General features: G+C 47.4%; 1 protein-coding gene and 1 long non-coding RNA gene across 4 annotated transcripts in view; one reads left to right on the plus strand and one right to left on the minus strand.

The window, feature by feature from the left end:
• The window catches only part of LOC142301569 (uncharacterized), a 43,774-nt gene extending 41,370 nt beyond the window's left edge, over positions 1-2,404 (plus strand). The window contains exon 4 of one of the 3 annotated variants that reach the window (XR_012752833.1): positions 1,878-2,404. This is a non-coding gene — a long non-coding RNA (uncharacterized LOC142301569). The remainder of the gene's footprint in view (positions 1-1,877) is intronic. The other 2 variants (XR_012752834.1, XR_012752835.1) reach the window with 2 other exon arrangements.
• Positions 2,405-8,400: 5,996 nt separating this feature from the next.
• Positions 8,401-57,060, minus strand: ECHDC3 (enoyl-CoA hydratase domain containing 3). Its single transcript, XM_075342594.1, has 5 exons — positions 56,891-57,060; positions 36,764-36,885; positions 30,158-30,255; positions 23,434-23,634; positions 8,401-9,829 (listed from the first exon to the last, which is right to left on the minus strand). The coding sequence occupies exons 1-5, from the start codon at positions 57,016-57,018 to the stop codon at positions 9,509-9,511; spliced, it is 870 nt and encodes a 289-aa protein (XP_075198709.1). The 5' UTR covers positions 57,019-57,060; the 3' UTR covers positions 8,401-9,508.
• Positions 57,061-72,089: the final 15,029 nt, after the last annotated feature.

A 72,089-nucleotide genomic window follows, 5' to 3' on the forward strand; every position in this document is an offset into this window, starting at 1 on the left:
TGATGTGGAAGCTGAAGAATTCCACTCACCCTTGGACCTGTCAGAGTCCCCATAAGCAGGGAAGGCAGGCCTGAATTTCTGAAGGCCATGATGCCACAAAACTGTCAAGCCAACATGGGGCTTGTCAGCACTAATCCAAGACCTCACCTGAGAGGTTTTGCCTAATACCCTTCTGGCACCGCTTCTGAGACCAGGTAACAGTCAGCTCCCGATTAAAGGGAGCGCGGTCCAGGTATTGAAGTGTATCCATTGAGTCTGTCCCAGAAACAGGCAAGAGTGGCTCTGAACAAAGCGAACTTACCACTCTGATGCAGAGGCGGAACCGGGCTAGAAGGAGGAATGATGGCATCTGATCAATCACCTCTGCAGGCTCTGGGCATCGGTCCTGCTGGAGTTTAGACTCCACTAATTGGACCAGGTGCCGATCCTCCCAGAGTATCACATGAGCTAGTATACCCGTCCGCGTCGAGGCTTGCAATCTTGCTGCCTAATCTGCGTGCCAGGCTGCGCTGTGTGCTAGGAGCAGAACTGGAGGTTGCCGCAGTGAGCCCCTTTGTTTTGTTTTGTTAATGTCATGAATGCTCACATCTAAAAGGTTAGCCATTTTAGCGTGACCGACAAGAGCCATATGAGTGCAGCAACTGCCAGCAACCAGCCCCCTCCGTCCCCCAGCTGTCAACACAGAGCTGATACCGTGTACATAGCAGTCTGCAAGTTCGGACTCAAACTCATAACGTTATAGGAGCCATGTTGCTAACCGTGGAGGACGACCCACACTAAGGGTCTCCAACACCAGGCCCGCAGGCCACATGCAACCCTGGAAGCTGCGTAGCTGCGTCCAGCAGCACTGGGACGTCTGTATTCCACTGGAGGGGGTGAAGTCTCACTTCAGCTGAGTCTCAGCACACAGCCGGTGTCTCTTCCGGGAGGTGACGTCAGCTGAGCGTGATGAGAGAACCCAGAGAAGATACCGCGCCTGTGCGCGCGCACACACACACACACTATGTGGCGGCGGCCATCCTTAAGATGGCGTCCCCCTTTGTCGCTCCTGCCCAATCGCACGGAGTGGCCGGGCAGATACTTGTGAGGCCCCGAAGCACACTGTAGAAACACCACCACTTACCTCTGGGCAGGTAAGAAAGCGTTACTGCCCCTGTATCATTGGAGCGTGGGAGACCCTGTCATTCACAGGCATAGCCCCCGTGGGCTGCTGTGGTGCGTCCTCAGACCTGCTGCTGGTAGGCGCCGCTACTCCCAGGTGAGGGCAAAGAAACAGGTCGACGCCAACACACACAGGCACAGCCTCCGTGGGCCTGCAGCCGTGAGGACGCCACCGCAGGGAAGTGCAGCAGCAGCCACCTCCATCCCAGCCCCTGGCGGTAAGGAGATGTGGGGGGGGGAGGGAGGGAGCCCACGCGCAGACTGAACCCCCGTGGGTTTGCTGCGGGGGGAGAGCACTTGTGGCCGACTGGCCCTCGCAGGCTCCACACCACGTCCTCGCGCCTGGAATCCGTTCTGGCGTCACCGGAGGATGGTGTGCCGCACACAGGCTTGACCCCCGTGGGTCCGCTACGGCAGCTCCACGGCATCTCGGCCGACCGCAGCAGGACCCGTGCCGCTGCCAGAGCCGGCCGGCCGGATTTGAATCTTCGGCCCATCAGGACCATCCTGAATCTAATGATCCCTGGAGGCTCCCTGTTCAAGGACAGGAAACCAACTGACGCGGGGAGAGGTACCGCCCCTTTTTATCCTGGAGGTTTCCTGTCCTTGAAGGGCGGATCCCCTCTCTCGTAGTGCTGTCATGGGTGCTGGAAAAACAGTTACTTCCTTCTGCTCAGGTAATGTTCTCCCAAATCTGAGGACTGTTTTTTTTCCAGCAGGACAATGCGCCATGCCACCTAGGTCAACCCTGTCATGGCCAGCCCAATCTCCAGACCTGAACCCCATTGAAAACCTCTGGAATGTAATCAAAAAGAAGATGGATAATTACAAGCCATCAAGCAAAGAAGAACTGATTACATTTTTGCGCCAGGAGGGGCATAAGGTCACCCAAAAGCAGTGTGAGAGACTGGTAGAAAGCATGCCAAGACGCATGAAAGGTGTGATTAAAAATCATGATTATTCCACAAAATATTGATTTCTGAACTCTTCCTGAATTAAAACATTAGTATTGTTGTTTCTAAATGATTATGATCTTGTTTTGTTTTCATTATTTGAGGTCTAAAAGCAATGCATTTTTTGTTATTTTGACCATTTCTCATTTTCAGAAAATAAATACAAAATTTTTTGCTTGGAAATTCGGAGACATGTTGTCAGTAGTTTATAGAATGAAAGCACAATTTATTCAAAAATATACCTATAAAGAGAAAAATCAGAAAAACTGAAAATTTGGAAGTCTCTTCATTTTTGCCGGAGCTGTATATATTTATCGTGTTTGCTGTTAAATGTTGTTTCCTAGCAAAGGGTTAATGAGTGCAGCAATTTTTCAGTGTTGTTTTATGACCTATAAGAATGATGTTTTTGAGAATTTAATCTATACCTGAAGAAGAGAGCAATCCTCTGTAGAAACGAGATGCATTATTTTTTAACAGTTTTAAATAAATGTGATTTTACTTTAAAGGGTGCTTTACACGCTGCGACATCGCTAACGATATATCGTCGGGGTCACGTCGTTAGTGACGCACATCCGGCATCGTTAGCGACATCACAGCGTGTGACACCTACGAGCGACGATCAACGATCGCAAAAACGTGAAAAATCGTTGATCATTGACACGTTGCTCCCTTTCATAATATCGTTGGTGGTGCATGACGCCAGTTTTTAGTCATTCCTGCGGCAGCAGATATCGCTATGTGTGACACCGCAGGAACAACGAACATCTCCTTACCTGCATCCACCGGCAATGAGGAAGGAAGGAGGTGGGCGGGATATTCCACCTGCCCATCTCCACCCCTCCGCTTCTATTGGACGGCTGCCGTGTGACATCGCTGTGACGCCGCACGAACCGCCCCCTTAGAAAGGAGGTGGTTCGCCGGCCAGAGCGACGTCGCAGGGAAGGTAAGTCCGTGTGACGGGTGTAAGCAATGTTGTGCGGCCACAGGCAGCGATTTGCCAGTGATGCACAACCGACGGTGGCGAGTACGCTCGCTAGCGATATCGATAGTGATATCGCAGCGTGTAAAGTGCCCTTTACTGTGGTTGGACAGCGCCTCCCATCGTCATCTTTAACTTCTTCATCCATTCACCGGTAAATGTACTTTTAACATTGTCCTACCATGTCTGGGCATGTTGTGTGTGTGTGTGTGACATGATCAGACATCTTGTGTAAGTTATGAAGGAGGGACTCAAACTCGCAAAGCCTATGCGGACAATGCAAGAACTTGCAAAAATTACAAGGAAGAGGCACTCCAATACACACTGTATTAGACATAAAGGAGGGCCTCGTACACATTCTGTTAAAATTTTAGGTAGTGGGACTCCTACACTCCTAAAGCCTATGAAATAAGTGCAAGGGCAGACAAAAATTAGAAGAAGGGACTGCAATACACCCTGACAGATGTAGAGGATGGTCTAAAGGGTGCTTTACACACTGCGACATCGCTAGCGTTCTCGTTAGCGATGTGACACGCTAGATCGCCGATGCGATCTGCAGAGATCGCACATGTGACCGGCACTACAAAAACGACCTATGGGCGATCTCGGCAGATCGCATCTGCGATCTAGCATGTCACATCGCTAACGAGATCGCTAGCGATGTTGCAGCATGTAAAGCACCCTTTAGAATACATTTTCTGACAATTTTGAAAAGATTGTCACTCCTACACTGCTAAAGCCTATGCACACAGTGCAAGGCCTAGTTTAAATTCCAAGGAAGGATTGCAATACACACAGAAAGAGACATAGAGAAGGGGAGGAGGGACTCTGATTACATTTAGGGACAATTTAAAAAAGATTCTGACTATGTGCAAGGGCTGCCAAAAATGAAAAGTCTGGAGGCTGGTTTTTTATTTTTGTTTTTTTTTTTTTTACAAGAGTCCGCCTGTCAGCATTTTAAGTTGACAGGCAGATTCACCTATCAAATATTATGCCTCCAGTAGCACTAAAACCCCACTCAGACAAAACACTAGCAGCAGGGAAGGCCAGCAGCTCTAAGCCATAGAGGTACAGTTCATACCATGAGTCAAGCTTGGCATCCAATATTTATATGGCATAGAGAAATCACGGAGGACGCTGGTAAGGTCGGCTAGGTACTCCATCACCATCTTCATAAACTTTTCCTGCCTTGTCAGAGTACCCCGCACATCAGGGCTTGGGGGCTAGGAGTGTCTAATGAAACTGTCCTAGACCTTTGATAGTGTTCCCCTGCCTCTGTTGGTCCTGCTCTGTGTCTCCCTCCACTCTACTCCTTGGCAGGTGAAAGAACTCTGACCTCTGCCGCTAGCATTCTCAGATGGGAATTTTTTGTCCAATTCTTCAACTATGGCTTTCTGGTGTTGCACAAATTTTGTAGTCTTCTCGACCGCAAGAAGGAGAGATGGGAAGTTTTTCTTGTAATGTGGGTCGAGAAGGGTGCACAACCAGAAATTGGTGTTTGCCAAAATGCATATAACGTGAGGGTCACGGGAAAGGCAGTGGGACATAAAGTCTGCTGTGTTCCAGACTCCCAAAGAGCAAGACTTCCCAGTCCCAACCAAAAGGACAACTCTCTATAACTTCCTCCTCCTATGCCCTATTCTCCTCTTCAGGCCCAACCACACAATTTTGGATTCACGATCAGAAAACTTCCCAGATCTCAATCCCATTTTTCAATGGGTAGGGGGTTATGTTACACATCAAACACAGAGAATTGCACAAGAAAAACAAAAGGCGTGCTCATTTTTATTGTAGCTTTATTCATTATCGAGTTATCGACACGTTTGTGACATGGAACAACGACAGTAACCCACTAAAGGATGTACACACAGAGCAATACCGCATATCCAGGATGTGGGGCACCTGAAACAACGGATACGGGAGGCCTGTGCTAGCATTTCTTCTGCGGTATTGCTCTCAGTGTATCAGGAGTCGGAGAAGAGAATCGCGTTGACAATTCAACACAATGGGCGGCACTTTGAGCCCATCCTTTCGTGAGTTACTGTCATTGTTCCATGTCACAAACGTATCAATAACTCGATAATGAATAAACCTATGTTGAAAATGAACACACCATTGTTTTTCTTGTCCAATTCTGTGTTTGATGTCTCACATGACCCCCTTCCCATTGAAAAAATTAAAGTTGAATTCAAAATGGCAGCTTTGCAGATGGCCACCATGGGCATCACCCGGCCTGAAATGTTTGGCCCCTCCCATGTACTAATATGCCACAAACAGTAAGGTGATATTAGCAACAATTTTATCAGAGTGTATCCATACTTATGGCCCACCCTGTATTTTACATCACTGTTATAGACAAATGATGTATGTTATGGCGATAAGTCACCTCCTCTCCCTCCCTGCAAAGTTGTCTCTGCAAAAGAACACAGAGCACTTAAAACACCGATCCAAAGAAAATAGTGAATCATCTCCAGACTTCAATTTCCAGTGTCCATGTGGAACCCATAAAACCCTATACAGAAAATATCAAATATAAATCAGCAAATAAGGAGTTTAGAAAAAAAAAGTCTCAATTTCTGATTTTAATTAGTAAAAAAATCTAAGTAATTAATTCGCTTTAAGGGAAAAATCAGTTACGTAATTGAGAGGCTAATATGCCCTAAAGCAGGGGTCTCAAACTCAGCTGGGTATATGGGATCACTGTTTTTGAATAGATTTTGCTTGTTTATTATAACAAATGCACCTTTTTTTTGTTTATATATAAAAAGCATTTTTAATGGTGAAAAAAAATCATGCTTTATCTTTATTTAATTTTTTTTGTTTACATTTTGTTCCCTTTTTGTAAGTAATATTACAATTAGCACCATGTAGTAATTTTGGCAAACATCTTGTAGTAATTTCTCCATCCAGGTCCTCATCTTTTAGTAATGTACCCATCATCCTGTTCCCTTTCTTGTAGAAAAGTGCCCCATCCTTGTCGCCATCCTGTAGTAATGTGCCCATCCTTGTCCCCTGGTAATAATGTGCCCCATCCTTGTCCCCATCCTGTAGTAATGTGCCCATCATTGTCCCATGGTAGTAATGTGCCCATCCTGGTCTACTTATAGTAATGTGCCCCATCCTGTAGTAATGTGCCCATCATTGCCCCCTTTTACAAATGTGCAAACGCTGTTGCTCCTCTTGTATTAAAGTCCCCTTTCCTGGTCCTCTTTTTGTAGCAATGCCCTGTAGTAGTCTTGCCTATTGTGCCATTCTACACACACACCATTCATACAGCTCTGGGGGTATACAGCACTGGGGTGGGGGGACAACAGACAGTTCTGGAGGGGTATACAGCATTGACGGCAGGCAACAGAGTTCTGGGAAGGTATACAGCACTGGCGTTGGGGGGAGAGACAGTTCTGGGGCGTATACAACACTGCGGTCAGAGAACACACAGTTCTGAGGGTATATAGGCAGGGCTTGGGTTGGGGGTGCAGACAGTTCTGAGGAGGTATACAGAAAGCACTGGGGTTGGGGGGGACAGAGTTCTGGGGGTATACAGGCAGCACTGGGTTGGGGGGGGGACAGACAGTTCTAGGGGGTATACAGACAGCACTAGGGTTGGGGGGTACAGATAGTTCTGGGGGTATACAGGCAGCACTGGGGTTTGGGAGGACAGACAGTCCTGGGGGGTATGCAGGCAGCACTGGGATTGGGGATGACCGACTGTTCTGGGGGGGTATACAGACAGCACCGGGATTAAGGGGTAAAGACAATTCTGTGGGGTATACAGGCAGCGCTGGGGTTGGGGGGTGCAGACAATTCTGTGAGGTATACAGACAGCACTGGGGTTGGGGGAACATACAGCTCAGCAAGATGTTGGTGCTTCAGCTCTTCTCTTCATCTCTGGGACGGGAGCTCTGCACACAAATGAACTTGCCCTGGACGCAGCGCTAAGCAGAGAACGCTGTGGGCAGGTGTGGATTTAACTGCTGGCAGCCAGGAAGTGCTGCTGCGGTCCCGGGGCAGAGATCCGGGGACCACAGGATACATCACCGCCCTTCTCCCCTGGCTGTCCTCCATTCCCTTGTGTCCTCTTCTTGCGGCATGCAGCCCCCTTTGTGATCGTGTCCCTGGTGCAGCAGTCACTCAGCACTTTACTTCAGACGCGCTGCGCAGAGTCAAGCTCTGTGCACAAGTACGAGCAGCCGCCGGACGATCAGAGGCAGCAGGTGACGTCATACACTTCAGCTACTGGCCTCTTGATTGACTGGCTGGCTGCGATAGCTGTGCACAGAGAATGGCAAATCATCTGCAATAAAGCGCTGACAGCTGCAGCCTCTCCACCGGCTGCGATCAAAGGGACCGTAGGCCGCAAGAGACAGCCTCAGGGGCCGTATGCGGCCCCCGTGTTTGAGACCTCTGCCCTAAAGGAACCTAAACTAGATCTAATTATATGAACAAGTTATATGAAATCAATGTCTGCAACATAGGGCATCATTAAGACACCTCATATTTTCAAGTATTATAAAAAAAACATACCATTTTTAGCAGTATGCTGGATCAGATCTTTGAATTTAAGGTTTGTATCTGGTTTTACCATCAACTTGACATCAATTTTTCAGAATACAAAAAAATAAAGATTCTAAGCTCCTACAATTTACTGAAGAGGACATCAAATTTAAAAAAAGAAAAATCACAGAAAACAAGCAGTCATACTTACCGACAGCAGGTCACAATACTAGTACACTACAGGATGCACCAAATCCTCATGATAAAATGCAAAGCATTAGCATACGTGCGAAATACTGATTAACAGTGCACACTTACCCTTAATGTGGATGAGAGGGTGTTGTATAGTAATTAAAATTACACACTGACAAGATTTTATAAGTTGACAGTCATACACTTACGTGTAGTGAACCAAGCTGACTTACAGCCCATTTATCAAGCCCAAACATCAGGCGTGCTGACCATTCCTTCGGAAGAACACCCCGCAGGGACAGAGCCACTAGTTTTCTGGCATGTAAGCCAACATGGTGCACTACACGTATTTGTGTGACCAGCTTCTTATACAATTCTTTACCATGGCATTTGTTGTACTGAGCAACCATGAATGGTAGGTGTGTGAATGGTTATGAGTATTTTGCACTATTGCTGCCTTCACTTTTTATAATGGGGCCTGCTGCACCCTGCAGTGCATTATTATTATAACCTAGTAATGGTAAGTGTGGATGCTCCTTTCTTTGGTGTTTTTAATCTTCTCCTAACCATTACAATAAAAATGGACAGCACTCACATGACATGCAGATGGCACCCAAGCGTATCCCCTATTTTTTTACGGATCTATTAGTTTTAATGGGTGATTTTGATCAGCAAATAGAGTCAAAAACGTACATATGAACATCCTCAAACTGAAATGCGCACGTGTTCTATCCATGGAAAACAGATAGAACATTTAAATAAAAATAGATACATGAATTGGGCTGAAAAGAGGCCTTCTCTCTCCCCCATTATTTTGACTTGAGCAGTTGTCACTTTAATTTTTGTTTTCAACTTTTATGTGAGACAATTTGTATGATAATGAAGCGAAAGCAGCGGACATCTGAAAGGTTCACTCAAATCTGCTCATAGGAAAGAAGGATATTTCAGTATAATTTAGTTTGCCATTCACATTTTCGTTTCAGCATCTTCCATTAAACTTCAAAATACCCTGTGGACAGATATTCATCTGTTTTTGCTACTTATGTTTTCTACGAGAGGATGAGAAGTAGTATGTGATAGGAAGAATTCTTTATTGAAGTTGTGAAAATTTACTCTGGGGCATTTCATGGAAAAAAAATGTAATTCTTAGATGGCTTTTAGAAGCGAAGCCTTCATCCATATCACAGTATGTAGACATCATCCCGACATCGCAACAGTATCTGATGTCATTTGCTTGGAAATGTTTATTCAGTATCCAAAAATATAGAAGTGTTTCTGTCATTCTTACCCCTTTGAAATCTGATCTGCTGTTTTGTGACAAAGACGTATCAAAAGACCATGTATATAGCAATTTTACATTTATTCCCCGTAGGATTGTGATGGTTCTGTAGTGTATCAATCACATGGTATCCAAGTGCAGTAATTCCTGGGCTTGTGAATATTAGCAATACTCAAACATTAATATATGATCTTCATCTCAAAAATTAAATGTCCAGGAGTAAAGCAGACATGAAATCTGTACATCTAAATAAAATCTGAATTGGAATTATTTTCCTATGTAAAATCCAACAGGCAACATGAGATCCATAATACATATAGACCATATATTGCATGAAAGCTTAAAGAAAAGAAAATTGAATACTGCAGAGCATGAAATCAGTTATTTAGATTTGTTGAATTTGGCAAAGATGCTTCACATTATTTTCTTTAGTAATAATTCTGTGGCTGATCACTCCGGTAAGTTAGTCCACACTGGTTTCCTCTTCTGTGTGAAGGCGTCTATGCCTTCCTGGCCATCCTTTAACGTTAGGTTTTGTAACATAACTTGAGAGGTCAGTCTATATGCCTCTTCTAGACTTTGCGAAATCTGTTTGTAAAATGTGGCTTTTCCAAGAGCAACTACTGTACGGCTTGCCTGGCAAATTTTGTGTGCAATTTTCATGGTTTCTGCTTCCAAGTTGTCTTCAGGCACCACCCTGCTGACTAGTCCATGCATTAAAGCATCATGTGCAGATATAGGCTCACCTGTAAACAGCATTTCTAAGGCAACCTGGAAAAAAACAAAAAGGAATAGACATGCATGTAACAGCAGAAAACAATACACAATTAAGGACTGCTTTATGGAAAAAGAAAAAATAAACGTACAGTAGTTCCCTACTTTTGATTTGCACTAGTTTGAATGTTCCCTCAATATAATGTAAACTTTTATAAGACATTTAACTTCACTTAAAAGGGATCTGTGGGCAGGTCAAAAGTAACCAGTTTGTGATTTCATGTTATTCCTGCTGCTTCCCTAAGTATTCTGTTTATTTTCTTTTGTAAATCCATGATATGGTTCCAGAGATGTGGGCCTTTTTCTTTACCGCTATTGTTTATGTTCTCTACTAAAGGTCCAGTCACACTAAGCAACTTACCAGCGATCCCAACAACGATAGGGATCGCTGGTAAGTTGCTAGGAGGTTGCTGGTGAGATGTCACACTAAGCGACGCTCCAGCGATCCCACCAGCAACCTGACCTGGCAGGGATCGCTGGAGGGTGGCTACACGAGTTGCTGGTGAGCTCACCAGCAACCAGTGACCAGCCCCCGGTCTCCTAGTTACAGCACACATCGGGTTAATTAACCCGATGTGTGCTGCAGCTAAATGTGCACAGAGCAGGGAGCAGCGCACAATGCTTAGCGCTGGCTCCTTGCTCTCCTAGTTACAGCACACATCGGGTTAATTAACCCGATGTGTGCTGCAGCTAAATGTGCACAGAGCAGGGAGCAGCGCACAATGCTTAGCGCTGGCTCCTTGCTCTCCTAGTTACAGCACACATCGGGTTAATTAACCTGATGTGTGCTGCAGCTACATGTGCACAGAGCAGGAGCCGGCACTGACAGAGAGGCGGAGGCTGGTAACAAAGGTAAATATCGGGTAACCAAGGACAGGGCTTCTTGGTTACCCGACGTTTACATTGGTTACCAGCCTCCGCAGAAGCCGGCTCCTGCTTACTGCACATTAGTTGTTGCTGTCTCGCTGTCACACACAGCGATCTGTGCTTCACAGCGGGAGAGCAACAACTAAAAAATGGCCCAGGACATTCAGCAACAACCAACGACCTCACAGCAGGGGCCAGGTTGTTGCTAGATGTCACACACAGCAACATCGCTAGCAACGTCACAAAAGTTGTTCGTTACCAGCGATGTTGCTAGCGATGTTGCTTAGTGTGACGGGGCCTTAAGGATGCGTTGCGCAGAGGATTCTCTGGAGGCGTTATCTTTAGGCTGCTCTGTATTTTTACCCTGTGAACAATGCATCCCTTTGTAAAAATCACAAAATTAGGACTAAAAAAGGCCAATATCTCTGTAACCATGTCAGATTAAAAAAAAAAAAAAACTACTACTCAGGGGAGCAGCAGGAATAAATTAAGTAACAAAACTGGAAGCTTTTGATTGGGTGATAGGGTCTATTTAAGGACTATGCTACAGATAGAAGCAAAACACATTTGTTGTACAGTTTTTGAACATTCTGAAATATATATGGACCTATTAAAATATTGTGTTCCATTGATGTGTCCAAAAGTAGGGTAGGAAATAAAACTACACACACAACTTTATATAGAAGTGAGAGAGGCAATACACACACCCACACAGGGTACAAATCACCTGGCACATAGTGGATAATTGTACCTCCGATGTTGTTAGTGCATACATATCATGCCTCCATGTTCACAATATGCCTTCTTTATTGTGTTAACTCTTGTCCATACTATTTGCAACTGCCGCAAATAATGTGATCCAATTGTGGTTTACTCCATGCCACTTTATTACCATCATTTCATGCAATAAACATGCACATTATATTGTACTATAGTAAAGGATTTATCGATGCAATGTTAGCACAACCATTGTGGTGACATCTGTCTATGTACTTATTCATATTGTATTATGTTTCTTGGAGGCATGATATGTATGCTCTAGCAGCCCTGGAGATACAATTACGTGTGTGTGTGTGTGTGTGTGTCTATATATATAAAAAAGCCAAGAGAGCAAAAAATCTGCCGGGGTATGTAAACTTTTGAGCATATATATCTTTTATATACATACACATATATATATATATATATATATATATATATATATATATATATATATATATATATATATATATATATATATATATATATATATATATATATATACACATATATCAAAATCTTTTTTTTACACTCATGGTAAGTGGTTGGGTGAAGCCATTTATTGTCAAACCACTGTCAAACCTAATCAAAAGTTCACATAACCCAGTTCTTAAAACCGTGTATTGCCCCCTCTAAAATCAATGACAGCTTGAAGTCTTTTGTGGTAGTTGTGGATGAGTCTCTTTATTTTCTCAGATAGTAAAGCTTTCCATTCTTCTTGGCAAAAAGCCTCCTGTTACTGTAAATTTCTGGGTTTTCTTGAAGGAACTGTGCACTTGAGTTGTCCCCAGAGTGGCTCAATGATATTGAGGTCAGGAGACTGAGATGGCCACTCCAGACCCTTCACTTTGTTCTGCTGTAGCCAATGACAGGTCGACTTGGCTTTGTGTTTTGGATTGTTGTCATGTTGGAACGTCCAAGTACGTCCCATGCGCACCTTCCGGGCTAATGAGGTGCAAATTTGCGCCCAGTATTTGCTGATAATATGCTGCATTCATCCCTCCTTCAACTTTGACCAAGTTTCCTGTGCCTTTGTAGCCCACACATCCCCACATCATCAGCAATCCACCTCTGTGCTTTACAGTACGAATGGTGTTCCTTTCATCATAGGCCTTGTTGACCAAATGTAACGTTTATGGTTGTGGCCAAAAACTTGGATTTTGGTCTCATCGGTCCAAATTACCCTGTTTCAGAAGTTTGCAGGCTTGTCTCTGTGCTGTTTTGCGTGTTGTAGACAAGATACTTTGTGACATTTGCACAGTAATCTTCTGGCGACTCGACCATTCAGCCCATTTTTCTTCAAGTGCCTCTTTATTGTGCATCTTGAAACAACCACACCGCTAGTTTTCAGTGAGTCCTGTATTTCAGCTGATGCTATTTGTGGGTTTTTCTTTACATCTCAAACAAATTTCCTAGCAGTTGTGGCCAAAAGTTTTGTTGGTCTACTTGATCGTAGTTTGGTTTCTACAGAGCCCTGATTTTCCATTTGTTACTCACAGTTTGAACACTGTGACTAGTATTATTAATTCCTTAGATATCTTTTGTATCCCTTTCCTATTATATACAGTTCAACTATCTTTTCCCGTAGATCCGTTGACAATTCTTTTGCTTTCCCCATGACTCACAATCCAGAAACGTCAGTAGCTGGATGGAATATGCAAGAGCCTGTCTGGATCCCAGAAACTCACTCAGCGTTTATGCATACACACTGATTACAAGCAAACAGGTCACAGGTGAGGATGTTACCTTTATTAGCCATTCAAACCCATCTGTGTCAATTTCTGTGCATGTTAACAGGCCAAAATCACCATGGTATGTGAATTTTTGATCAGGGTCACTTGGATGTTTTTGGTAGTCCTTATGATTTACAAAGAGAAAACACAGTAGTTTGACAATAAATGGCTTCACCCAACCACTAACCATGAGTGGAAAAAAAGGTTTTGTGTTATCATTTATATTCTCTGAAAAAAGCCTAAGAAAGCAAAAAATCTGCCGGGGGCATGTAAACTTTTGAGCACAACTGTACATATACTTGTTAACAGAGTCCAAGAGAATTCCAGCAATCCAGTCTACATAACCATTGTTAACATAGTCATCAGGGTCACTGACCACAGGCTACCCTATACAAGTCTAATTGCATTGATTTTAACAATATTTAATATTTTTTTAATTTATCTGTGGACGCCTCTCTCTTTTGTCCTACAATATAATTACTTGTATGTCTAATAAAACAAATTTTATTTTAAAACTTTTTATTTTTTGTTCGATGGTTTTCTTAATAGTTACAATTTATTTCTGAATGGTTGAGTATTATATAATCAGCAGAGTTGTGCATCATAATTTACATTGACATTCATATTAATGAATATATTGTGTTGTTTGTTTTGGTTCACACAACTTTATCTACAGTAGATAAGCTGAAAAAAGAGCGACTTATAGAATGGTATTTAACAGGGAGAAAAGAAAGTTCTACATCTGGGCAAGAAAAACAAAAATCATCTACAAAATGGGAGGAATACAACTAAGCAACAGCATCTGTGAAAAAGACTTGGGTATACTAATAGATCACAGACTGCACATGAGTCAACAATGTGATTCAGCAGCAAAAAAAAGGAAAACATAGTTCTGGGATGTATTAAAGGGAATCTGTCACCAGGTTTTTGCTCCCCCATCTAAGCTGCAGAATGTGGAGACAGAGACCCCGATTCCAGCGATGTGTCACTTACTGAGCTGTTTGCTGTTATTTTGATAAAATCAATGTTTTCTCTGCTGCAGATCTACCAGTTATACAAAGCTCAAGAATATGCTGGACTACCTGGCAACACGCCAAGTAGTCCTTCAATGACAATCTACGGATGATTAAATAGTGATTTTATCAAAGCTACTCTAAGCAGCCCAGTAAGTGACACACCATTGTAATCAGGATCTCTGCCTACATTATGTTGCTCTCAGATTAGATGTTAAAAACCTGGTGACAGATTCCTTTTAAGAGAAACATAGATTCTAGATCACGTGAAGTAATTATTTCGCTCTACTCCTCTTTGTCAGACCTCATCTAGAATACTATGTCCAGTTCTGGGCACACATTTAAAAAAAAAAAAAAAAAAAAAGAAAGAAATAAAGACAACTGGAGCAAAGTCAGAGAAGAGCTACCACGATGATTAGTGGACAGCAAAATATGTCCTATAAGGAACGGTTAAGGATCTGGGAATGTTTAGCTTGCAACAGAGAAGGCTAAAAGGCAACTTAATAGCTGTCTACAAATATCTGAAACAATGAAGGATAAGTATAAAGGAATCATCCTTATTCTTATTTGCACATGGAAACATAAAAAGCAATGGAATGAAACTGAAAGAAAGAAGATACAGATTAGAAAAAAACTTTTTGCAGTAAAAGTGATCAATGTGTGGATCAGATGGCTTCGTGCGGCCCAAATGCCCGTACCCTTGTTCACTATCGCGGCAGGGGCCGCAGCCACTGTCTGCGCTTTATGTCAGATGAATGTATTGCCGGCGCTGCGCTCTCGCCCTGGCAATACAATCATCTGACATAAATCGCTGAGGGGCTGCGGCCCCTGGCGCGATAGTTACCAAGGGCATGGGCCTGGGGGCCGCACGAAGCAGAGGTGAGGCAGCGGAGGGAACGCGGGACAGGTGAGAAGAATGGTGGTTTTATTTTGTGTATGTGAAGGACGGCTTAAACCCTTAGTGACCTATGACATACTGGGTACGTCATGGCTCCCTGGTACTTAAGGACCCATGACGTACCCAGTACGTCATGGCGAAATCGGGGCCCCGATGGCTGCGATCGCTTTGCAAGTACCATAGATTAGGGGAGGAGGGGACCTCTGCCTGACTTCAGGAGGTGTGGTGTCTCCTCCCCGGACCTACGGAGGCTGTGATTGGCTGACGAACGCCGCTCAGCCAATCACAGCCACTGTAATGTTTCAACCATTGAAAATGGCTGAAACATTGAAATCCAGACAAGATCAGTGCAGCTATAGCACCGATCATTGGCTAGAGCTGGGTGACGTGTTTCACCCGCCCCCAGCTCTGATTGGAGAGGCTGGCCTTGTGACCAATCTCTCCAATCACTGTGGATCTGGGGCCAGAGGCCGCTGCCCTCACCTTCACGCCAGCGTCTGTGGAAGCGGAGGAGAGTGATCGGTAAGTTACAGCCAGTGCCCCCTTTCAGCCGCCGCCGCCCATTACTACAGGATGGCGACAAAGTGCGCACATTACTATCGGATGGGGATAAGGCTGGGGACATTACTATAAAATTGGGACATTACTATAGGATGGGGACATTACTATAGGATGGGCACAATACTATTGATGGGGACATTATTACTATAGAATGGGGACAAGGCTGTGGACATTACTATAGGATGGGGACAAGGTGGGCACATTACTATAAGATGGGGACATTACTACAGGATAGGGACATTACTACAAGGGGACAAGGATGGGAAACATTACTATAGAATAGGGATAAGGCTGGGGACATTACTATAGAATGGGGATATTACTATAGGATGGGACATTACTATAGGATTGAGACATTGCTACAAGGGGACAAGGATGGGGAACATTACTATAAGATGGGGGACAAGGATGGACACATTACTATAGATTGGGGACATTACTATAGGATGAGGACCAGGATGAACACATTAGTACAGGATGGACACATTACGATAAGATGGGGACAAGGCTGGGGACATTACTATAACATGGGGACATTACTATAACATGGGGACAAGGATGAGGCACATTACTACAAGATAGGGACAAGGCTGGGGAACATTACTTTAGGATGGGTACAAGGATGAGCAGATTACTGTAGGATGGGGACTAGGATGGGGCACATTACTACAAGGGGACAAGGATGGGCACGTTACAACAAGATGGGGAACATTACTAAAATATGTTATTCAAAATTTCTATATAGTGCTAATTGTTAGACTTAAGGGTACTTTACATGCTGCGACATCGCTAGCGATTGCTAGCGATGTCGCGTGTGATAGCACCCGCCCCAGCCGTTATACGACATAACGATATGTGGTGATCACTGCCGTAGCGAACATTATCGCTACGGCACTGTCACACGCACAAACCTGTTCAGCGACGTTGCTGTGACCGCTAAACAATCCCTCCCTCAAGGGGGAGGTTTGTTCACCGTCATAGCGACGTCACTGCCGCGTCACTAAGCGGCCGCCCAATAGAAGCGGGGGGCGGAGATGAGCGGGACGTAACATCCAGCCCACCTCCTTTCTTCCGCATTGCCGGTGAACGCAGGTAAGGAGATGTTCGTCGCTCCTGCGGTGTCACACACAGCGATGTGTGGTGCCGCAGGAACGACGAACAACATCGTACCTGTGGCAGCAGCGATATTAAGGAAAGGAGCGACGTGTCAACGATCACCGTTTCTGTACTATTTTTCGATCATTGATCGTCGCTCCTTGCTGTCACATGCTGTGATGTCACTACCGGCGCCGGATGTGCGTCACTAACCACGTGACCCCGATATCGGTAGCGATGTTGCAGCGTGTAAAGCACCCTTTAGTTACAAGAAAAGAATAAAATGTAAAAAACATATATATATAACAAAGAATGTGCACATTTATTATAATAAACAAGTGAAAAAATGTTCAAAATCAGTGATCCAAAGGTGTGTAAAAAAAAAAATTATATGGTACCAATAAAAATGTCACTTTGTCTTGCAAAGAATGCGGCCCCCCCAAATTATTTTTTTCCTCTGTGCGGCCCATACTCCCAGCTGAGTTTGAGACCCCTGGTTCAGTGAATCCTGTATTGAGTATAGTGTTGGACACAATGACACTAGAGGTCCCTTCCAACTCTAACATTCTATGATTCTATATGGAAAATAAACTAAAGAAAATCATTTTAAAAAAAATGATATATATGACGAACTCTGTTTTAGTTATTTATAGTTAAGAGTTTATATTAGTAGTAATAAACTACTAAAGTAATAACCTCAACATAAAATACTTATAGCATACAGTCCTATAGAGAACTTGGCCTAAAGCAAAAAAATAATATCCCTGTAGTAAAGTTTCTTGCATTCTATTGTGTATGCAAATGAGAAAGTTTCAGTGCACTTTTGGCATGGCCAAAGTCTTAAGGTGGTGTCACACATAGCGATGACGACAACGACGTTGCTGCTAAGTCACCATTTTCTGTGACGTAGCAGCGACGTCCCGTCGCTGTGTGTGACATCCAGCAACGACCTGGCCCCTGCTGTGAGGTCGCCGGTCGTTGCTGAATGTCCTGCTTCATTTTTTGGACGTTGCTCTCCCGCTGTGAAGCACACATCGCTGTGTGACAGCGAGAGAGCGATGAACTGAAGCGAGCAGGGAGCCGGCGTCTGGCAGCCTGCGGTAAGCTGTAACCACGGTAAACATTGAGTAACCAAGAAGCCCTTTCCTTGGTTACCCGATCTTTACCTTAGTTTCTAGCGTCCGCCGCTCTCACGCTGCCAGTGCCGGCTCCCTGCTCCCTGCACACGTAGCTGGAGTACACATCGGGTAATTAACCTGATGTGTACTCTGGCTAGGAGTGCAGGGAACAGGGAGCCGGCACTGGCAGCGTGAGAGCGCTAGTAACTAAGGTAAATATCGGGTAACCAAGAGAAGTGCTTTCCTTGGTTACCCGATATTTACCTTAGTTACGCTTCCACGCGTAGCTGCTGGCTGGTTACTGGTCGCTGGTGAGATCTGCCTGTTTGACAGCTCACCAGCGACCATGTAATGACGCAGCAGTGATCCTGATAAGGTCAGATCGCTGGTCGTGATCGCTGCTGCGTCGCTATGTGTGACACCACCTTTAGTGTACTATTGCGATCCCTCAATCACTATGCTTCACACTTCCTGATTAACAGCGCTCAATTGTCCAGAGCAAATGCTACCTAAAGAAAATCGCCATGTGTGCGCATACTGACAGTGCAGGAGCCCAGCAGGCACGCAGACAGTGTCAGTAGAGGCGCACTCATCAATATCTCCTGCCTTCAGCAATACTGATACATTGAAGTCTAGTGAGCAGATGCTGCAGACCAGAGAGATGGATGAGAACCCGCCCACTCTGACAATGCGCATGCATTCACTGGTCTCCTGCACTGTCAGTGAGCATGTGCAGTACTGGGAATTCAGTTTAGGCAGTGCACACTTTGGGTAAGTAAACAGTGTCAATCAACAAAAGGGGAGGTGTGCAGCATGGTGATTGACAAGGTGCAATAGTGCACTGATCCCCTGGCCACACCAAGGTTGCACCGAAGCTTCCTTATTTGCATAAGAAAAAATAGTTTAAATCAAGCAAGTAAAACTATACTAAAAAGAATGATATTTTTAGGGGCTAAATCCCCTAAATTGCTGTATAAGTAGTTTAAAAGGGAACCTGTCACCATATTTGGTCCCTCTAAGCTGCGGCCACCACCACTGAGCTCTTATATACAGCATTCCAGAATACTGTATATAAGAGCCCAGGCCGCACGGTGTAACGTAAAAAACACTTTTATAATACTCACTTTGGGAGGGCAGACCGGTCCGATGGGTGTCCCTGCCCTCCGGTCCGGCACCTCCTCTCTGCTGCGATCTCTGTCCTCCTTCTACCCAGCCCAATGTGGATGACGAATCTACATCATCTACAGAAGCTGACATTGCGGTCCTGCACAGGCGTACTTTGATCTGCCATGCTGAGGGCAGATCAAAGTACTGTAATGCGCAGGCATGAGGAAAGCTTAAAGACCACCTGCGCATGAGCAATACAATACTTGGATCTGCCCTGAGCAGATCAAAGTCCGCCTGCGCTGGGCCTCAATGCTGCCTAGTGTGCATGACGTAGGATGAGTCATGCACATGAGCCTCAGAAGGACAGCGATCATCGCAGAGAGGAGGCACTGGATCGGAGAGCAGCGACACCCATCAAACTAGACTGCCCCTTAGGTGACTTTTATAAAAGATTTTATTTTACACTTTAACCCAGCGGCCTGGGCTCTTATATACAGTACTAGAAGGTGGCCCGATTCTACGCATCGGGTATTCTAGAATTTACGTATTGTGTAGTTCATGTATGATTTTTGTTATATATATATAGATGTTGTTGTGTGTAGTTACCAAGTGTTTGTGTAGGGCGCTGTACATGTTCTGGATGTTGTCTGGGTGTGATGGGGGGTGAGAGCGGTGTTGTTTGTGTGTTGCGTTGTTTGTGGAGCGCTGTGTGTCTGTAGCGTTGTGTGTGTGTTGCGCAGTTTGTGTGTGTGTGGTGTGTTTTGGGGGGGAGGTATGTTTTGTGCAATGTGCGTGTTGTGCGGTATGTGCGTATATTTGTGTGTTCAGCGTTGTCTGTGGGTGTCTGTGTAGGGCAGTTGTTTGTGGTTCCCAGTGTGTGTGTGTGGTGTGGTGTGGTGTGGTGTGTTGTGCAGTGCGCGCGCGCGCGCGTATGTGTGTGTGTTGGGGGGAGGTGTGCACTTCCCATCGTGCTCCATCCCCCATGCAGCGCACTCCCCATCGTGCTCCATCCCGTATGCTGCGCACCCCCCATCGTGCTCCATCTCCCATCCTGCGCACTCCCAAACGTGCTCCATCCGCCATGCTGCGCACTCCCAAACGTGCTCCATCCGCCATGCTGCGCACTCCCAAACGTGCTCCATCCGCCATGCTGCGCACTCCCTATCGTGCTCCATCCCCCATGCTGCGCACTCCCAAACGTGCTCCATCCGCCATGCTGTGCACTCCCCATCGTGCTCCATCTCCCATGCTGCGCACTCCCAAACGTGCTCCATCCGCCATGCTGCGCACTCCCAAACGTGCTCCATCCGTCATGCTGAGCACTCCCAAACGTGCTCCATCCGCCATACTCCGCACTCCCCATCGTGCTCCATCCCCCATGCAGCGCACTCCCCATCGTGCTCCATCCCCTATGCTGCGTACCCCCCATCGTGCTCCATCTCCCATGCTGCGCACTCCCAAACGTGCTCCATCAGCCATGCTGCGCACTCCCAAACGTGGTCCATCCGCCATGCTGCGCACTCCCAAACGTGCTCCATCCGCCATACTCCGCACTCCCCATCGTGCTGCATCCCCCATGCTGCGCATTCCCAAACGTGCTCCATCCGCCATGCTGCGCACTCCCAAACGTGCTCCATCCCCTATGCTGCGTACCCCCCATCGTGCTCCATCTCCCATCCTGCGCACTCCCAAACGTGCTCCATTCGCCATGCTGCGCACTCCCAAACGTGCTCCATTCGCCATGCTGCGCACTCCCAAACGTGCTCCATCCGCCATGCTGTGCACTCCCAAACGTGCTCCATCCGCCATGCTGCGCACTCCCCATCGTGCTCCATCCCCCATGCTGCGCACTCCCAAACGTGCTCCATCCGCCATGCTGCGCACTCCCCATCGTGCTCCATCTCCCATGCTGCGCACTCCCAAACGTGCTCCATCCGCCATGCTGCGCACTCCCAAACGTGGTCCATCCGCCATGCTGCGCACTCCCAAACGTGCTCCATCCGCCATACTCCGCACTCCCCATCGTGCTGCATCCCCCATGCTGCGCACTCCCAAACGTGCTCCATCCGCCATGCTCCGCACTCCCCATCGTGCTGCATCCCCCATGCTGCGCACTCCCAAACGTGCTCCATCCGCCATGCTGCGCATTTCCAAACGTGCTCCATCCGCCATGCTGCGCACTCCCAAACGTGCTCCATCCGCCATGCTGCGCACTCCCAAACGTGCTCCATCCGCCATGCTGCGCACTCCCAAAGGTGCTCCATCCGCCATGCTGCGCCAGCATCAGCCTCTCTCCTCCCAGCATCAGCCTCTCTGTCCCCAGCATCAGCCTCTCTGTCCCCAGCATCAGCCTCTCTGTCCCCAGCATCAGCCTCTCTGTCCCCAGCATCAGCCTCTCTGTCCCCAGCATCAGCCTCTCTGTCCCCAGCATCAGCCTCTCTGTCCCCAGCATCAGCCTCTCTGTCCCCAGCATCAGCCTCTGTCTCCAGCATCAGCCTCTCTGTCCCCAGCATCAGCCTCTCTGTCTCCAGCATCAGCCTCTCTGTCTCCAGCATCAGCCTCTCTGTCTCCAGCATCAGCCTCTCTGTCCCCAGCATCAGCCTCTCTGACCCCAGCATCAGCCTCTCTGTCCCCAGCATCAGCCTCTCTGTCCCCAGCATCAGCCTCTCTGTCCCCAGCATCAGCCTCTCTGTCCCCAGCATCAGCCTCTCTGTCCCCAGCATCAGCCTCTCTGTCCCCAGCATCAGCTTCTCTGTCCCCAGCATCAGCCTCTCTGTCTCCAGCATCAGCCTCTCTGTCCCCAGCATCAGCCTCTCTGTCCCCAGCATCAGCCTCTCTGTCCCCAGCATCAGCTTCTCTGTCCCCAGCATCAGCCTCTCTGTCCCCAGCATCAGCCTCTCTCATCCCAGCATCAGCCTCTCTGTCCCCAGCATCAGCCTCTCTGTCTCCAGCATCAGCCTCCCGCAGCATCAGCCTCTCTGTCCCCAGCATCAGCTTCTCTGTCCCCAGCATCAGCCTCTCTGTCCCCAGCATCAGCTTCTCTGTCCCCAGCATCAGCCTCTCTGTCCCCAGCATCAGCTTCTCTGTCCCCAGCATCAGCCTCTCCGTCTCCAGCATCAGCCTCCCCATCCCAGCCTTCCCCAGGATCAGCCTCTCTCCTCTCAGCCTCCTCCAGCACGCCGTGCTCCTCTGCCGACACTCACAGATCCGATCGCATACACTCACACACACCCACACACACCCACCCGATCGCATACACTCACACACACCCGATCGCATACACTCACACACACCCGATCGCATACACTCACACACAAACACACACACACTGACGATATTGCACATACGCGCTGATACTCACAACATCCGGAGATATCACATGCTTCTGGCCATGTGATCCTCCGGCAGGTCCTGGAAGGTCACAACAGCACAGTATCGCCGCCGAGAAGCAAGCGATATCCCAGGATGTTGTGAGTATGTGGATGCGATGTGATGTGTGTGTGAGGTGTGTGTGAGAGTGAGTGTGATCTGATTTGTGTGTGTGTGTGCTGTTATGTGTGTGTATTTTCCGCCGCTGCAGGACCTTGATGTGTGGATGCGATGTGATGTGTGTGTGAGGTGTGTATGAGAGTGAGTGTGAGCCGGTGTACACTGGTAACTATGATACACATCGGGTAACCAAGGGACCTTAGTTACCCGATGTGTATAATGGTTACCAGCTTTCACGACCTCCGTCAAGATCCCAGCATCGCAAGGTTATGTCTGGCGCTGCTGGGATCGTGAAGGAGCCGGTGTACACTGGTAACTATGATACACATCGGGTAACCAAGGGACCTTAGTTACCCGATGTGTATAATGTTTACCAGCGTTCACGGCCTCCGTCAAGATCCCAGCATCGCAAGGTTATGTATGGCGCTGCTGGGATCCTGACGGAGCCGGTGTAGAAGCAAGCGATATCCCAGGATGTTGTGAGTGTGTGGATGTGATGTGTGAGGTGTGTGTGAGAGTGAGTGTGATCTGATGTGTGTGTGTACTCACCTGGGAATCGGAGCTCCGTGTCAGTTGGGCCAGAGCGAGCGTGCATTGCGTGAGGGGGGCGGGGCCTGCAGAGAGCCGGGGCGAGAGGCCAATCCGTGTGGGGGGGCGGGGCCATGGCGAGCCCAGCGGCCAATCAGCTTTGTGTCACCGTAAGGACACAATTTCGGAGCATGACAGACAGACAGACAGACAGACAGACAGACAGACAGAATAAGGCAATTATATATATAGATTCTGGAATGCTATATATTAGGGCTCAGTGGAGGTCAAATTTGGTGACAGGTTCCCTTTAAATTGTGTTGTGGACACTTCCTTTTAATGTGGTTTTCAAAGATTAGGAAAACATGGCAGCTTTCTTTCAAAACAATGAAACACATGTACACCGGTTTTGTGAAGTAAATTCAGTACTAACCTTTCTTGGCACTGCTCTTCCTAAAGCAACAGCGGGTGTAGAGCAGAACAATCCCACGTTGACACCTGGTGTTGCAAAACTGGACTTCTCGGATGCAACAGCAATATCACAGCTGGCAACAAGCTGGCATCCAGCTGCAGTGGCAAGGCCATTTACCTGGGCTATAACAGGAACGGGTATGGTTTGGATTGCGGTCATAAGCTGCACACAACATACAGTATAATTTATTAAAGCAAAGAAATTCATGTACATTTTAACAACAGTACAATTTTTGCAGTCTCCTCCCCAGCTCACTCATACTTCCACCAATTGTCTTGACAACATTAGATAACATTACCTCCGTTGCTGTTAGTCTACGCTCACACTCAGCATTTTTGCTGCAGCTAAAACTTGCTCTCTTGGCAGTAAATCCACTGCCTTCAAAATGCCCATTTTGCAGTGTTCCTGTAGCATTTTTCAGGTGTGGATTACATCTGTACTTCATCTACAATGCATGTTTAATAAATTTAGTTTTATTGTATAAAAAACGCTGTTGCCTTTTATTTGCTGTAGATTTTCTTTTCAATGAGTGTAAAAATGCTGCAAAAAAACTGAAAGAATTGATGCGCTGTAGATTAAGGATTAAAAAATGCTGCAGTTCTCAAATTTTGTAATCCATAAATTTATAATGGGGGTGGAAAAAAAAAAACTTTTTCCAGTTTTGCTTTACAAAGAATGGGCTCCTTGTCTTCATATTTTTTTATGAACACACTTTTTGATAGATTTCTACTGTCTTTAGACGCGCAAGGATCGCATCACGCTGCTTGGATTGGCCGCGGCTCTCCTGACGGGAGTGTGTCAATTTTATGTATTTATATGCAGCTGACCTACTGTTGTTAGCAGAACCGCAGGACAGTCAGGGCGATGCGATCCTCACAAAAGTCACATGCAAGTGTGACTCCAGCTTAACAGTGACTCTGGAAGTAGCTCCCATGGAATGCAAAGGAGCTGCCAGCAGCAGATCTTGATGATTTGCGTGCACAAGTGCATTCAGTGGCAGAAAATTCCACAAACATCCATTAATAACCTCATTGATAGCTGCCAAGAAGTGAAAGGGAGTATTTCTGAATATGGCGCTCATACTTTTCCACATATTTGTTCATGTTACACCAAGAATCTTAAAATGTATTTTATTGTCATTGATGTGATATATATCAACACAAAGTAGCAAGTATTTGTGAAGTGTAAAGAAAATGGTACATGGTTTTCTAAATATTTTAAAAATGTATCGGAAAATTGTGATGTGCATTTGTATTCAGCCCCCTCAAATCTGATATATCTAAACAAAATACTGAGTGACAAATTGCCCCCAGAAGTCAGCTAATTAAAAAATTGAGTCAATCTGTGATATGATATTTTTGGATGTGAAGAAGATGGAAAAACATTGTGAAAGTGTGATCTAGTTTTTCACCACACCCATTGAATTGCATTGGCCACGTGTGATCCGATTTATAGATGCAAATTATGCATACTGCAATTTTTACCTCTGACAAAGTTGATCCAAAAGAAAAAAACGTGCATGGCCCAACATAACAACAAAAATACAGTCCTTAATCGTATATGCCACAAATCTGGACTTTATGGAACTAGCCGTAAGTAATCCTAATTGCAGTTTGCAAAAAGCCATATAGGGGACACATCTAGCATGTGGAAGAAGGTGCTCTGTTATTATTATTATTTATTTTTATAGCACCATTTATCCCATGGCGCTTTACAAGTGAAAGAGGGTATACATACAACAATCATTAACAATACAAAACAGACTGGTAAAGGAGCGAGGACCCTGCCCGCGAGGGCTCACAGTCTACAGGGATGGGTGATGGTACAATAAGTGAGGACAGAGCTGGTTGCGCAATGGTGTACTGGACTGAGGGTTATTGTAGGTTGTAGGCTTGTTGGAAGAGGTGGGTCTTCAGGTTCCACTTGAAGCTTTCCATGGTAGGGGAGAGTCTGATATGCTGAGGTAGAGCGTTCCAGAGTATAAGGGAGGCACAGGAGAAATCTTGTATGCAATTGTGGGAAGAGGAGATAAGAGAGGAGTAAAGAAGGAGATCTTGTGAGGATCTGAGGTTGCGTACAGGTAGGTACAAGGAGACTAGGTCACAGATGGAAAGAGGAGACAGGTTGTGGATGGATTTGTATGTCAAGGTTAATGTTTTGAACTGGAGTCGTTGGGCGATGGGAAGCCAGTCAAGGGATTGGCAGAGTGGCGGGGCTGGGGAATAGCAAGGGGAAAGGTGGATTAAGCGGGCCGCAGAGTTTAGAATAGATTGGAGGGGTGCAAGAGTGTTGGAAGGGAGGCCAGAGAGCAGGAGGTTGCAGTAGTCGAGGCGGGAGATGATGAGGGCATGCACTAATGTTTTTGCTGATTCTTGGTTAAGGAAAGCATGGATCCGGGAGATATTTTTGAGTTTTAGCCTGCATGAGGTAAAGAGGGCTTGGATGTGTGACTTGAAGGATAGAGCAGAGTCGAGGGTTACTACAAAGCAACGAGCTTGTGAGACTGGGGAGAGTGAGCAACCATCAAGTTTGATGGAAAGGCTTGTTGGAGGAGTTGAGTGAGGAGGAGGAGGAAAGACAATGAATTCTGTTTTGTCCATGTTAAACTTTAGGAATTGCGCAGAGAAGAAGGATGAAATAGCAGACAGACGTTGTGGAATTTTGGTCATTAGAGGTAATGTCTGGTCAAGAGACGTAGATCTGTGTGTCATCAGCATAGAGATGATACTGAGATCAGTGGGACTCTATGATCTGTCCCAGGCCGAAGGTGTAGATGGAGAACAGCAGGGATCCAGGAACTGAACCTTGGGGGACACCGACAGATAGGGGGCGAGATGAGGAAGTGGTGTGAGAATGGGAGACGCTGAAAGTTCGGTCGGTTAGGTATGAGGAGATCCAAGATAGGGCCAAGTCTGTGATGCCCAGAGATGAGAGAATCTGTAGTAGGAGGGAGTGGTCTACTGTGTTGAAGGCAGAGGACAGGTCCAGGAGGAGGACAGAGTAGTGTTGCTTGGCTTTGGCAGTCAGTAGGTCATTGGTGACTTTGGTTAGGGCAGTTTCAGTAGAGTGATGTGGTCGGAAGCCAGATTGTAGCTGGTCAAAGAGGGAGCAGGAGGAGAGGTATGAGGATAATTCAAGATGGACATGCTGTTCCAGTAGTTTTGAGACATAGGGGAGAAGGGATATGGGGCGATAGTTTGACATAGAGGATGGGTCAAGGGAGGGCTTTTTGAGGATGGGTGTAATGCAGGCATGTTTAAAGCATGAAGGGAATACACCACTTGTTATTGATAGGTTGAAGAGATGGGTTAGGGCTGGAATGAAGGTTGTGGTGATGTTGGGGATGAGGTGCGACGGGAGCGGGTCAAGTGCACAAGTGGTTAGATGTGATCTTGAGAGTAGAGTGAAAAGATTGTCTTCTGTCATGGTGGAGAAGCTGGATTTGGAGGAAGAGCGCTGAGTAGCTATGATGAGGGCCTGTGGTGATTGTGGGCCAAAGCTTGCTCTAATGTTGTCAATCTTTTGCTTGAAGAAAGAGGCAAAGTCTTCAGCTGAGATGAGAGGAGAGGTAGGTGGTGCTGGAGGACGGAGGAGAGAATTGAAAGTGTTGAATAGCTGTTTAGGGTTGTGAGAGAGAGAGAGGATATGAGGGATGATAAGTAGGTTTGTTTGCAGCAGTGAGTGTGGACTTGAAGGTGGTGAGGGACTCTTTATATGCAATGCTCAGTGGAATGAGACCTCTTCCACGGCGCTCAGCAATTCTGAAAGCCAGTCTCAGTTCTTTAGTCTGACTCGTGTGCCAGGGTTGCCTGTTGATTGTGCGGGTTTTGGTGTGTGTGAGGGGGGCAGCTGATTCGAGAGCTGCAGAGATTGTAGTGTTGTATAAAGTCGCAGCAGCATCTGCTTCGTGTAAAAAAGCAATGTCTGTGAGAGGCAGAAGGGACTGAGAAAGTACGTGTAAATCTAGCGGTGTGATATTTCTGCGAGGGTGTAAAAGTTTGTGGAGGGGGGGTTGCATTCTTGGAGAAGAGAGGGAAGAGAATGTGAGTAGGTTGTGGTCAAACAGGGGGAGAGGTGAGTTAGAGAGGTTAGATAGGAAACAGAGACGAGTGAAGATGAGGTCCAGAGTATGGCCATCTTTATGAGTAGCTGCAGAAGACCATTGGGTGAGGCCGAAGGAGGAAGTGAGTGTTAGAAAATTAGAGACAGATGAGTGGGAAGTGTCAATGGGGATGTTGAAATCACCCATGATGATGGTGGGGATGTCGGTGGAAAGGTAGTGTAGTAGCCAGGTGGTGAAATGATCAAAAAAGGCAGTGGCTGGCCTTGGAGGTCGGTAAATGACAGCCAGTTGAAGGGGGAGTAGATGCGGACAGAGTGCACCTCAAAAGAGGGGAGAGAAACAGAGGGTGGTAGTGGAATTTGTGTAAAGGAGCAGTGGTCTAACAGCAGCAAACAAACTCCTCCACCATGCTTGTTACTGGGGCGGGGGTGTGAGAGAGTTGGAGACCGCCATAAGAAAGTGCAGCAGGAGAGGCTGTGTCAGAGGGGGTGAGCCAGGTTTCTTGTGATGGTGAGGAAGGAAAGTTTATTAGTGATGAAAAGATCATGAATATAGGAAAGTTTGTTGCAGGCAGAGCATTCAGATGTTCAGATGTGACCAAAGTAAAACGTTTTGGGCTAAATGCAAAATGCTGTGTGTGGTGGAAAACGAATACTGCACACTAGCCTTAAAACACCATCCCCACTGTCAATCATAGTGACAGCATCTTGCTGTCGATATGCTTTTATTGAATAGGGACAGGCAAGCTGGTCAGAGTTCATGGGAAGATGGAGCTAAATAAATACAGGGCAATCGTGGAGGAAAACCTGTTAGAGACTGCAAACCACTTGAAACTGGGACGTAGGTTCAGACAGCTCATGACGTTACTGCCATGCGCTGCCCGTCAAGGGCAAGCTGAAATATTATGCCAGTCTCTGATTGGCTGGCAGCGTGTGCTGCAGGGCAGGAAACTCAATGGTGTCTGCACCGCAATACATCAGGTGAAATAAGAGTGGTAGGCCCTCTCTCCACATGGGCCTGATGTTTGTTACATCCCCGCACTGAAAAGTGGTCCAACAAAGTATTGACTCGGGGGGGCTCAATACAACGGCACGTCACAATTTTCAGAATTATATTGTTAAAATATTTAGAAAACCATGTATAATTTACTTTATCCTTCACAAATACTCACGACATTGTGTTGGTATATCACATAACACCCAAATAAAATATATTTAAGTTTGTGGGTTTAACGTGGCAAAATGTGGAAAAGTTCAAGGGGTGCAAATATAATTTAAAGAAACTGTATATCAAGTTGCCTATGCATTTTAATGAGGTACATATCTAAATAGCTACTCAACTATCTTTTTATCCGACTATTTTATTATTAACGATCTTATTATATTTCAATAGACTGAAGTATATTCCTTCTTTCTTTCTTTCTTTTTTTGGAGATTAAAGTGAATGTGGCATCATGTTTTTGCTAACACATTAAAAAGCAGCATGATGTAAGGACATGTGTCACTTTGCAGTTGTTGCAGTTTTTATTAAAAAACGGACATCATGGGAACACCTTGGATTATGTAGGACATGTGGGGAGGGGTTGAGCTAATGAAAGTGGTGAATGAGGGACTGTCGTCTTTATTTTTTTAATTCTCTCTTTTTACGACTTTCAGGTTTCTACTTTTGGACTACATTGGATTTGGTGGATTACTTCGGAATCTTCATGGCTTTTTTTTTTAATTTCTATAATTGGTGAATGAGGGAGTCGGGGAACGTTTTTATACCATTACCAACACCAGGGCTTGATGGCAGCTGTCAATTCACTGCCACAGCAAGAGGGCAAATTGGGAAGAGCCAGCCAAAGCACCAGAACTGGAGCATCTAATGAGATGCACCACTTCTGCGGTAGCTGTGGGCTGGTATTTTTAGGCTGAGAAGGGCCAAATAGTCATGGCCCTTCCCAGCCTGATATCAGCCCCCAGCTGTCTACATTACTTGCGCTGGTTATCAAAAAAGGACATGACCCCACGTAATTTTTTTCAAAGTTTGTTTCCAGCAGCATACATGCATCTCCCCCATGCTGAAAAGCTTACTGAATAGCTCTTCTGCAGCATTTCAACAAACTTTGTTCAGCATCCAAACAGCAACCAAACACCTAACTCGACAACGGGTTCAGATTTCAGCACCGGACACTACATGTCCTTTACGAACTCTAAATTTTACAGTTCGGCCCTGCACATCCCTACTGCTGCCAGATTCCTTTTAATTTGTTGTTCCTGTTAAGCATGCTACAGGCCTTTTATACAGCGAAGAATCCACTGGTTAAACTAATAAAAAAGTGCAATTGTAATGCTGCAAGAATCATGACACTTTCTCTAGTCTAGCTAAATATATTTATATATTTTTTATGCATTTTAGTTCATGTGCCTGTTTATGTAATATATATTTTCAATCGGACGACATTTTAGGCTTAGACTATATACATAAAGCATTGATCTTTTCAGAACGATGGACATCTCAGAAGAATCAGACAGGCCCTATGGTAGGTTACAAATAGAGACACTGTTGCTTACTGTCAGTCATTAATTATGTGATTTAATGAATATATTTATGCTGTATTTTGTTTAGTAGGACACTCACCTTAACACAGGCATTAAATACATCAGCATGATACGCTTTGCCATGAGTGGCTGTGAATTCTTTCAGATTGTGGCCAGATGAAAACACCGGACCATTTGCTGGAATGGAAACAATGGAAGGAAAAATAAATGGATGAATTAAAAAGAAAGAAGCAAAAATAATAGTATATCAATGAAACAAAAACTAAAAAGAAATATTCCCCTCTCGGACATTTATATAGCTTACTAGAAGGTGGCCCGATTCTAACGCATCGGGTATTCTAGAATTTATTGTGTAGTTAATGTATGATTTTTGTTATATATATATATATATATATATATATATAGATGTTGTTGTGTGTAGTTGCCAGTGTTTGTGTAGGGCACTGTAAATGTTCTGGGTGTTGTCTGGGTGTGGGGGTGTGAGAGAGCGGTGTTTTATGTGTGTTGCGTTGTGTGTGTTGCGTTGTTTGTGGAGCGCTGTGTGTCTGCAGCATTCTGTGTGTGTGGTGCTGTGTGTTGCGCGGTTTGTGTGGGTGTGGAGTGCGTGTGTGTTTTGGGGGGAGGTATGTTTTGTGCAGTGTGTGTTGCACGGTATGTGCGTATATTTGTGTATGCCGCGGTGTTCGTGTGTTGGGTGTTGTGTGTGTGCGGCGTTGTCTGTGTGTGGGTGTCTGTGTAGGGCGGTGTTTGTGGTTCCCAGTGTGTGTGTGGTGTGTTGTGCGGTGCGCGAGTGGCGCTGTGTGTGTGTTTTGGGGGGAGGTGTGCACCCCAATCGTGCTCCATCCCCCATGCTGCGCACCCCCCATCGTGCTCCATCCCCCATGCTGCGCACCCTCCATCGTGCTCCATCCCCCATGCTGCGCACCCATCGTGCTCCATCTCCATTGTGCTCCATCCCCCATGCTGCGCACCCCCCATCGTGCTCCATCCCCCATGCTGTGCACCGCCCATCGTGCTCCATCCCCCATGCTGCGCACCCCCCATGCTGCGCACCACCCATCGTGCTCCATCCCCCATGCTGCGCACCGCCCATCGTGCTCCATCCCCCATGCTGCGCACCCCCCATGCTGCGCACCACCCATCGTGCTCCATCCCCCATGCTGCGCACCCCCCATCGTGCTCCATCCCCCATGCTGCGCACTCCCCATCGTGCTCCATCCCCCATGCTGCGCACCCCCCATCGTGCTCCATCCCCCATGCTGCGCACCCCCCATCGTGCTCCATCCCCCATGCTGCGCACCCCCATCGTGCTCCATCCCCCATGCTGCGCACCCCCCATCGTGCTCCATCCCCCATGCTGCGCACCCCCCATCGTGCTCCATCCCCCATGCTGCGCACCCCCCATCGTGCTCCATCCCCCATGCTGCGCACCCCCATCGTGCTCCATCCCCCATGCTGCGCACCCCCCATCGTGCTCCATGCCCCATGATGCGCAGCCCCATCGTGCTCCATCCCCCATGCTGCGCACTCCCCATTGTGCTCCACAGTCACACATCAGACAGTATACACGCCCACATCTGATCGCATACACTCACACCCCACTTCTCCCTGTGCCCTCCGGTGGGCGGTCCCAGCAGCTGTGCTGCACGCCGTGCTCCTCTGCCTTCTGCCGACACTCACAGATCCAATCGCATACACTCACACATCAGAACACACGCATACATCCGATCGCATACACGCACACATCCGATCGCATACACGCACACATCCGATCGCATACACGCACACATCCGATCGCATACACGCACACACACTGACACACTCACAACATCCGGAGATACCACATGCTTCCGGCCATGTGATCCTCCGGCAGGTCCTGGAAGGTCACTGCACGCACAGTATCGCCGCCGAGAAGTAAGCGATATCTCCTATATATATGATCTCATTTATTCATGTATTATTTCTGTGGAACTGTATACTCCCCATGCTATCTCCATGATGTACCTCCTTGTCCCCTTGGTGTATTGCGTCACTGTGGTCCGCCCTAATGTATAACCTTAAATATTTATTGGGGGGTTTGATTTGGATCACTCATTATGTTCTGACCAGCGTGCTTAGGTCCGCCCCGTTATCTCATACTGATGCCCTGGTGCGGCCCACTAGTGACGTTGCTTGCGCCATGTTTGTTATGGTCCTGTGAAGTTTGGGGACGCCCACTTCCTTGCCCATACCTGGGAGGTCCGCGGCGAGCGCCTCCCCTCTCTCTCCATTCCGCCCGCACTGAGGATCTCTCCAGCGGTGAGGGGTGACGTCACGTGAGAGTCACTTCCGCTGGTGAGACCCGGAAGTGGTGGGCGGGTGGATGTTACGAGCCGGGACGCGCGCGGCGCAGGTGGTGACAATCCCTGCTACTCATCATGGGGGTATTTATAGCCCATGTAGTGATACCCTGGCCACACACTGCCCCCCGAAGAAGCTAACGCAGCGAAACGCGTTGGGGCTTCCCTCTCCTGCACCGGACCCCTGCCTGGGCATTTGCCCAGTACTATTGTACTTTTTTCTGATGGGTAAGTGGCAATATATTTATGTAATTACAATGTATTGAATCTCTAATTGCCCTCCCATTGTTCTGTATTCATAATGGCAGGGGCCCTTAGTTGGGAATACTCTCTGGAATCATCTTTCCTGCACTTTTGCACCTTTTTCATTAAATTATAATGTTGTCTCCTTGTTGTTACAATTTTGGAATAAATTTATTATTACTCTTATTACAAGGAGTCTCCATATTTATTTTTGATATGATGTATGGCCCTTTAATGCTCCTATATTTTCTCTCGTTTAATATGTTGTGAGTATGTGGATGGGATGTGATGTGTGTGTGAGGTGTGTGTGAGAGTGAGTGAGTGTGATCTGATGTGTGTGTGTGTGTCTGTTCTTGTGTGTGTGTGTGTGTGTGTGTGTGTGTGTGTGTGTGTATGTGTATGTGTGTGTGTGTGTGTGTGTGCTCCGCTGCAGGACCTTGATGCGCTCACCTGCTCCCGGTCGGCGTCTGGTGAGTATGACTGCGGGGGTCTTCTTTCTTCTGTCTTCTCTCTTCTGGGGGTGCCCGCTGCCTATAATGAAGTGTCTTGCAGTGTCTTTAACTCTTTCACCGCTGCATGACACTTCATTAATGACCGCAGCGCACATGTGTACCGAGAGCCGGTTTTCGCTCCTAACCATGATACACATCGGGTAACTAAGGGAAGCGTTTCCTATAGTTAAGCGATGTGTATCATGGTTACCAGCGTACACCGGCTCCATCACAATCCCAGCATCGCAAGGTTATGTCCGCCAGCGGCGGGGCCGAGTGTGGCGGGGCGAGCGGGCGAGGCGTCAGCGTGAGCCGGTGTACGCTGGAGCGGGCGATGCGTGCGGAGGGCCAGGGCGAGCGGCTAATCCATGCGGGGGGTGGGGCCCGGTCGAGGCGAATGGCCAATCCGTGGGGGGGGGGGGGCGGGGCCAGGCCGAGCCCAGCGGCCAATCCGTCAGTTGTCACGCTAACGACACTGTCACGTTGCACAATTTTGGAGCAAGACAGACAGACAGACAGACAGACAGAATAAGGCAATTATATATATAGATAAGAGAAAAGCCGGCAGACTGTCCTTCTTGAGAAACCTCCGTGCTTATTGTAACTTTATTCCATAGATGCTAAAACCACTAAAGACAGATTCTCAAATAAACTCCAGATGATTGAGGATCTATGTTCAGTGGTTTTAGTACGTATGGAAAAAGTTACAAAAAACACAATTTTCTCAAAATGGATGGAGTGCCGGCTATTCTCTTGCATGAATATACTGACAAGCTCTGGTCAAGCTGCCGAGCACCTTGGATGAAGCCATTACAAGAGTGGTGAGATGTTGGTTTTGTTGTGTTGGATTTATTTTGAGAAAGGGACCCCATCCCGAGAGGTGTCTGTCTGACATTGGAATACCCTTATGAGGACTGTATGGCTTTGGGCTTTAGGGATCAAGCCAAGGGCCATCATTCTTTCATTGTTTTCATATAGCTGTATGTCTGTTTGATTTTGGTGTGGCAAGTTGAATTTTGCAAAGGCAATGTTTTCGTATACATATGATTTATTGACTAGCTTGTATTATTTTTTTTTCAAGTAGAACTAAAACATTTGTAATAGAATGTAACTTTAAAAGGAATCCATCAGAAGGATTTCAACCCCCTCATCATTTATATACACATGTAGCTCTTTCAAAGACAAGTCCAGAAATACCTTTACATGGTCAGTCTGTTCCTCCATTACTGAGAACCCAGCATTTGAATTTATATGTATATGAGGCTGTAAATCTGAAGCCCCTGTCACTCCAGCTCTATTCCTACTCCTGCCTGACTACTCCTTTGCCTAAACTCACATAGCATAGAGGCTGTCATTCAAGCAGAAGGTGGTGGCAATGAGCGGGGACTAGAGCTGGAGTGACAGAGGCTTCAGATCTACAGCCTTATTTGCATATCAATTTAACTTGATTTCTCAGTAATGGACAAACAGACTGGCCATGTAAAGGTATTGCTGGACTTGTCTTTGAAAGAGCTACATGCGCATATAAATAGTTTGGGGGTGAAATCCTACTGTATTCATTTTTTTTTTTGTTTACAGGCTCTCCAACATGTTCATATTAGGTGTAATGGTCAGCCACAGTGACTACAGTTTCCCATGTTATGATCAGGCAGGGTGATGTGTGCGACACACTCTGCCTGATCACAAAGGACACAGTTATGATGGCTCTTTACCTGGCTCTATTCACATTTTAGCTACAACCAGATGGAAGGATCTATATACACAGATTAATTAGCCAATATGAATAAAGGTGAAGGCAACTAATAAATAATAAAGACATTAATAATAAAGGAATAATGAAAAGATAACCTCCATGTTTATTCCCTCTTACTAATGGTTAGTGTTTTTCAAATTGTACAGTGGGTACGGAAAGTATTCAGACCCCTTTACATTTTTCACTCTTTGTTTCATTGCAGCCATTTGGTAAATTCAAAAAAGTTATTTTTTTCTCATTAATGTACACTCTGCACCCCATCTTGACAGAAAAAAACAGAAATGTAGAAATTTTTGCAAATTTATTAAACAAGAAAAACTGAAATATCACATGGTCATAAGTATTCAGACCCTTTTCTCAGTATTGAGTATAAGCACCTTTTCAGCTAGTAAAGCCATGAGTCTTCTTGGGAATGATACAAGAAGTTTTTCACACCTGGATTTGGGGATCCTCTGCCATTCTTCCTTGCAGATCCTCTCCAGTTCTGTCAGATTGGATGGAGAATGTTGGTGGACAGCTATTTTCAGGTCTCTCCAGAGATGCTCATTTGGGTTTAGGTCAGGGCTCTGGCTGGACCAGTCAAGAATGGTCACAGAGTTGTTCTGAAGCCACTCCTTTGTTATTTTAGCTGTGTGCTTAGGGTCATTGTCTTGTTGGAAGGTGAACCTTCGGCCAAGTCTGAGGTCCAGAGCACTCTGGAAGAGGTTTTCTTCCAGGATATCTCTGTACTTGGCTGCATTCATCTTTCCTTCAATTGCAACCAGTCATCCTACCCCTGCAGCTGAAAAACACCCCCCTAGCCATAGCATGATGCTGCCACCACCATGTTTCTCTGTTGGGATTGTATTGGGCAGGTGATGAGCAGTAGTTGGTTTTCTCCACACATACCGCTTAGAATTATCACCAAAAAAGTTCTATCTTCATCTCATCAGACCAGAGAATCTTATTTCTCATAGTCTGGGAGTCCTTCATATGTTTATTTGCAAACTCTATGCAGGCTTTCCTCTTGCACTGAGGAGGGGCGTCCGTTAGGCCACTCTGCCATTAAGGCCTGACTGGTGGAGGGCTGCAGTGATAGTTGACTTTGTGGAACATTCTCCCACCTCCCTACGGCATCTCTGGAGCTCAGCCACAGTGATCTTGGTGTTCTTCTTTACCTCTCTCACCAAGGCTCTTCTCCCACGATTGCTCAATTTGTCTGGACGGCCAGGTCTAGGAAGAGTTCTGGTAGTCCCAAACTTCTTCCATTCAAGGATTATGGAGGGCACTGCGCTCTTAGGAACCTTGAGTACTGCAGAAATTCTTTTGTAACCTTGGCCAGATCTGTGCCTTGCCACAATTCTGTCTAAGCTCTTTGGGCAGTTCCTTTGACCTCATGATTCTCATTTGGTTGGACATACACTGTGAGCTGTGAGGTCTTATATAGACAGGTGTGTGCCTTTCCAAATCAAGTCCTATCAGTTTAATTAAACACAGCTGAACTCCAATGAAGGATTAGAACCATCTCAAGGAGGATCACAAGAAAATGGACAGCATGTGACTTAAATATGAGTGTCTGAGCAAAGAGTCTGACTACTTATGACCATGTGATATTTCAGTTTTTTCTTGTTTAATAAATTTGCAAAAATGTCTACTATTCTGTTTTTTTCTGTCAAGATGGGGTGCAGAGTGTACATTAATGAGAAAAAAAGAACTTTTTTGAATTTACCAAATGGCTGCAATGAAACAAAGAGTGAAAAATTTAAAGGGGTCTGAATACTTTCCGTACCCACTGTAAACATACTTTGAGTATTAGATCATGACGTGCAATACTTATTTATATAAGTGAGTATGATTACAGATTGTAATTTTGGGAATACCTGCAATTACAATGACCCTCAAATCTTTGGCATCAACCTCATGTAAGATGTCTTTCTCCAGAGACTGAAGCATAGCAAGTGACAAGGCATTTCTCTTCTGAGGATTATTCATGGTTATTTTCCTGTACAGAAATAGGTGATAGTTACAGCCAACAAGTTTTACAATTATCGTAGGCATAATTACCATTAGTGAACACAGAAGAAAAAAGGACTCGCCGTGCAAAGGAAAAGTATAGTCATATTCAGTCAAAATCACAACCTCCAAAAGTGCATATAAAAAAATCACTTTTATTATAAGACCAAGTAAAAGGCCGGTTGGATTAACATCATATATAAATATATAGTTCAGTACAAAAGGTGGAGATCATGGAGTAACGAGGACAAGGGAAAAAGCAGCACATAAACCCAAACATGGAAGAGAGTAATAGGCTGATTAACACTTCACCCTATGGTTGATCAAAGTAGCTCACAACAGAGTAGGAGTGATGTCCCATAGGGGGGAACCAGGGTAAGTAAGGTTAGTCAGATTAATACAAAGAAAATGCATCACATGCATGTATCAGAAAGCTCCATGTGCTGTATCAATATTCAGGGCTGAAACAGCCCCACAAAGAAACAGAAGAGTGTTACATGGAGCATATCAGGTAGCATGTCAGAGATCTAATCACACTTACCCATGTGTCAAATTATATCAGCCAGATCGCAGAGTCGTGTGCCCCTACGCGTCTCGCCTATAGCTTCATAAGGGGGAGCTATAGGAGGAAGAGTGCCATTCATAAATATGAATAAAGCCTGAATATTGATAGAGCACATGGAGCTTTCTGATACATGCATGTGATGCATTTTCTTTATATTAATCTGACTAACCTTACTTACCCTGGTTCCCCCCTATGGGACATCACTCCTACTCTGTTGTGAGCTACTTTGAACAACCATAGGGTGAAGTGTTAATCAGCCTATTACTCTCTTCCATGTTTGGGTTTATGTGCTGCTTTTTCCCTTGTCCTCGTTACTCCATGATCTCCACCTTTTGTACTGAACTATATATTTATATATGATGTTAATCCAACCGGCCTTTTACTTGGTCTTATAATAAAAAAGAGAATTTTGTTACTTACCGTAAATTCTTTTTCTTATAGTTCCGTCATGGGAGACCCAGACCATGGGTGTATTGCTACTGCCCCCGGAGGACACACAAAGTTACTACACTCAAAACGTGTAGCTCCTCCCTCCTAGCATATACACCCCCTGCTAGCCAGTCCTAGCCAGTTTAGTGCAAAAGCTGAAGGAGGACATCCACCCACAAGAAGAGACAGAGTAAAATCCGGAAGAACCGGAACCTCTGTCTACAACAATAACAGCCGGTGAAGACACACGGAACAAGAAACCTGCCAACAGGCAATAGGGAGGGTGCTGGGTCTCCCATGACGGAACTATAAGAAAAAGAATTTACGGTAAGTAACAAAATTCTCTTTTTCTTTATCGTTCCTATGGGAGACCCAGACCATGGGACGTTCAAAAGCAGTCCATGGGTGGGAATAAACAGACAACTGAGAAGCAGGCAAACCTAACTTCACAAATGGGCGACAGACGCCGGACAAATGCGTCTGCCCAAGCCCGCATCTGCCAAAGCATGAGCATGCCTTGGGTAGTGCTTCGAAAAAGTACGCAGACTAATTCGAGCTGCAGTCTGACAGACCTACTGAGCCGTAACCTGGTGCCTGAAAGCCCAAAAAGGCGCCGACAGGTCTGATTAAATGTGCTCTGATCCCCGGCGGGGAAGGCACTTGAGTACACTTGTAGGTCTCGGAAATGGCCGACCTAAGCCAACGAACCAGGGTCGGCTTAGATGCCGAGAGACCGCTACGCTGACTAGCAGTCAGCACTAGAGAGAGGTGCACCGCCTAATAACGGCGGTGCGAGACACATAGATCCGGAGCGCCCGCACCAGATCCAGGATATGCAACGCTTCCTCAAGCGATGAACAGGAGCCGGACAAAAGGAAGGCAGGAAAATTGCCCCGGATAAGGTGGAAGCAGTAACCGCCTTAGGGAAAAAAGTCCGGAGTCGGATGAAGACCACCTTGTCTTGATGCAAAAGACCAAAAAAGGGGGTGACTCCGAGAGAGTGCAGCCAGAACTCTCTGGCGGGAAATTATAGCCACTAGAAAGACTACTTTCTGTGAAAGATGAAACAAAGAAACCTCCCCAAGAGGCGCAAAGGGGGGTTTCCGGGAACCGGGAGGACCGGATTAAGGTCCCAGGGCTCCATAGGCCGCCGGAAAGACGGAATGATGTGAGATGCGCCCTTAAAGGAGCGCACCGGAGCCAGCCGGACGATACGCCGCTGGCACATACTGACAGAGCCGAGACCTGTCCCTTAATGAGGGATAGTCCTAGCTGTAGACCGGACTGTGGAAGGGACAGGAGGGTCGGCAAGGCCAAAAAGGTCAAAGGACACTTTGGAGCTCGAGTCATAGCGGAGATGACTTCAGGAAGGATATCAGAAGTCGCCAAGATCCAGGACTCAAGAGCTACGCCGTCAATCTGAGAATCCAGAATTCTGACGGAAAAAACGGACCCTTTGAGAAAAGGTCTGAACGGTCCGGAAGATGCCATGGCAACCCAACGGACAGAAGGAGCAGGTCAGAGTACCAAGCCTGCCTGGGTCAGTCTGGAGTATGAGAATGACCCGACGGCCCCCTTTACTGATCTTGCGCAGGACTCTGGACAAGAGGTAGAGGGTGAAATACGTAAAGAGACGAAGCTGGGATCAAACATGAACCAGTGTGTCTACCGCAAAACCTGAGGATTGTGGACCACGGTTGGACAGCTGAAATAGTCTGCCTCGCAGTCTTCACCTCTAGGATGTGGCTGCGGATACGGTTGACTAGGAGTCCCTTGTCCACTGAAGAATGTTGAGCCGCCAAGATTGCCAGGCGGCTGAGTGTCCCGCCCCGGAAGCTGATGTAGGAAAACGCTGTCACGTTGTCCGACTGGACTCGAATGTGCCTAGCCGCCAACAGATGGTGAAGGCTTAGAGAGCTAGAAATACAGCTCTGATTTCCAGCACATTGATCCAGAGGGCTGATTCGGACAGAGTCCAAGCGCCCTGCGCTCCACGGTGGAGATATACTGCTCCCAAGGCGGATAGGCTTCCATTGACGCCACCGTCTGACCAGCGCCTGTATAAGGTGTCTGATAGAACGACGTCGACCGCCAGCGGAGGGACTACTGATCGACTAAGAGCAGCTTCACAAGAGCCGACAGAGTTTCGAATTGCGTCCCTGAGAACCTCTGGTTCGAAGTCAGAGTGGACTTGGACAGAAAGACAAGCCACCCGAATAGGTTAGAGTGGCGAGAGTGAGCGAAGCACTCTACTAAGAGTCAGCACTGGATGAAGCCCCAACAAGAAGGCCGTCCAGGGCAAAAGATCACTGCCAATCCCTAGGGGTGCAGGACCCTAATCACAGCTGCCCCAATGAGAATACTCGAGGGGCCATGGCTAACCCCAAGGGAAGAGCCACGAATTGGACCACTCCGATTGTCAAAACGTAGTCAACGCTGGTGTGAAACTGCGATTGACTCCTGCAGATAGGCATCTCTGATGCCGATGGCTGCTAGGGAATCTCCTTGGGTTCTTGATTGATCCGGTGAAAAACACACGGAACAAAACCGAGACTCCATGTGAAAACGCCACACCTGACTATGCTTGAAAAGCTAAAGATCCAGGTCGGAAGGCACCGCCCTCTTCGGGGACTAGGAATAGATTTAAGCAAAAATCTCAGAACCGTTCCCAGTCGGGAACTGGTACAATTACTCCATTGGCCTGCAAGAAATGCCACGGCCTGTGAGAAGGCGGCGGCCTTGGAGCCGGGAGGAGTTGACAGAAAAAATCTGTTTGGCGGGTGGACAGAATTCCATCCTGTAGCCATGGGGGATATAATCCCGCCCCCACTGAACGGAGACGTGTCAGAACCCTACGTCGCCAAGTGGAGAGAGCCTGCCACCGACCAAGGAGGTTGTTGGCGTGGCTAGATAGCTCGGAGGAAGCTGACTCAGTGGCAGCATCTCCTGCGGACTTCTGAAGACGCAGCTTCGAGCCATTTGGTTCTATGAACCTAGGCCGAGCTAGAGGACGATCAGATGGAGGAACGGAAACCACCGAAACCTCAACTGATTCCTGCCCTGGACAGGTTCCCTGGTTTAGGTTTGTGGCAAGGAAGAACACTCCCCGCCAAGAGCTTCCTTAATTTCATCCAGTTGGTTCCGAGGAAACTGGTCCCTCCGAAGCCACAGGAGCCTGCGGATAGCGAGGAAAGTAGCCAAGACCACCGCCGTGCGGTGTCCAGCATGGCAGACCTGGCAGAGGATGAAAAGACTGAAGTCTGGAAGTTCAGGCAACCGTTTTGGGCATAGAGTCCCTGTGAGGGAATGCATCTCCTCCAGAGAAGCAGAGAAGGTACAAAAAAACCGCACTGCTGTAAAGCTGAGGAGAACGAAGCTCCTGCCGCCCCCATACCGACTTGGCCAAAAGGACAACCGGGCGGACCGCAAAACCTTAAGTGAGGAGCCATCAGCCACTGACATAACGGTCCGGGCTGAGCCACCTGAGGTGAATGAGCCCACTTCTTGACCACCATTGGTGGACAGGGGAAACACAGTCCTCAGAATCACGCTTCATGGGAAGCGACTGTCAGAGCGGAACCTGGGCTGGTCACAGGGGCCTGAAAACTGGAGTGGTTAAGGACCACACGTTGTGTTCACCTAGATAAGGTAACTCCGGCGGATTGAGGTCCAGTACAAAATTAATGTACCGTGGGATCCTTATAGAGGTGCCGTCAGCCACTGATACAACTATCCGGGCTGAAAGTCTAGACACCGGAGTGGCCACCCTTGACGAATGAGTACACTCCTTGACCCCTCTGATGGGAGGGGGAGACAGGCAGCAGAACCCCGCTGTGGGGTCTGCAGGACAGGCTGTGGGCTTGGACGCAGCGGGCTGAAAACTGGAGTGGTTAAGGAACACACTCCTAGTCCTGTTAAAGGTATACTGATGCCTTTCTGCCAGCGGGGAATACTCCCCTGATACAGGCGGATGGAGGTCCAGTACAAGTATAATGGACGCAATCCAATCATTCGCATCTGCGTCACCTACGGACGGATCAATGTACATAAAGTAGCGTCCGAGCCCCTGGTAGAGACATCCTCCTCGTCCAGTGAGTCAGCTCGTAATCGGAGCTGCGGGACGGGGAGGACAGGGGACCCTGCGTCTCCCTGTCAGGAGGACGGGGTCTGAGCCCAGAAGGAGAGTCCCTTGTGAGCTTTGCTGAGCGAGCTGAAGCAGAAAACGCCCTGAGAAGGGGGCTGCATGCTCAGCAGATGCCGGGACAGCCGACCCCTGGAAATAGGATTCCCCCAGGGGTCAGCCACCGAAACCGGAGCAGCTGGAGGGACCATTAATGAGCCTCCAAGCTGAGGGGCCACAGATGGTTATGAGCTCGGTACAGCCGTACGAGACTACCTGCAGTGGGTAATAAAAACAGCCTGCAGCCTCGCTCTGTGAGACATGCTGCAGAGGTGGGGGCTCTGTCTAGAATGTCTAGAATACCCAAGACAGGGGTTCAGCCTGGGGAGACTCCAGGCTGAGGCACCACCACATAAGAACCATTACAGTGTGTGGTCTGTGCCGGTTCAGGCAATATGAGCTTACATGCAGAACATGTAGTGTACAGCCTTGGAGCTTTGCTCCTAGTGTGAGACATGCTGCTGAGGAGGAGGTTCTATAATAAAGAATTAAGAATGCCCTGAGAGTGTATAAAAGTGCACAACCAGAGGTTGTGACTTATCAGACCGCTATTATGAGTGCCCTCCGGATTCCAAGCCTGGACCCCCAGCCAGATATTCACTCCCTCTGCACTGCAGAGCAGCCAGCGCCGACCAGTGTACTAAGAACGCTGAGAAAATGGCGCCAGAGTAAGGGGGGGGGGCGGGGGTTAACCCAGGAGCGGGAATCGGAGGGCTAAGGAGATGTACAGGGGAGGGAATCATCTCCTCAAAAAGGAGTGTCCTCCCCTGTGCAGAGCGGCCGGCGGGCGGCGCTGCAGTGTCCCCCTGCATGACTGACATGCAGGGGAACGAAACGAAACTAGGCCGCGGCTGAAGCCGGGGCCTAGAGTTATGCATGCGGCCGACAATCAGGCATCATCGGCGCGGTTCTCAGTAAAAACCGTGGAACCGGCCGGAAACACAGTAAAAAGCAGCATTATCAAAGTAAATCACTGTCCCCCCCAATAAAAGTGCCCCACATTGCAGAAGGACCCTCTGAATAACGTCTCTATACTTAGCTTTGAGACGCAGGGCCCAGTCCCTGGTGGGGTGGGGGTTCAGTGCTCCGTCCAGCAGGGTCCTGCAAAAGGGCTGCGGATGGAAGCCGGTCTCCTGCAAGGCAGTGAGAACCGTGTTGGCTCTAACTTCAAGCCAGAGCCCCTAAGGGATGGTGAAGGAGCGCGGCATGAAGGGCTCCTGCCCTGAAGTCAACCTTAACAGCACCGCCGCCAGGGGGGTGAGAAGGGACATGCCGGGAGTCCAGTGGACCCGCTTTTCTTCCAAATCTTTAGAAAAAATGAAAAATCAAAAAAGGATGCATGTGTGTGTGTGATCCTCCTGACACAAAGAATGAAACTGGCTAGGACTGGCTAGCAGGGGGTGTATATGCTAGGAGGGAGGAGCTACACGTTTTGAGTGTAGTAACTTTGTGTGTCCTCCGGGGGCAGTAGCAATACACCCATGGTCTGGGTCTCCCATAGGAACGATAAAGAAAGTGATTTTTTATATGCACTTTTGGAGGTTGTGATTTTGACTGAATATGACTATACTTTTCCTTTGCACGGAGAGTCCTTTTTTCTTCTGTGTTCATTATATTGCTTTTTAAGGACGTGCTTGAGCGGTCACAAGATAGCCGCACTTATGATTCCACAACTGCGGATTTGTTTATTTATAAATACCATTAGTGGTCAATGAGCGAATATTAGGTGGTTCAACAGTAGGTATCCCTATCAAATAGCAGTACCACATTAATCTATACAGCTGTGTCTTGAACTGCAGTTCAACCCCATAAAATAATTTTTCAGCAGGATTTCACACCCCAGACTATTTGTGTGTGCATGTAGCAATTTCAGAGACAAGTCCAGCAATATCTTAAAGGGAACCTGTTAGGTCAAAAAAGCGTTTTGACCTACAAGCAGGAGCCTGTGTGAGCTGCTAACCCCTTCCTACCCATCTCTGTGTTGTTACTGTATATTGTGAAATATGAAAGCCATAAAATAACGTTTTATTACTTTCATAGGTCCTATGTAAATGATAGTGTCTCTAGCCCCATGGGCGTCTCATCACCCTGTGGGGCTCTACATGCTTTCCATGGTAGCACGCCTCTGTGGGTGTTATACCAAGGATTTACATCAGCGACGTGACCGTCGCTACTTTATAATCTCACGCGTGCGCGTTTACCATTCTCGCCGCCTTATCCTGGTGTTTGGTGTCGGATTCTGACCGCGCACTGCGCATGCTCAGAAGGCGCATGAGGTTCCGGTCATGTGCAGTGCACGTCAGAAGCCGAGAAGCAAGCGCCAGGATGAGGCGGCGAGAATCGTAAACGCGCAAGCGCGAGATTATAAAGTAGCGATGGTCACGACGCTGATGTAAATCCATGATATAATGCCCACAGAGGCATGATACCATGGAAATCATGTAGACCCCCACAGGGTGATGAGACGCCCATGGGGCTAGAGACACTATCATTTACATATGGAATATGTAGGTAATAAACCGTTATTTTATTACTTTCATATTACACAATATAACAACACAGGGATGGGTAGGAAGGGGTTAGCAGCTCACACAGGCTCCTGCTTGTAGGTCAGAATGCTTTTTGACCTGACAGGTTCCCTTTAGGCTATATGCGCACTGGAAAATGTAATTTTCTCAAGAAAATTCCACAGGTATTCAAAGATTACCGCACCGCGGTAAAAAACGCGGCAAACCGCACCCGAAAACCGCATGCGGTTTGCCGCGGTTTGCTGCGGTTTTACCGCGGTATTGTTCGTGGTATTGCCGCGTGCGGGTTGGTACATGTGCTTATTGCATTCAATGAAATAAAGCACATTGAGAAAAAAAAAAAAGTAATTTCATTCTGAGATAGAGAAATAGACAGAAGAATAGATTGACAGAGGGATAGATAGAAGGATATAGACAGGGATAGATAGAGTCCCTGTGAGCACACTCTGCATTTCCCACGGTCGGCAGTGAGTTCACATTACCGGCCATGGGAAATGCCCTGGAGTTACCTCTGCTGTCTCGCTGCGAGGCTGCATTCAGCAGTGTCTGGATGCAAGCATCGCAGGACGCTGGAGCTGTGGATTACGCCGGAGCTTTGTTTCGGGAGGGGTTAATAAAAGGGTAAACGAGGCTTGTTTGTGTTTTATTTAAAATAAAGGATTTTTCTGTGTGTTTTTTCACTTTACTTACGGGTTGATCATGTCAGCTGTCACATAGACGCTGCCATGATCAAGCCTGGAGTTAATGGCGGTGATCCGCCACCATTAACTCCTTGTATTACCCTGACTGCCACTGCTACATGGCAGCAGGAAGAGCCGGGGACACTCCGGTAGTACCGCATAATGCATGCGACAGTGCCGGGGCAGCTGCGGCTGATATTCTAGGCTGCGGGAGGGGGAGTGAGGCGGGGGACATTAACCCTGCCCCTCGCCCTCCCCAGCCTGAGAATACCGGGCCGCCGCTGTGTGCTTACCTCGGCTGGACGGTAAATATACAGCGGAGCCCACGTGTTTTGTTTTCTATATTTCCGTTTGCTTTCTATGTGTGTTCTATGTGTCTGTGTTCTATGTCTGTGATGTCTGTGTGTCTGTGTGTCTGTGATCTGTGTGTGTTTACTCTCTGCACGGCTTCCTCTTCCTGTAATGACATCACTTCCCTGCAAAACCGCAGGCAAGCGATGTACATTACCGGAGGTAAATCGCGAAATACCGCAGGGAATAACACAGGGCTTGGGACAGCTCATAGAGTCCCACGGCTTCCAGTATCATCTCTATGCCGATGACACACAGATCTACCTCTCTGGACCTGACATTACCTCTCTACTAACCAAAATACCACAATGTTTGTCTGCTATTTCATCCTTCTTCTCTGCACGATTCCTAAAACTTAACATGGACAAAACAGAGTTTATTGTCTTTCCTCCTCCTCACTCACCTCCTCCAACAAGCCTTTCCATCAAACTTGATGGTTGCTCACTCACCCCAGTCTCACAAGCTCGTTGCCTTGGAGTAACCCTCGACTCTGCTCTATCCTTCAAGCCACACATCCAAGCCCTCTTCAACTCATGCCGATTACAACTCAAAAATATCTCCCGGATCCGTGCTTTTCTTAACCAAGAATCTTCAAAAACATTAGTGCATGCCCTCATCATCTCCCGCCTCGACTACTGCAACCTCCTGCTCTCTGGCCTCCCTTCCAACACTCTTGCACCCCTCCAATCTATCCTAAACTCTGCATCCCGCTTAATCCACCTCTCCCCTCGCTACTCCCCAGCCTCGCCACTCTGCCAATCCCTTCACTGGCTTCCCATCGCCCAACGACTCCAGTTCAAAACATTAACCATGACATACAAAGCCATGCACAACCTGTCTCCTCCCTACATCTGTGACCTAGTCTCCCAGTACCTACCTGCACGCAACCTTAGATCCTCACAAGATCTCCTTCTCTGCTCCTCTCTTATTTCCTCTTCCCACAATCGTGTACAAGATTTCTCCCGTGCATCCCCCATACTCTGGAACGCTCTACCTCAGCACATCAGACTCTCCCCTACCGTGGAAAGCTTCAAGAGGAACCTCAAGACCCACCTCTTCCAACAAGCCTACAACCTACAATAGCCCTCAGCCCAGTAGACCACTGCGCAACCAGCTCTGTCCTCACCTATTGTACCATCACCCATTCCCTGTAGACTGTGAGCCCTCGCGGGCAGGGTCCTCTCTCCTCCTATACCAGTCTGTCTTGTACTGTTAATGATTGTTGTACGTATACCCTCTTTCACTTGTAAAGCGCCATGGAATAAATGGCGCTATAATAATAAATAATAATAATAATAATAATAATAACCGCACAGAATTTGCTGCCTGCGTTATTCCCTGCGGGATTTCACGATTACATTGGAGTCAATGGAGTGAAATCCCGCAGCGATGTGCGGAAAAGAATTGACATGCAATTGTTTTTGCTGCGGGAATCCCGCAGCAAAACATGCAGCTGTCAAATTCCGCATAGTGCGCACAGGATTTTTTTTCCCATAGGTTTTGCTGATGATTCACTGCAGAGATGTTATGAACATTTTCTGCAGCGAAACATGCAGCAAATCCGCAGAAAATCTGCGGCAAAATCCGGTAAGTGCGCACATAGCCTTAACATGGTCAGTCCCTTCCTCTATTACTGAGAAATCAGCGTTTGAATTGATGAATTGATATGTATATGATGCTGTAGATCTGAAGCCTCTGTCACTCCAGCTCTATTCCCTGCTTAGTGTTGCCTCGTCCTGCTTTACTAACAAGTCCCATGCCTGTAGTCACATAACATAATGTCAGTCAACTAGGAGGAGGGGATGGGTGGAGAATAGAGCTGGAGTGACAGAGGCTTCAAATCTACAGCCTCATTTGCACATCAATTAAAACGCTGATTTCTAAGTAATGGAAGAAAGGACTGGTCATGTAAAGGTATTGCTGGCCTTGTCTTTGAAAGAGCTGCATGCGCATATAAATAGTTTGTGCAATGAAAGCCTGCTGACAGCTTCCCTTTAACGCAATCACACTATTGTGAAGGTATTGCTTCTGTTTAAAATCTCAGTATTACAATAACGCCTTGCTCAGTCTGCCCACCATCCTTTACATACACTTACTGGTCAGATACTGGTCAGACTCTTTTGTTCTAGTGAATGGTGGGCATTAGGGATATATTGAACTATATGCCAGGAATTTTTCGCAGCTGCAGTGTACACTTAGGCTATGCGCGCACGCTGAGTACTTGGTGCAGATATTTTCTGCACCAAATATGCTTTTTCTGGCAGAGAAAAAGTGTGTTTAGTGTGTTTTTCATAATGGAGTCAATGGGTGGCAGGGCTGAAAAAACACAGGCAAAAATGCGCCAAATATTGACATGATGCTGATATTTTCTGCACCAAATCTGCAAAGAAAAAAACAAGCAGCATGTGCACAACACTTCAGAATTCTCATGGACTTTGCTGGCATAAGGATAGGCATGCAGACTTGTGACAAATCTGGATCCAAAAAAAAACCAACATATGAAAAAATGCAGTGTGCGCACATGGCCTTAGCCCTATACCTTCCACACTGAGGTTCTTGTAAAAAGGATGTCCAAAATCAGTAGAAAATTGCAGTGATTTTCCTGTGAAAACAAGTTATTACCTAACCAATCGCAGGATAGGTTATAATTGACTTATCAGTGAGGGTTCGGTCGCTGGGACTCGCACCGATCGGCAGAACAGGGAACTTTTATCCTTGTTACAAAATGGAGCGCAACGTGCATGCCTGGCTGCCGGGCCTTTCATCTTCTATGGAGCTGCCAGAAAAAGCGCAGTGCTTGGCAACTTCATAGGGAATGAATGGAATGGTGGTGGAGCATGGGCACTGCTGTTCCATTCTAGCGGGGATGAAAGTTCCCTAATCTATCGATAGGATCTCAGCAGTGGGAACTTCACTGAGCAAAAGAGTTATATGTTATTTATAACTTGTTTTCACTGGACAATCCTTTTAATAAAATGAAGGAAATAATTAACAATGACAATAGAGCCAATGATTGACCACTGAGGCTGTAATTGGCTGCAGGGGTCATTTGGGACGGGACCATTATTGCTTCACAGAGTACACCAAGGCCAGCTATTTCCTCCGTTCTGTTAATATTCTTACAGTCCCAGAAAATCTCTAAGGCTATGTGCGCACTTTGCGTCGAGGTAGTTGCAGTTCTAAAAGCATCCTCTGGCAGAAAGGACAATTCTTTTGGCTTTAAAAATGCATGTAAAACGCAAAGAAAGTAGCCTATGCGCACCTTGCGGTTTTCATGAGTTTTTAGTGCTTTTCCGGGGCTTTTAGAAACGCTGCAGTTTTGTATTAAATTGAATGGATGGGAAACGCAGCCAAAATGGAACAATTGACATGCTGCTTCTTTAAACGCTGAGTTTTTGCCCAAATTTGTGCAAACTAAACGCAGCGTTTTGAACAGCAAAGTGCGCACAAGAAAGCTCAATGTCCCATTGACTTTGCTTGAAAAGCAGAACGCAAGCATTTTGGCAGGAAAACGCTGCAGCTGAAAAAGCAGGTAAAAAAGCAAAGTGCACACATAGCCTAAGAGTATATTCCCATGGTGCAGATTTTTTCTCTTGGCATGAAAAACACTGCGGGGAAAAAAAACACATTTTTTTCATGTGTTTTTTTTTTTATTAGGGGAAACCGCTGGGAAAAAGCAGGAACAATCGACACGTCTATATTCAGAAAATATGCATTTTTTTCTGCACTAAAATCTGCAATGTGGGCACAGAACTTCAGGATTCTCAAAGACTTTGCTGGGATGCATTTTTCCTTGCAGTATTGATTAAGATCTACAAGAAAAAACGCGATAAAAACACAGCGTGGGCACACAGCTTAACTAAGAAAGTTGCAATACGATTTTTCTGAATATAGAACAAAAATTCAGTACTTGACTATATTTTATATGCTCTACACCAGGGGTCGGGAACCTATGGCTCGCGAGCCAGATATGGCTCTTTTGATGGCCGTATCTGGCTCGCAGACAGGGCTCCTACCTGTCTATGGCAAGGATCAGGGCCGGCGCCAGCACCCGGCTACTCAGGGGGGCCCGGTGGCCGCGCTGTCACCGCCCCCCGCCGAGGATCGAGCTTTCAATTGCATCGGCATCGCAGGTGCCGATACAATTGAGAGCAATGATGAGAGAGTGAGCGGCGCTCTCTCTCTTATCATTCTCCCCGCTGTGACTGTCGGCGTTCTTCTGACAGCACTGCAGCGAGCGCGGTGACGTCATCACTGCGCGCCTGCAGAGAGGTCAGCGAGCGACAGCAATGGACGATGCGCCGAGGAGACCGGATCAGCGGGGGAACGAGAAGTGAGCCGCCCCTCTACTGACACTGGGCTCCCCTGACTCACAGGCCGGCCACTACACAGCGACACTAGTACACATAGGGGCCCGGCAGCCGCTCTGCGTCTATGTGTAGTGCTGCTGTGTAGTGGCCGGCCTGAGTCAGGGGAGCCCAGTGTCAGTAGAGGGGCCCCTGACCTGGAGAGGCCACCAGCCATGTCTGAGCTGCAGGAGTGCTAGTCCTGATCTGCACAGCAGACGGAATCTCCATCCTGCAGGACCTGCGATGATGTCACGCCCATGTGACTGTGTGGGAGGAGACACAGGATGCTGCCGGGCAGAAAGCAAGATACTGAATCCTGAAGGAGATTTGGACACATGACTGGTAATAAGAAAAGAGGGGACATGAGGGTGAGGGGGCTACAGGGTGAGGGGCAAATGAGGGCTGCAGACTGTGACAGAAGCATGTGAAGGGGTGCAGAGTGTTTGAGAGGGGTAAGTTGGGGTACAGGCAGGGTGAGATATGTGAGCAGGGTGTGTGAGATATGGGGGTGTATTGTGTGTGATATGGGGGGTGCAGGCTGTATGGGAAGCAGGGTATGTGACATATGGGGGTGTAGTGTGTGAGATCTGGGGGGTGCAGGCTGTATGGGAAGCAGTGTGTGTGTGTGTGAGATATGGGGGGTGCAGGCCGTATGGGGAGCAGTGTGTGTGTGTGTGATATGGGGGGTGCAGGCTGTATGGGAAGCAGGGTGTGAGAGATATGGGGGTGTAGGCTGTATGGGAAGCAGGGTGTGTGAGATATGGGGGTGTAGTGTGTGTGATATGGGGGTGCAGGCTGTATGGGGAGCAGGGTATGCGACATATGGGGGTGTAGTGTATGGGATATGGGGGGTGCAGGCTGTATGGGGAGCAGTGTGTGTGTGTGATATGGGGGGTGCAGGCTGTATGGGGAGCAGTGTGTGTGTGTGATATGGGGGGGGGGGTGCAGGCTGTATGGGAAGCAGGGTATGTGACATATGGGGGTGTAGTGTGTGAGATCTGGGGGGTGCAGGCTGTATGGGAAGCAGTGTGTGTGTGTGTGGGATATGGGGGGTGCAGGCCGTATGGGGAGCAGTGTGTGTGTGTGTGTGTGATATGGGGGGTGCAGTCTGTATGGGAAGCAGGGTGTGAGAGATATGGGGGTGAAGGCTGTATGGGAAGCAGTGTGTGTGTGTGATATGGGGGGTGCAGGCTGTATGGGGAGCAGTGTGTGTGTGTGATATGGGGGGGGTGCAGGCTGTATGGGGAGCAGTGTGTGTGTGTGTGTGATATGGGGGGGGTGCAGGCTGTATGGGAAGCAGTGTGTGTGTGTGTGGGATATGGGGGGTGCAGGCTGTATGGGGAGCAGTGTGTGTGTGTGGGATATGGGGGTGCAGGCTGTATGGGGAGCAGTGTGTGTGTGTGATATGGGGGGTGCAGGCTGTATGGGAAGCAGTGTGTGTGTGTGTGTGTGGGATATGGGGGGTGCAGGCTGTATGGGAAGCAGTGTGTGTGTGTGGGATATGGGGGGTGCAGGCTGTATGGGGAGCAGTGTGTGTGATATGGGGGGTGCAGGCTGTATGGGAAGCAGTGTGTGTGTGTGGGATATGGGGGGTGCAGGCTGTATGGGGAGCAGTGTGTGTGTGTGATATGGGGGGTGCAGGCTGTGTGTATGGGAAGCAGTGTGTGTGTGTGGGATATGGGGGGTGCAGGCTGTATGGGGAGCAGTGTGTGTGTGATATGGGGGGTGCAGGCTGTATGGGGAGCAGTGTGTGTGTGGGATATGGGGGGTGCAGGCTGTATGGGGAGCAGTGTGTGAGAGATATGGGGGTGTAGGCTGTATGGGAAGCAGGGTGTGTGAGATATGGGGGTGTAGTGTGTGTGATATGGGGGTGCAGGCTGTATGGGGAGCAGGGTATGCGACATATGGGGGTGTAGTGTGTGAGATCTGGGGGGTGCAGGCTGTATGGGAAGCAGTGTGTGTGTGTGTGGGATATGGGGGGTGCAGGCTGTATGGGGAGCAGTGTGTGTGTGGGATATGGGGGGTGCAGGCTGTATGGGGAGCAGTGTGTGTGTGTGTGATATGGGGGGTGCAGGCTGTATGGGAAGCAGTGTGTGTGTGTGTGTGTGTGTGATATGGGGGGTGCAGGCTGTATGGGAAGCAGTGTGTGTGATATGGGGGGTGCAGGCTGTATGGGGAGCAGTGTGTGTGTGTGGGATATGGGGCGTGCAGGCTGTATGGGGAGCAGTGTGTGTGTGATATGGGGGGTGCAGGCTGTATGGGGAGCAGTGTGTGTGTGATATGGGGGGTGCAGGCTGTATGGGGAGCAGTGTGTGTGTGTGATATGGGGGGGTGCAGGCTGTATGGGAAGCAGGGTATGTGACATATGGGGGTGTAGTGTGTGAGATCTGGGCGGTGCAGGCTGTATGGGAAGCAGGGTGTGTGACATATGGGGGTGTAGTGTGTGAGATCTGGGGGGTGCAGGCTGTATGGGAAGCAGGGTATGTGACATATGGGGGTGTAGTGTGTGAGATCTGGGGGGTGCAGGCTGTATGGGAAGCAGTGTGTGTGTGTGTGGGATATGGGGGGTGCAGGCTGTATGGGGAGCAGTGTGTGTGTGGGATATGGGGGGTGCAGGCTGTATGGGGAGCAGTGTGTGTGTGTGTGATATGGGGGGTGCAGGCTGTATGGGAAGCAGTGTGTGTGTGTGTGATATGGGGGGTGCAGGCTGTATGGGAAGCAGTGTGTGTGTGTGTGATATGGGGGGTGCAGGCTGTATGGGGAGCAGTGTGTGTGTGTGGGATATGGGGGGTGCAGGCTGTATGGGGAGCAGTGTGTGTGTGATATGGGGGGTGCAGGCTGTATGGGGAGCAGTGTGTGTGTGATATGGGGGGTGCAGGCTGTATGGGGAGCAGTGTGTGTGTGTGATATGGGGGGGTGCAGGCTGTATGGGAAGCAGGGTATGTGACATATGGGGGTGTAGTGTGTGAGATCTGGGCGGTGCAGGCTGTATGGGAAGCAGGGTGTGTGACATATGGGGGTGTAGTGTGTGAGATCTGGGGGGTGCAGGCTGTATGGGAAGCAGGGTATGACATATGGGGGTGTAGTGTGTGAGATTTGGGCGGTGCAGGCTGTATGGGAAGCAGGGTATGTGACATATGGGGGTGTAGTGTGTGAGATCTGGGGGGTGCAGGCTGTATGGGAAGCAGTGTGTGTGTGTGTGTGATATGGGGGGTGCAGGCTGTATGGGAAGCAGGGTGTGTGTGTGTGATATGGGGGGTGCAGGCTGTATGGGGAGCAGTGTGTGTGTGTGATATGGGGGGTGCAGGCTGTATGGGAAGCAGGGTGTCTGGGCCACTGACAGATACAATTGCTCCAGCGGTCACTTAGTACACAAAGGAGTGTTCCTCTCTGCTGCACTAAGCCACCGCTGGACCTAAACAATAATTCGCTGTAAAATAATAAAATAGATAATTGACATAACTGACAATGCGTTGTGTGACATGTCCAATATTCCAGCTTCTTTCTTCTGCGAATGCCTCAAAGCTGGCATTCTCTCAACATCAGGTGGGAAGAATGCCAGCTTCCAGTCATGCGCAGGAAAAAGAAGAAGCCAGACTGCTGGACTGATGTCATGCATCGCAAGTTCACAATGTAAGTTATTTATTTGATTTTTTTACTGCTAATTACCATTGTTTCAGTCCAGTTGTGGCTGTACTAAGTGAACATTGGAGCGATTGATCTGTCAATGGCCCTTTAAACATATTGTACGGCTCTCGCGGAATTATATTTCAAAATATGTGGCGTTTACGGCTCTCTTAGCCAAAAAGGTTCCTGACCCCTGCTCTACACTAATTACTAAGCCACTGAAGCTGGCACATATAGCGAGTATGTGTATGCTGTGCACCTGGTACTAAACTAAGGAAGTGGGCAGACATGGATAAAGGTATGCTGTACTAACTCACTGAAGCGGGCACACGTGGGTATATGTATGCTGTACACTTGGTTCTAACCCACTGAAGCGGGCACACGTGGGTATATGTATACTGTACACTTGGTACTAACCCACTGAAGCTGGCACATATAGCGGGTATGTGTATGCTGTGCACCTGGTACTAAACTAAGGAGGTGGGCAGACATGGATAAAGGTATGCTGTACTTTTGGTACTAAACCAATAAAGTGGGCACACATGGATATATGTATGCTGTGCACTTGGCACTGAGACGATGAAGCGGGCACACGGATAAAGGTATGCTATACTCTTGGTACTAAACTGCTGAAGCGGGCACACATGGGTATGTGTAGGCTGTGCACTCCACACTATACTACTGAAGGTGGCACATATAGTGGTTATGTATATGCTGTACACTTGGTACTAAACCAGTGAACCGGGCACACGAGTACGAGTATGCTGTGCACTCTGTACCAAACCAGTGAAGCGGGCACACGTGGGTATATGTATACTGTACACTTGGTACTAACCCACTGAAGCGGGCACACATGGGTATATGTATGCTGTGGACTAACCCACTGAAGCGGGCACACGTGGGTATATGTATACTGTACACTTGGTACTAACCCACTGAAGCGGGCACACGTGGGTATATGTATACTGTACACTTAGTACTAACCCACTGAAGCGGGCACACGTGTGTATATGTATGCTGTACACTTGGTACTAACCCACTGAAGCGGGCACACGTGGGTATATGTATACTGTACACTTGGTACTAACCCACTGAAGCGGGCACATGTGGGTATATGTATGCTGTACACTTGGTTCTAACCCACTGAAGCGGGCACACGTGGGTATGTGTATGCTGTGCACTCTATACTAACCCACTGAAGCAGACACATGTGGGTATATGTATGCTGTACACTTGGTACTAACCCACTGAAGCGGGCACACATGGGTATATGTATGCTGTGCACTAACCCACTGAAGCGGGCACATGTGGGTATATGTATGCTGTACACTTGGTACTAACCCACTGAAGCGGGCACACGTGGGTATATGTATGCTGTAAACTTGGTACTAACCCACTGAAGCAGGCACATGTGGGTATATGTATGCTGTAAACTTGGTACTAACCCACTGAAGCGGGCACACGTGGGTATATGTATGCTGTACACTTGGTACTAACCCACTGAAGCGGGCACACGTGGGTATATGTATACTGTACACTTGGTACTAACCCACTGAAGTGGGCACATGTGGGTATATGTATGCTGTACACTTGGTTCTAACCCACTGAAGCGGGCACACGTGGGTATGTGTATGCTGTGCACTCTATACTAACCCACTGAAGCAGACACATGTGGGTATATGTATGCTGTACACTTGGTACTAACCCACTGAAGTGGGCACACGTGGGTATATGTATGCTGTACACTTGGTACTAACCCACTGAAGCGGGCACACGTGGGTATATGTATGCTGTACACTTGGTACTAACCCACTGAAGCGGGCACACGTGGGTATGTGTATGCTGTGCACTTGGTACTAACCTACTGAAGCGGGCACACATGGGTATATGTATGCTGTGCACTAACCCACTGAAGCGGGCACACGTGGGTATATGTATGCTGTACACTTGGTACTAACCCACTGAAGCGGGCACATGTGGGTATATGTATGCTGTACACTTGGTACTAACCCACTGAAGTGGGCACACGTGGGTATATGTATGCTGTAAACTTGGTACTAACCCACTGAAGCGGGCACACGTGGGTATATGTATGCTGTACACTTGGTACTAACCCACTGAAGCGGGCACACGTGGGTATATGTATACTGTACACTTGGTACTAACCCACTGAAGCGGGCACACGTGGGTATGTGTATGCTGTGCACTTGGTACTAACCCACTGAAGCGGGCACACGTGGGTATGTGTATGCTGTGCACTCTATACTAACCCACTGAAGCAGACACATGTGGGTATATGTATGCTGTACACTTGGTACTAACCCACTGAAGTGGGCACACGTGGGTATATGTATGCTGTACACTTGGTACTAACCCACTGAAGCGGGCACACGTGGGTATATGTATACTGTACACTTGGTACTAACCCACTGAAGTGGGCACACGTGGGTATATGTATGCTGTACACTTGGTACTAACCCACTGAAGCGGGCACACGTGGGTATGTGTATGCTGTGCACTTGGTACTAACCCACTGAAGCGGGCACACATGGGTATATGTATGCTGTGCACTAACCCACTGAAGCGGGCACACGTGGGTATATGTATGCTGTACACTTGGTACTAACCCACTGAAGCGGGCACACGTGGGTATATGTATGCTGTAAACTTGGTGCTAACCCACTGAAGCGGGCACACGTGGGTATATGTATGCTGTACACTTGGTACTAACCCACTGAAGCGGGCACACGTGGGTATATGTATACTGTACACTTGGTAATAACCCACTGAAGCGGGCACACGTGGGTATATGTATACTGTACACTTGGTACTAACCCACTGAAGCGGGCACACGTGGGTATATGTATACTGTACACTTGGTAATAACCCACTGAAGCGGGCACACGTGGGTATATGTATACTGTACACTTGGTAATAACCCACTGAAGCGGGCACACGTGGGTATATGTATACTGTACACTTGGTACTAACCCACTGAAGCGGGCACACGTGGGTATACAGTACATATGCGTGCACCAGGCATGATAACACTGTGTATTATACTCCCCGCTCCCATGACTCACACATGAAGTCACGGGCACTGTGGATTATTACAGATGAGCAGGAAATGGCTGTCATTAGCCCTAATGAGATACACAGCACAATAGGCTCCTGCAGACTCTCCCTGACACAGGGCTCCATACAGGGCTGATCCGACTCTATGCAGCCATTGCCACACACTTCTGCAGGCACAGGACTTTCCACTCTGGCACCTGCGCCCCATACCTGACGCCAGCGTCCTGCACGCATTGTGTGAGTGTGGCATGCTCCTGCGGCACGGTGCCCACCAGCCTGCTCCTGAGGGCACTCACAGCCCGTGCCGGGGCCCGGACAGGACTCAGCCAAGAATACATGTCTGCCCGCTGCTTGGAATGCTCAACTTTCCGGGCTGAGGTAGAAGCCGGAGCCGGAGCGCAGTGCTGCCCCCTGGCATGGAGGAGCGGTACTGCGGCAGGGCACATCCAGCACATGCCCTGGCATCTGCTGAGGACCTGGAAATAGTCACTGACAATGCAGGCAGGAGATCGGCTGAAGCAGACTAGGTTACCCTTCCACAATTATTACCCAGCTTATTAGGCAGAGCATGTTTAATAATTAGGTGTGGTTGCCCTGCTCCGGTGCCCACCCTAGATGACATGGGGCCACCACACATAACAAATCGTTACCAGCAAAAGTGACATCTGAAGGATACCAACCTACAAATCTGTGGATGCTGGACTTCTGTCACCAAGTCAGTGCAGGCTAAACTTCATGCAATGTATAATATGGTAAATCACTTAACCCCTTAGTGACGGAGCTAATTTTCACCTTAATGACCAGACCAAATTTTGCAATTCTGACCAGTGTCACTTCATGAGGTTATAATTCTGGAACGCTTCAACGGATCCCGGTGATTCTGAGATTGTTTTTTCGTCACATATTGGACTTCATGTTAGTACCAAATTTAGGACAATATTTTTTGCGTTTATTTATGAAAAAAATTGAATATTGGCAAAAATTTTGAAAATTTAGCAATTTTCAACTTTTGAATTTTTATACCGTTAAACCAGAGATTTCTGTGACACAAAATAGTTAATAAATAACATTTCCCACTTGTCTACTTTACATCAGCACAATTTTGGAAACAACATTTTTTTTTGTTAGGAAGTTAGAGGGGTTCAAAGTTTATCAGCGATTTCTCATTTTTACATCAAAATTTACAAAACCATTTTTTAGGGACCACATCACATTTGAAGTGACTTCAATAGGCCTAGATGACAGAAAATACCCAAAAGTGACACCATTCTAAAAACTGCACCCCCCAAAGTACTCAAAACCACATTCAAGAAGTTTATTAACCCTTCAGGTGCTTCACATGAACAAAAGCAATGTAGAATGAAAAAAAGCAAAAATAAAATTTTACCTAAAAATGTTGCTCTAACCCAAATTTATTCACTTTTAGAAGAAATAACACAACAAAATGGACCCCAAAACTTGTTCCCACTTTCTTATGAACACATGTGGTCAGAAACCTCTGTTTGGACAAATGGGAGGGCTCGGAACAGAAGGAGCAATATTTGAATTTTGGAAAGCAAATTTGGCTGAAACAGATTGCGGGCACCATGTTGCATTTACAGGTCCGATAAGGTACCTAAACAGAAGAAACCCCTCACAAGTGACCCCATTTTGGAAACTAGGCCCCTCAAGGAATTTATCTAGATGTTTGGTGAGTACCCTGAACCCTCAGGTGCTTCACAGAATTTTATAACGTTGAGCCATGAAAAAAAAAAATAAAATTTTACCACAAAATTGTTATTTCAACCAGGTAGCTTTTTTTTTACAAGAGTAAAAGGAAAAAAATCAGCATAACATTTATTGTGCAATTTCTCCTGAGTTTGGCGATACCTTATATGTGGTGGAAATCAACTGTTTGGGTGCACAGCAGGGCTTGGAAGGGAAGGAGCGCCATTTGACTGCACAATTGGCTGGAATCAATAGCGGACGCCAGGTTGCATTTGGAGAGCCCCTGAGGTGCCTAAACAGTGGCGGTCCCCCACAAGTGACTCCATTCTGGAAACAAGACACCTCAAGGCTTTTATCTAGGTGTATAGTGAGCAGTTTGAATCCACGAGTACTTCACAGAATTTGATAAGCTTAGGTTGCCAAATTGAAAATTTTCATTTTTTTCACAAAAATGTTGCTTCAGCATCAAATTTCTTACTTTTTCAAGAGGCAACAACAAACCGTGGACCCAACAGGTTGTTATCCAATGTCTTATGAGCACAGGGATACCCCACATGTGCCCAAAAACCTCTGTTTGGATAAATGGGAGGGCTTGGAATGGAAGGAGCACCATTTGAATTCTGGAAAAGTTGAAATAAATTGCGGGCACCATGTCACATTTGCAGGGCCCCTTGGGTACCTATACATTAGAAACCCCCCACAAGTGACTCCATTTTGGAAACTGGATTTTATTCAGGAGTATAGTAAGCATTTTGAATCCACAGGTACTTCACAAAAATGTTGCTGTAGCAACAAATGTCTCACTTTTAGGCTATGTGGCCATGATCCAGCGACACGGCGTCTAGTACACAGTGTCAGCCTCCTGCAGAGATGTGAGTGTTGTCCACGGGAGAACGCAGCTGCCCATGCCCACGATTTGGGTTCAGGCCGCTGTGGAGCTCTATGCTACCTGCAGAGAACACTCTTGTCTCCGCAGCATAAATTGACATGCTGAGGCTCTGGAAGCTGCACCACAGGTCAGTGTATGCTGTGGAGAAAAGAAGCACATTGGGCAAGCACATTGGGCATGGGATTTCTAAAAATCCTTCCACTGTGCTTCTACTGCACAATGCAGTGCTATGGACACAGGGACACACTATGGACACACTCTGCGCCCAAAACGCTGCAAATCCCGATTGTGGGCGCACAGCCTAAAATGCTACAATGGATGAATGGATAGATGTCAAACACATATAACGTCCCACCCCCTGCATATTCTAAGCTGGCGCCCTTTAGTGCCTTTCATGTGGCACTAAAGGGTGCCTAGCCTTGTATTTAGCCCCCCAAAAAATTAATAATTAAAATAAACGACGTGGGGTCCCCCCTATTTTTGATAGCCAGCTAGGGTAAAGCAGACAGCTGTAGCCTGCAAACCACAGCTGACAGCTTCACCTTGTCTGGTGATCAATTTGGAGGGCTCCCCAGGCGTTTTTTTTAAAAAAAAAAAAAACGTAGGGTCCCCCCCAAATTAGGTCACCAGCCAAGGTGAAGCGGACAGCTGAAGTCTGGTATTCTCAGGGTGGGAAGAGCCATGGTTATTGGACTCTTCCCAGCCTAAAAATAGCAGGCCGCAGCCGCCCCAGAAGTGGCGCATCCATTAGATGCGCCAATCCTGGCGCTTCGCCCCAGCTCATCCCGCGCCCTGGTGCGGTGGCAGACGGGGTAATATATGGGGTTGATACCAGCTGTAATGTCACCTGGCATCAAGCCCTGGGGTTAGTGATGTCACGGCAACTGAACAGATACCCGACATTAGTAACCCAGTCAGTAATAGAAAAAAATAAAGAAAAAAAAAAATGTATTTGAAAAAAACACTCCCCGAAACATTCCTCTTTCCCCAATTTATTGAAAATAAAGAAATTCCGGTCGCTGTAATCCATTTTGGAGGTCCCACGCCGACTCTGGATCTTCTAGAATATGGGGGGCACGTTCAGGGAACGTATCCCCCATTTTCTGGAAGAGCAAGCTCTCCATGAGCAGTGTGGGTGCAGTAATCTGAGAATACTGCACTCACACTGCCCCAGTCCAACTTAGGGCAGAGTGACCTGCAGTAACCTCATTCCAGAATATGAGGGGCACGCTCACAGAACGTACCCCCCATTTTCTAGAACAGCAGTCTCTCCATGTGAGGAGTGTGGCTGCAGATTACTGCACTCACTCTCCCCCGGTCCACAGTGGAGCAGCCTGTGCAGCAGCGACGTCAGCGTCCCTGCTTGCAGGGATCCAGCTGACAGCCGCTGTCTGCGCATGCGCCGCCAGCATTCAAGAAGGAGGCGGCGTGATCGCGGGATGGATCACCAGCCAGGTAACGTAAGACCGGGGGCTGGGGGGGTGACAGGGGGTGACCTATCGGGACTTGGGGACACCTTTCTGTCGCATGTGACGTGTCACATGCGGCAGAAAGAGCAGGATGAATGCGGCCGCGCGCTGTGCGCTGCGCGCCGCCATCTTCCACGCTCCGGAGGGGGGAGGGGGGGTGGCTCTGGAGAACCGGAGGGGGCTCCGGTGACCAGAGGGCTCCGGTGGACCGGAGGAGGGGTCAGGGGGAGGACATTTCCCTTCGATCTGAAATGTTTGATCATTTCAGATCGGAGGGAAATGAATGCAGAGCCGGCGCCGGCGGCAGTTTTCTGTGTGCTTCGGCGCCATTTTGACTGCTCCGGAGGGGGGTTAGGGGTGGGGGGGGGGACTCTCCGGTACCGGGGGCTTTGGGGGCACTAGGGGTTTAGATTTCTTTCTCATCTGACATGTTTGATCATGTCAGATGAAAAAGAAATCAGTTTTACCGGCCATTTCTTTTTTTTTTTATGTGACCGTCGGTATATGGTGTATACCGCCGATCACATTATCGGGGTCCAAAAAAAACACCCCGATTCATAATCTGGGGGGTCTCAGCTACCCCCGGTAGCTGAAAGCCCCGAGATTTTCGGTCGCTGGGGGGCGCTACAGGGTTTTTTCGGGCCGCCGCTTTAAAGCGGCGGAACAGAATGAGTACCCTGTTTTGCCGCCGCTTTAAGTCGTACGGCCGTCGTTATGAGGTTAAAGGGAATGTGTCAGCAGGTTTTTGCTACCTCATCTGAGAGCAGCATGATGTAGGCAAAGAGATCCTGAATCCAATGATGTGTCACTTAGATTACTGGTTACACCCATTACACTATTATATTATTAAGGCCTCTTCTCCACTAGCGTTTTTTAAATCACAGCGATACTCGGCTCAAAATGTGAGTCGAGTATCCTGCGTGTGATATGCGTACAGTGTGTGTTTTTTTCCTCACATAGCATCCGTATGACATGTGAGTGTCATGCGAGTGCTATGTGAGTTTTTAGGTAAGCAGTGTAGGGCTGGCTACGGGAGAAATCTCCTGTAAAACCAGTCCTGGCCGCTGTTACCTGCACTGAGCTCCAGAGCTGTAATCTGAGCTCCAGCGTCTGCCTGAACTGTCTGCAGCTGTGCTGACCTGAACAGCAGTCGCCGGGGAATCCATCACTCGGCGCTCGCTGTTCAGGCTGCAGTCTGGAGCTCAGGGGACAGCTCGGGGTTCACTGCAGGTAACAGCGGTCAGGCCTGGTTTTACATGCCACCCGGATTCTGACTTGCATGGGGGTGAGAGAGCTGAGAATCGCATCAAATCGCAGCATGCTGCGATTTCAAGGAGAGCCCGTGTATCGTCTGGAAAAAAAGGGGAAATGGAGACAGCATCATTAGAAACCATTTGCAAGATTGCAAACCGTTTCTCAATGCGAGGGAATTTGCAGGACAAAAACGCTAGTGGAGAAGAGGCCTAAGGGTGCTTTACACGCTGCAACATCGCTAGCGATCTCGTTAGCGATGTGACACGCCAGATCGCAGATGCGATCTGGTGTGTCACATCGCTAACGAGATCTCTAGCGATGTCGCAGCGTGTAAAGCACCCTTTACTGTACTGGTATAATATGAGGTTTTAGATTTAGCCATGAAGTAGAACTGAGAGAGCTGTCCTGTCCACACCAGGCTCTCAATAGAGATTGGATACAGAGGAAAAAGAAGTCATTCATTTTGCCACAGTGCCTACATGCCTCAAAATCAAAGGTACAAAGTAGTCAAATGCACAGGTGTGCAGGTAAAAAATACTTTTAATGAACAAACAATGGTACACTACAAGGGCATGGATATACGTATAAATAGGTTTACAAAGACATAGGGGGTGATAAAAATCCCCACATGTGGATGCATGCAAAATCGTATCAAGTTAGATTATTTATAGCTCCCTGGTATGGTCAATGCTGAAGGCATATAACAACATAGTGCAGATAAGAAAAATACCAGCCGAAGAAACCAACATGCCGGCTACACATTTGTAAAAAACAATGCAGCAAGAGACCAGAGGCCAGTATGGAGCTTACCAGAGTGACAGAGGAAAAGCGTGCAGGCACACACAGGGATAGTCCCGACACGTGTTTCGTGTGGTGACTGCTTCAGGGGACTGTGGACAACAGGACAAAAACGTGAGTCTGATATACCTGCCGGGCTCAAGCTGGATTGGCACCACCTGTCGCAATTCAGTGGGGCGGAGGAGCGCAGCGTCGGTGTGGGCGGCCGCTCAAGCGTCATCTGGGTGGAGGGAAATCCCCTATTGACGTCACAAACCCAGAGGACGCCGGGAAGAGGGCCGCAACCACCGCGCATGCGCAATCCCGCAACCAGGAAGTGCGATCGCGCCACCCATATTGAGTACTGGCAGCAGTAAGGGCAAAGACAGGCAGACGGGGCTCCTGGAAAGGGATGTCACATATAGCTCAAAAAAAGTGACTCAGACATGCCACAATAGGTATATATAGCTGTACAAATTTAGTGAAAACAAAGGCAGACCAATTATATTTAGGCTGCTTATTACAAACAGTATACCATACTAGGACATATGTTGATATATCATAGACAAATACATATATTGAATAAATGTAACATCCCAGCCAGGTGCAGAAATAAAAAACATCTGCTTTGATTAGATTGTGGAGCAAAGCATTTACTGCGGTAATAATCCAGAATAATTTTTATCAGACATTCCATCTTCTGTAGTTCGTATATATATTCAATATTCTGATAACTGTAACTTCAAAAGAGGTGGCGTGAGAAACATCCGGCAGGCATATTAGAAAGACGAAAAAGTGAACTGTGAAAAAGGAAAAAGACACAAAAAGTGAATTTAAAAATTGGGACATAAAAATTTTTTTGTTAAAAGGACTCAACAGAACATGAGCAGCACAAGGGAATTACAACCAACCAGCAAAAAGCATTAGCACAAACCGCAACGGAAGAGACGTGGTGGTTTAAAGGAATGATGCAAACGTTTGTCTTTCATTCAATCCGTTAGGCACCACGGACTCAAGCAGAAAGATCCACCGACACTCTGCCCTTGCCAGCATCCTATGTATATCCCCGCCCCTAAGTCCAAGGTGCACCTGGTCAATTCCCCTCACCTTAAAACCTGAGGGGTCCGACCGATGGTGTACCCGAAAGTGGCGGGGAATAGTCTTGAGGGTGTCAACATCCTCCAATTTGACTTGTTTTGCAGCGATTATATCCCTCACATGTTCCCTGGTGCGGACTTTGAGTTCCCGGCTGGTTAGCCCGACATATATAAGGTTGCAATTGCACGTGGCATAATAAATTATGCCAGTGCTATTGCAAGAAATATAATGTCGAATATCAAATGTCCTAGCACCACTAGAGGACGTGAAGGATGTTGCCCGAACGATATTACCGTGGCGGCACGCGATGCATGATCCACAGGGGAACGAACCAACTAAGGGCCGCCCAGTAGAAAACGGTAGTTTGTTAGGTCTTGAATAATGACTGTGGACCAGCATGTCGCGTAGGCTACGGCCACGACGAGCCGTCATAAGAGGGCGGTCAGGGAGAGTGTTTCTCAACACGGGCTCGGTTTGTAAAACGGGCCAGTGTTTAGAAAGGATACCCCTGATGTGTTCCCACTGACGGTTGAATGATGACACAAAGCGGATCTTGGGTTCAGTACAGCGTGTCGTATTGGGATTGAATCTCAGAAGAAGCTGGTCTCGTGGGGTAGACCTTGCGCGTTTGTATGCCTTCTTTATAGATCTTGTACTATACCCTCTTGCCCTAAACCTATCACGCATCTCATTGGCCCGATCCTCAAATACCCCCGTCTCAGAGCAAATCCGTTTAAGGCGGATAAATTGACCTGTAGGGATGGCATTGATGGTAAATTTCGGGTGGCCAGAGGATGCGTGAAGAAGGGCGTTAACAGAGGAAGGCTTACGATAAATGTCAGTAGACACAAGGCGCTGGTCAGTAAGGGATATATTAATATCCAAAAAGTCCACCTTAGTGGGGTCAACATGAAAAGTAAGGTAGATGTTAAAAGAGTTGGAGTTCAAATGACGCACAAAGCCCTCAAGCTCCGAGGTGGTTCCCCCCCAGATGACAAATATATCATCAATGAAGCGGAGCCAGCACTGCGCATGGGAGCTAGCCGGCACGCCACCGCCGAAAACCTCTCTCTCCCAGTATCCCAGGAAGAGGTTTGCGTACGATGGCGCGCAGGCCGCCCCCATCGCAGTGCCGCGCCGCTGGAGGTAGAACCGTTCCCCGAAGGTGAAGACATTGTGCGTCAGTATGAACTCCAATAGCTCCAAAATCAGCTGTTGTAGAGGGGGTGCCCAGTTGCTCATACTCAGAAAATACTCCACCGCCCGTAAACCATGTTCGTGACAGATGTTGGTATAAAGTGTCTCAACATCCAAGGTCACCAGCAGAACACCCTCGTCCGCCGTCAGGCCATTAAGCCTCCTCAGGACGTCCGAAGTGTCTCTGACATGGGAGGGCAGCGTCTCAACCAAAGGTTGGAGGTAAAAATCTATAAACTTGCACACTGCATCGCATAGCCCTCCCATGCCAGAGACAATTGGACGCCCAGGGGGAACCCGAGGGTTCTTATGTATTTTTGGCAGTAGGTAGAACGTGGGCGTTACCGGTAATCTTGGAAGGAGACCATCATAGATCTTTTTTGTTATGGTACCTGCTGCGAGAGCATTTTCGAGTATGAGAGTCAGCTGGGTAAGATAGGCATTAGTCGGATTCGAGGGAAGCAACTGGTAGAAGTCAGCATTCTTCAATTGCCTATATACCTCGCGCTCATACATGGTGGTAGGCCAGATCACCACGTTACCCCCCTTATCCGCCGGTTTAATCACAACCCCCTCTAGCTTCTTCAGCTCCTCCAGGGCCCGTTGATGTTTAACTGACAGGTGACAATAACCTGTCAGTTAAACATCAACGGGCCCTGGAGGAGCTGAAGAAGCTAGAGGGGGTTGTGATTAAACCGGCGGATAAGGGGGGTAACGTGGTGATCTGGCCTACCACCATGTATGAGCGCGAGGTATATAGGCAATTGAAGAATGCTGACTTCTACCAGTTGCTTCCCTCGAATCCGACTAATGCCTATCTTACCCAGCTGACTCTCATACTCGAAAATGCTCTCGCAGCAGGTACCATAACAAAAAAGATCTATGATGGTCTCCTTCCAAGATTACCGGTAACGCCCACGTTCTACCTACTGCCAAAAATACATAAGAACCCTCGGGTTCCCCCTGGGCGTCCAATTGTCTCTGGCATGGGAGGGCTATGCGATGCAGTGTGCAAGTTTATAGATTTTTACCTCCAACCTTTGGTTGAGACGCTGCCCTCCCATGTCAGAGACACTTCGGACGTCCTGAGGAGGCTTAATGGCCTGACGGCGGACGAGGGTGTTCTGCTGGTGACCTTGGATGTTGAGACACTTTATACCAACATCTGTCACGAACATGGTTTACGGGCGGTGGAGTATTTTCTGAGTATGAGCAACTGGGCACCCCCTCTACAACAGCTGATTTTGGAGCTATTGGAGTTCATACTGACGCACAATGTCTTCACCTTCGGGGAACGGTTCTACCTCCAGCGGCGCGGCACTGCGATGGGGGCGGCCTGCGCGCCATCGTACGCAAACCTCTTCCTGGGATACTGGGAGAGAGAGGTTTTCGGCGGTGGCGTGCCGGCTAGCTCCCATGCGCAGTGCTGGCTCCGCTTCATTGATGATATATTTGTCATCTGGGGGGGAACCACCTCGGAGCTTGAGGGCTTTGTGCGTCATTTGAACTCCAACTCTTTTAACATCTACCTTACTTTTCATGTTGACCCCACTAAGGTGGACTTTTTGGATATTAATATATCCCTTACTGACCAGCGCCTTGTGTCTACTGACATTTATCGTAAGCCTTCCTCTGTTAACGCCCTTCTTCACGCATCCTCTGGCCACCCGAAATTTACCATCAATGCCATCCCTACAGGTCAATTTATCCGCCTTAAACGGATTTGCTCTGAGACGGGGGTATTTGAGGATCGGGCCAATGAGATGCGTGATAGGTTTAGGGCAAGAGGGTATAGTACAAGATCTATAAAGAAGGCATACAAACGCGCAAGGTCTACCCCACGAGACCAGCTTCTTCTGAGATTCAATCCCAATACGACACGCTGTACTGAACCCAAGATCCGCTTTGTGTCATCATTCAACCGTCAGTGGGAACACATCAGGGGTATCCTTTCTAAACACTGGCCCGTTTTACAAACCGAGCCCGTGTTGAGAAACACTCTCCCTGACCGCCCTCTTATGACGGCTCGTCGTGGCCGTAGCCTACGCGACATGCTGGTCCACAGTCATTATTCAAGACCTAACAAACTACCGTTTTCTACTGGGCGGCCCTTAGTTGGTTCGTTCCCCTGTGGATCATGCATCGCGTGCCGCCACGGTAATATCGTTCGGGCAACATCCTTCACGTCCTCTAGTGGTGCTAGGACATTTGATATTCGACATTATATTTCTTGCAATAGCACTGGCATAATTTATTATGCCACGTGCAATTGCAACCTTATATATGTCGGGCTAACCAGCCGGGAACTCAAAGTCCGCACCAGGGAACATGTGAGGGATATAATCGCTGCAAAACAAGTCAAATTGGAGGATGTTGACACCCTCAAGACTATTCCCCGCCACTTTCGGGTACACCATCGGTCGGACCCCTCAGGTTTTAAGGTGAGGGGAATTGACCAGGTGCACCTTGGACTTAGGGGCGGGGATATACATAGGATGCTGGCAAGGGCAGAGTGTCGGTGGATCTTTCTGCTTGAGTCCGTGGTGCCTAACGGATTGAATGAAAGACAAACGTTTGCATCATTCCTTTAAACCACCACGTCTCTTCCGTTGCGGTTTGTGCTAATGCTTTTTGCTGGTTGGTTGTAATTCCCTTGTGCTGCTCATGTTCTGTTGAGTCCTTTTAACAAAAAAATTTTTATGTCCCAATTTTTAAATTCACTTTTTGTGTCTTTTTCCTTTTTCACAGTTCACTTTTTCGTCTTTCTAATATGCCTGCCGGATGTTTCTCACGCCACCTCTTTTGAAGTTACAGTTATCAGAATATTGAATATATATACGAACTACAGAAGATGGAATGTCTGATAAAAATTATTCTGGATTATTACCGCAGTAAATGCTTTGCTCCACAATCTAATCAAAGCAGATGTTTTTTATTTCTGCACCTGGCTGGGATGTTACATTTATTCAATATATGTATTTGTCTATGATATATCAACATATGTCCTAGTATGGTATACTGTTTGTAATAAGCAGCCTAAATATAATTGGTCTGCCTTTGTTTTCACTAAATTTGTACAGCTATATATACCTATTGTGGCATGTCTGAGTCACTTTTTTTGAGCTATATGTGACATCCCTTTCCAGGAGCCCCGTCTGCCTGTCTTTGCCCTTACTGCTGCCAGTACTCAATATGGGTGGCGCGATCGCACTTCCTGGTTGCGGGATTGCGCATGCGCGGTGGTTGCGGCCCTCTTCCCGGCGTCCTCTGGGTTTGTGACGTCAATAGGGGATTTCCCTCCACCCAGATGACGCTTGAGCGGCCGCCCACACCGACGCTGCGCTCCTCCGCCCCACTGAATTGCGACAGGTGGTGCCAATCCAGCTTGAGCCCGGCAGGTATATCAGACTCACGTTTTTGTCCTGTTGTCCACAGTCCCCTGAAGCAGTCACCACACGAAACACGTGTCGGGACTATCCCTGTGTGTGCCTGCACGCTTTTCCTCTGTCACTCTGGTAAGCTCCATACTGGCCTCTGGTCTCTTGCTGCATTGTTTTTTACAAATGTGTAGCCGGCATGTTGGTTTCTTCGGCTGGTATTTTTCTTATCTGCACTATGTTGTTATATGCCTTCAGCATTGACCATACCAGGGAGCTATAAATAATCTAACTTGATACGATTTTGCATGCATCCACATGTGGGGATTTTTATCACCCCCTATGTCTTTGTAAACCTATTTATACGTATATCCATGCCCTTGTAGTGTACCATTGTTTGTTCATTAAAAGTATTTTTTACCTGCACACCTGTGCATTTGACTACTTTGTACCTTTGATTTTGAGGCATGTAGGCACTGTGGCAAAATGAATGACTTCTTTTTCCTCTGTATCCATTTATGCTTTCAGAAGTCTTTGCCCTTTATTGCTGTTAAAATCCAGTTACGCTGTTCTTCGGTTTTCATCTCAATAGAGATTGTACTTTGATAGTGACGTGTCAATCCCAGCAAGGGCCATGCCGGACTGTGAGGCACAAGCCGCCTAGTCACAGCAATGATAATCACTAAGTAATTAAGCCTTTAGTTTAAACCAACAGCACACAGCCTGATGAGGGGCACAGTTGATCTTTGTTTTTTTTAACCCCTACAGCATGCTGTCCTTAGTTTACATAGCAAAATCATCCTGACATTCCCTTAAGTATATTTTTTGAGGCCTTCTGATGTGTTCTTCGGCCTTATCAACCACTGCTGCTCAATTTTCTCATCAGCTTCTATCCATTAAAGGGGTCCTCCAGTGAAAACAAGTTACCACCTATCCACAGGTCGGTGGGTGTTCCACCACTTGGATGTGCATCGATCGGTAGATTGGATAATGTTTATCTATGATGGGGCACTTTTATCACCGTTACCAAATGGCGTTGGAGGTCAGGTGCCCAACTGCCACTCTATACATTCCCTATGGGGCTGCCAGTAAAATCCGAGTGCTTCGCAACCCATAGGGATCTTCTATGGATGAGTATGCACCCTTCTATGTATGACTATGTGCACTGCAGCTCCATAACAGTTCCCCATTCTGATGATTTCTGAGGGTCCAAATAGTCGGACTCTCAACATCTCACCTATTTCTTGGATAGGTGATAACTTGTTGTCACCGGACAACCCCAGTACGGCTTTCTGCAGAGCAGCATACTTATTTTACACAATACTGATGGACATGAGAAGGACAAGTCTTTAATCTATGAACGTAAGCAAGAAAGTTTCCATTCATTGACATCAAGAGCTGACTAAAGCCTGATTTACATGTTACGATTCTGCATACGATATCGTATGCGATCGTAACCGCTCCCATCGTATGTGCGGCACGTTCAGTTTTGTTGAATGTGCCGCACAAACGATTAACCCCCATCACACGTACTTACCCGTCCATACGACCTCGATGTGGGCGGCGAACGTCCACTTCCTGGAGTGAGAGGGACGTTCGGCGTCACATCGACGTCACGCGGCAGCCGGCCAATAGAAGCGGAGGGGCGGTGCATGCGATGAACGTTTTATCGTTCATTCGCAATCGCATGTACCTGTCACACACTGCAATGTACCTTACGATGCCGGATGTGCGTCACTTACGACGTGACTCCACCGACACATTGTAAGATACATTGTAGTGTGTAAAGCAGGCTTTAGGCTCGTCTCACACTTTCATTTTTAATGTCACTGTATTGCACTGTGCAAAGCTTTTCATTAAAGTTTTTCTATTTTTCTGTTTCACTCCTGGTTTTAGAATACAAATTGAAAAACTCAATGGACGTGAGCTTTGGCATATTTCCGATGAGTGCACTGTTATGTGCAGACAGGTGTTTCTAGCCAAAAAATCCTTGAGCAAAAGCTCTATAAAGCCACATGCACACATTGAGCATTTGATGAGTTTTTACCTCAATATTTGTAAATCAAAACCAGGAGTGTAATAATCAGAGGAAAAGTATAATAGAAACATGGGCATCACTTCTAGATTCCTCTCAAACTCCTGGTTTTGGCTTACAACTACTGAAGTAAAAAACTGACCAAATATTCAAAATGTGCACGTGACCTAACAATAATTTTTGTGTGTGTGTGATCTAGGTGTATTTCATAGGGTTTTGTTGGAGGAGATGGAAGAAAAGGATCTATCCGCGATGCCAGAAGATCACTGAAGATCAACAGGGATTAAAACATCGGATTTTATTGTTCTGAGTTCTCGTTTCAGAGCTGTAACACCCCTTCTTCAGGAACAAAAATCAATAATCAATTTTTGTTCCTGAAGAAGGGGTTTTACAGCTCTGAAACGCATACACCAATAAAATCCGATGTCTTAATCCCCGTTGATCTTCAGTGATCTTCTTCTGGCAGCGCGGATAGATCTTTTTCTTCCATCTCCTCCAACGCCATCTTCCTGGGTTCTACAGCAGCCTTCCTCAACACGTGCTTATAGTGGTTGTGTCTTTAACACAACCGCACCAGGTTAGTACACCTTTAAAATTCTTTCTGGTACCACTGGATAAGACACCATTTGCGCCCCCCTTCTTTGTCATTTCAGTTTCACTACATATTTATATTGTTCAGAAAAAGGAGGACAAACGAGTATAAGTGCAAACAAATTGTTTATTATGAGAAAGACACACGCAATACAGCAATAAGAGAGAGATTAAAAACAACTACCACTGAATCAAGGGGAGCATGAGTGTGACAATTGATGATACAATACGTATTAAGTACCAGTAGCCGTGGGAGAGGTGAACAAGTAATAATATTATATTAGAAAATCCAAGATAAACATAGTAAGGCGATGGAACTCAATGTTCACAATCCCAAATAGCCGTGGGAGAGGTGGAATGTAAAAAAAGGGGTCGTTTGGATGGCACAATCAGCACAATTAAGTAACAAATAGCCGTGGAAGAGGTAGAAGGTATAGGTTATGATATTACATGGCTGAGATTCCATGAACTCACTCTCAAAATAGTCGTGAGAGAGGTGAGACACAGCATGTTAGTGTGAAAAAGCACGAATTCCATAGGCTCACCTTTCACAATAATCGTGGGAGAGGTGAAAAAATACACCTAAATAGAGAGTGGCCAACACAACGGGGTGGGTCGACACTACCAGCACTCTGTGCCCAGATTCACTAGGGACAAAATAATGGTGTATGTAATGTTTTACTAAATATCTCAGTATGCAGAGTACAAAACAATGCAGTGCCGAGAAGGGTCTAACCACGACCGGAGTGTATGGAATTACATGTAAAAGAGGGCTATAAGGTGCCCAAAAGGAAATTATAATTAATGACCCAGAATATCAGAACTATCTCTGGCAGTGGTCAGCAGACAGGAGGGGAATTAAGAAGGGCATGGTGTCCTCCCATTGGCTGCAACTGAATGATGGAAGCTTCAGCTGGAAGACACACGCCACCTATAGTCAGCCAGTGGCACTGCAGATCCCAAGATAACCCAGCCCAGTGGATGAGCGGAGCCTGTGCCCACCGGTGCCGCTGGC

This window comes from Anomaloglossus baeobatrachus, chromosome 4 (genome assembly GCF_048569485.1).
Source record: "Anomaloglossus baeobatrachus isolate aAnoBae1 chromosome 4, aAnoBae1.hap1, whole genome shotgun sequence".
In the NCBI taxonomy this organism is placed as follows: domain Eukaryota; kingdom Metazoa; phylum Chordata; class Amphibia; order Anura; family Aromobatidae; genus Anomaloglossus; species Anomaloglossus baeobatrachus.

Excerpts from the sequence above, each read along its gene's own strand:
- ECHDC3 (XM_075342594.1), bottom strand. The coding sequence starts at position 57,018 with ATGTATTCTTGGCTGAGTCCTGTCCGGGCCCCGGCACGGGCTGTGAGT. Across the intron at positions 30,256-36,763 it reads GAGGGTCATTGTAATTGCAG|CAAATGGTCCGGTGTTTTCA; the intron begins GTATTCCCAAAA and ends TTTCCATTCCAG. Across the intron at positions 9,830-23,433 it reads GAAGAGCAGTGCCAAGAAAG|GTTGCCTTAGAAATGCTGTT; the intron begins GTTAGTACTGAA and ends GTTTTTTTCCAG.